Source organism: Cucurbita moschata, unplaced genomic scaffold (assembly GCF_002738365.1).
Source record: "Cucurbita moschata cultivar Rifu unplaced genomic scaffold, Cmos_1.0 Cmo_Scf00019, whole genome shotgun sequence".
Taxonomy (NCBI): Eukaryota; Viridiplantae; Streptophyta; class Magnoliopsida; order Cucurbitales; family Cucurbitaceae; genus Cucurbita; species Cucurbita moschata.
Window position 1 is genome coordinate 2,309,026 of NW_019268535.1, and position 69,060 is coordinate 2,378,085.

Below are 69,060 nucleotides of genomic sequence, written 5' to 3' on the forward strand. Positions count from 1 at the left end.
TGTTACATCAGTGAGGGAGTTCTACCTATAGTAAAACAAGAACCAAAAACTCCCCCAAGTGCTAGAGTGTCGTGTGTGTTACATCAGTGAGGGAGTTCTACCTATAATAAAACAAGAACCAAGCTCATTTGCTTGAGTTTTTTTGAAGTGGACAATAGTAAATTAGAAGACAAATCAGGTTGAGTATCTTTCAAAGAACCATTCACATTAGAAGAATAGTATCAATGGTTGCAAGCCAAAGAAGCGAGGAGTCAAGTAAGACATGCACTTGTCAAATGCTAAATTGAGTATAATACAAGTCCTTATGGGGATGGCATTGTTGCAGATGAGGCAGCTGTGTTAAATGGGGGAAGAGAATAGGTCACTCATCCCATAGGAGTTTTCCAAGGAACGAGCACATTTGTATTTCGTAAGCCACCACCTTGTGTCTTATATGGGATGTTTCACAAGAGGATATGTCAATGCTGTCTAGTGAACATCAAGCTAAGTTCGAAAGGAGGGCAAGGTAGAATAAGTAAGTATTGATATATTTAAAATTACGAATTTGTAACGAGTATTGATATACTATTGATACACCACATTATATTAATACTAGAATTTACTAGAATTTAAAATGAGAGTGATGAGAACTAACTATATTCATCAAGCAAGAAAAAACTGAGAATGAACTATCTAACAACGAAAAATTTTGATTTTCTAATAATTTAGAGCTCAGCCTCGGGTTACTTTGGTTAGAAATATTTAGTTCACTTCAAATAAATGGTAAGTTACTTAAGAACTATAAATCTATTTAAATCACGGTGAAGGTAAGGTTTATTCTCAAGGAATTCCTACTCGACTTTAACAATGGTAGATAATACATGTTCACCAATCGCTACTCTATTCTTATTTAGAATTGAATTCCAAGATTTTGAAACATTCAACCAAAAGAGGACATACATCATAAACCTTCGAATCAATCAATGTTTTGTCCATCTTTGTATTGTGAAACAAACTTCTTCACTATTTCACAGATCCTTTCACCTTCGGCGCGTTCTGAGTTCATCCCTTCTCCAACCATCTAATTTTCAGTCGTCACAAATATTATCAATTTTCTTACTCAATACAATTCATCTATATAATTAATTAGAGGATAATTTATATTGATTCATGTAATTAATAGGATAAATTTGATTTATTATCATACCTGAACAATTATCTTGTGAAAAATTCGATCCGTGACCGTTGACCGGTTGATATGAACGATCTCAGTTCCATTTTCTTGAAGCAGCTGAAGGATTTGTCTTAAAATCGAGTGATAATCAAATCTAGTAGTCAAAAGAAACTCCAATGAAGAACCCACTATACGAGCTTCAACTTGCACCATTGTACTTTCTTCTCCCAATCTCATTAGCTTCTCTTTCTTCTCTTTCAATTTTTCCACATTCTCTTTGAGTTGATTTATGTAATTCGTGGCGTTTTCTATCTGATCCGACAACATCGTTTCACCTTCCTGCACCCAACTCAAAATTTTCTTGGAGTTATTTCAACAAATTTTCTCATCAACCAAACACGATAAAAATAGAGTATAGGAAAAAAAAATCCTTACGCTTTTGTTTGGGACAAGAGAATGGAGCCTCGAGAAAAGGGCTTTCATTTCCTCTCCTCTATTCTTCTCTATGAGTTTTAGGTCGGATCTCGACACAGATGGATTATGGATGGAGTTGTTCGCCATCGTTGGGAGCTTGAAAATCTTCGAAAAGTTATGGCTTTGTCTCTTTTGATATATGCAAAGAAAATATGGGGAAGAATAGGAGTAATGAAACCTTGATATTAAAGAACACTTGGTAATATTTAAAAGGAAAAAAAGATCATCAAATATGATATATTATTTTGCACACGTTTTTAACGTAAATTTAGGCACGTGCATAGATCCAAAAAAATCGAGATTCGAGCACAAACATGAGGAGGAAATTATGGAAGTATAGTTTAAAGTGAATATCAATTAGGGACATCTTCATCCTTATCCTTATCCTTATTCAAATGAGGGCTTTGTTGGTGCCACCAAAGTTAGTAGTTTAGTTGTAAGTGTAATCCCAAATGGCCTATGTTGGTTGTGGGCTCATAGGATCATGATCCCAAATGGCCTATGTTGATGATATTCTTATCTCACGATTATCTTGATAAAATATAGATACGTTAATGATGGACAAACTCATAAAAGTTATTTTTGAAAGTATACTAATCTCTTATTTTATATACAAGTTTTTACCATTTTCTCTATCTTCGAAATTCTTCTAATAATGTCAAATTATTATAAAAGACACTTATTAAACTTTATGGATTAATAAGTTCAAATTTATTTTGAAATCGCGTGATGAACTCATGGGAAATGGGAACCAGTGGTTGCAAGTAAAGTTGTGGAAGAGATGGAAAGATGGGAGACATCTGAAAAATAAAGTGTAAGGGTATTTTAGTCATTTTTATAATAATGAAAAGTCGATTCACATGTGACTCAGCCTCACCATGCAACTTGTATGTAGCTCGACAACTCTAAACGTTTTTTTTTTTTTTTTATCATTTCAACTATGGTTCAACCATTTTTTAGCTAGTTCGAGGGGTTTTTAGGTGGTTTAGGCCGGTTTAATGAATTTTTTAGGCTACTTGGGTCGATATTTAAGTTGATTTTAGGATAATTTGGTGAGTGTAGTTTTACAAATGAGTTTTAAGATCCATTCTCATCTATTGGACTGTGGAAGAATTAGGTTGGATGAATTGTTTGATGCATGAATAACACTTACTATGTTGACTAAAATTATTTGCTAATGATATGGTTATGTATATGTTATAGAAAACACCATGTTATACATATATATGTTATACGATATACCATGAATATAATTATGCATATGTTATACGAGAAATCATGAATTAGAAATGTCTAAAAAAAATATGATGGAAAAACCATGATTATAAATGTGAGATTTCACGTAGGTTGGTAAGGAGAAAGAAGCATTTTTTACAAGGGCGTGGAAATTTCTCCCTAACATACACATTTTAAAACCTTAAGGTTGACCGCGATACGTAACCGACTAAAGTGGACAATAATTGCTAGCGGTGAGCTTGGACTGTTACCAATGGTATCAGAACTAGACACAGGGCGGTGTGTTAATCAGTACGCTGGGCCACACACCGGTTGGAGAGGAGAACAGTGTGAAAACCTCTCCCTAGCATACGCGTTTTAAAATCGTGAGGCTGATGATGATACATAACAAGATAAAATGACAATATCTGCGAGCAATTTCATATTTAAATGCATCATGATTTAAATTATTGGAATTCGTGTTAGTGTTTGCATTTATAAAAGCTATTATAACACTTGGGAATCAAATGTTTTACTCGTAATGAAATGCAAGAAGTTAAAAGTGGCGGAGTATCCTAGACGATGAAGCTGTGTTAAGTCCACTTCACATGGGATGTGGTAGGTGCGAGACGCCAAAGCTTTGTTTAATACGCTGGGGTTGGTGCGAGTTGAAGCACATGCTACGAGGTAGGTGTGAGTTGAAGCCCATGGTACGAGGTAGGTGCGAGTTGAAGTCACTCTATTTGATTATGATAGACGTTAGAAACAACGGACCTCGCTCTTACAGTTTTGTTTTTAATTTTCTCGAGTGGCATCGTATCAATGGAGATCACTTTGAGTATTAGCCAACTTGGGGTTACTCTTTCCAATAATTCTCAACAATTCTTCGTTCGAAGAAAGTAAATCATAGAGCCTCTCCTGAGGCCTCCTTCTCTGACGCCCTCCAACAATCTCCCCTTAATTGAGACTAGACTCCTTCTCTAGAGCCCTCCAACAAAGTACACATTTTGTTTGATATTTGAGTCACTTTAATTACACATTTGAGACTCCCAACTTTTTTGTTCGACATTTGAGAATTCTATTGACATTGATAAGTTAAAAGGCCTAAACACAACTATTTTGTGGGAAAAATTCGAGCTTTTATTAAGACCAATCGAGAAGATTACAAGAGAGTCTATAAAGGGTACTATACTACAAATTAATAGGGTGGAAGCTTAGAGTAAGGCTAGACTATTTATTTCTAAAACATATATATACCTTTATTCTTAAAATATACCCTATTGGATTAGGGATGATATTTTAACACTCCCCCATCACTAGTTCTCAGTTGTCGTACCACACTGAGCTGACAGCAAAAGCCTTCATATTTACTAGTATTCAGCTCTTTTGTAAACAAGTTTGCCACTGGGTTATTTGTATTCTTCATTCAGGATTTTCTCTCTAATAAAATGGTAGTACACCCCCACATGCTTTGTTCTAGCATGAAATATTTAATTTTCTACTAGGAAAATTGCAGATTAGTTGTACCGACTTGTGATACCAATTGTACTCTTAAAGCTACTTGGTTTGTGTTCATGTAAATTTCTAGTCCAACTCTTCGGGCAAGTAAGCATTCTTCACATTTATCTGCCATAATTTCTAATTTTTACTTGCCGCAAGTACTAGTGGGACCGATATAGTAGTGATTTTCACCACTGGACTAAGGGTTTTATCATAGTCATACTATATTGTTGAGAAAACCCTCGAACAACCATCAAGTTTTGTATCTCTCAATTGATTCATTCGGGCGAATCCTCGAGCAACTAATCGATCAAGCCTTGTATCTCTTGATTGATCCATCGGGGCGACGCTTTATTTGTATGCTTGCTTGCAAGAGATGACTAACCACTCAAGCCTTATAACTCTAGTTCCCAGATTTGATTTTGCTTCAATGCTATAATTTCTTTTTCCATCTTCTGACAATTCGAATTTTATGGAGCTTCTTCGTAGTCTTTTCAGAAGCACCCATTTAACCAAATGTGTGTAGTTTGGATGATGATCCTCTTCCCACGTAGCATACTAAGAATTTCAAGGGATTAAACAACCTACACCAACCTTACTCTAATACCATATTAGGAGAGACAAACTTATATAATACTGTCCACTTTGAGCATGAATACTCATGATTTTGCTTTTGATTTTAACAAAATGTCTCATGTCAATGGAGATCGTATTTCTTATTTATAAACTTATGAGCTTCCCCTTAATTAGTCAAATAAAAAATATGTAAATAAAGCATTTGGGATTTGAGGCGATATTCGAACGGGCATCAAACGTGAAACTTGAAGGAAATAAAGCTCGAACCTTAGCTTTAAGAGACTGATAATATTGGTTCTTAAAATCATGCAATGCTCAATCTTGAACTTGAAGAGAGTAGTTGAAGCGACAATTGGGATTTGAGGCGGGTGAGCAACAACTTGCACTTAGGGTGCACAAAGTGCAGCATGAACTTCAGGCAAAAAGTGACACCATGAACATGAGGTGTGCGACATCTTGGAGATAATAGATATTTAGGCATCAATTATAATTTATCATATTTAATATTTTATTACCGACAAATATCTAGATATTTCACTTTCGCTTACCATAGTTATTATATTTGCCCTTTTAATTTAGATAAATATTTGTATCTATTTATTATTTATTATTCTTTCTATATTCTTATAATTTATTTTATGATTATAATGAGAGAATTTCATCACCATTTAGGTGGGGTGGTTTTAGCAAATATTTGAAAGAGCGAGATGTAGACTGACAATGGAGCCTCCTAAATTGAAATTGGAGATTGAGCGATGACAAAATCTCGGGACGATGAAGATAGAGAAACAACAAAATCTCTAGGAATGGGCCACGATGAAACTCGCAACTTAGAGATGGAGCAACAATGAAGCCTACAAACTTAGGATTGAGTGACAAAGAAAATGAGACCACAAGACTTGGAAGAAGCAAAATGCCATAGTATGTTGATCGCTTATTATTTCGAGACGATCAAAAAGTAAATGTTGAATGCCAATTTTTCGTCGATGTAGAGATACTTAACCAACCATCCCACATAAATGGTGGTGAAAGTTCTTTGTTTATAATCATTCACACAGTCTTTCAAAAACTAAAAGGTAAATATTTGCTAAAACTATCCTACATAAAAGTTGGTGAAAGTTTTTTTGCTACTAAAAGGTAAATATTTGCTAAAACTATCCTACATAAAACGTTGGTGAAAGTTTTTTTTTTGCTTATAATCATTTACAAAATCAAGAGTACTAACCGTAAATAGTAATAAAAGGCTAAATATTCTTAATCATACAAAATTTAGCAACAGTAAATTTATCCTTAATCATACACAATTTTGCCTGTAAACCGTAAATATATCCTTAATCATACAAAATTTGCCTGTAAGCCGTATTGAGAGGCTAAATATCATCAACCATACAAATTTTGCTTGGAGGACAAAATTTTGCCTGTAAACAGTACCAAGAGAATTTCTGTAAACCGTACCGAGAGGCTAAATATCATCGACCATACAAAATTTTGGCTGTAATAGAGTGTAACCCTACAAAATTTTGTCTATAAAAAAAGTATCAAATATAATACATACTAAGATTTTCTTCTTCCGATAGAATACTTCCTTTCAAACAATAAACTTAATTATCAAATTTTTTATGTTGAAACGAAACACTTAATTATCAAATATTTTATGTTCAAACCAAACAAATTTGTATGGATAATTTGACCAATGTACCTCGGATTTGGTCCATTAGTGCAATTATCTCTTTCTAAAACTGGAATACTTAGAACCCGTCTGGAATGACTAAAGTCCCTAACCAGTTTGGAATATGACTTTTTTTTCAATCTTTTCAAACACAAACTTAAAATTTAGCTTTGTTGACAATGTGTCACAGGTGAAGCCGAACTAATAATGGCCATATCAAAATCAAATGGATTAACAGGTAAGGACAGAATTCCAAGCATTCAAGCCTTTGATAGTCTTCAATTCAGTCACGAGAATGCTAGAAACAAGAACAAATGAAGAACCAAAAATCTGCAAAAGTTCTCTTTTAATCTTACATTGAACCTAAAAGGAAAGAAATGCAGAGAAAGAATCATATGAATTTAGATTTGGAGGATAGAGAAGTGTGGGAATGATGAGTACCAAGCTTTTGTATCCAATGCTTTAAACCTTTCTTGTGAACTTCCCAACTTGGCTTCTGCTCTACATTCATCAATGTCCCATCTCCCCCAACTGAACTCTCAACTTGCTCTAGCACTTTCACCACCTCCCAAAACTCCGGCCGGTTCGCTGGTTGCACTGACAAACATTGCTCGATCAATCCCCGCATCACCGGAGTACACTCGCTCGGGACGACTGGTCGGATATTCTGAAACAAACAACAAGAACAGTGTTTCAGTTGTGAAGAAACAAGATGGTACAAAACAACTATTACCTTGTTAACAACTGCATAAGCTGCTTGGATTGGAGTCATATTCTCATAAGGGATTCTTCCTGCCACCAATTCCCACAGGATAAGTCCAAAGCTGTAGAGATCGACCTTCCGTCCGTAATGTTTACGTTTGATCATCTCGGGAGCCATCCATCGGTAAGTTCCGAGATCGTCGGCCAGTGTATCACAATGTGCTTCCTCACAAGCAATGCCAAAATCAGCAATCTTAAGACAAAAGTCTTGATCGATAAGAACGTTTTCGGGTTTGAGATCTCGATGAATGATGCGTTGCGAATGAATGTATTCCATTCCACGAGCAATGTCCAATGCAATGGCAATCAGTTTTTGAAGTGGTAGAGATTTGTTTTCAAGTTTGTGTAGATATGCCCTTAACGAACCTTGAGATAGATACTCTGTTATGATCCAATAACCAGGCTTTCTGCAAGCTGCTACCAACTGCAAAACAATGTGAATACAATACTTTCAATCCATAACTGATTATACAGATTCTTTCCTTTGCGACCAGAAACCGGGAACTCGGGAACTCATATCGAACGTTAAAGACAACCTAAGAACTGTAATTCAGATGAACTTGTCATGAATCAGTAGAAAGTAGTTTACCTTAATAACATTGGGATGGTGAAGACGAGATAAAAGGATTACTTCCCGACCAAACTGCTTTGTTATGCGACCTGCAAGATCGCCATTTTCGTCGTGCTTTGGTAGATTGATGACCTTAATAGCAACAACTTTGTCGAAGTAAAGTCCGTGGTAAAGGCAACTATGAGCTCCATAAGCAAATTTAAATCCAAAATACAACTTAGACAAGTCAACAGAGAATTCATCAACAGCATCAACAGCAGTGACCTTCCCTCTTTTGTGTTCAAACAATTTGGTCCAAGAACCCTCCTTCATGAACGTGGATCTCTCATTGCCTTTAAATGATGCAAGATGCCTTACAGGGCTTCTTAACTTCTCTTCCTCTGAGGAATTATGCACCTTAGCTTCTTTATTGAATACCCTTTTACCCTTCTCTTCTCTCGGCTCTCGTCTACAAGGTTGCGGAGTTGAAAATCGCTTCGAATCATTACGTGCATCCTTAAATGTGCTTAAGAGTGTAGTTTGTGAAGGTGGAGATAGAGACCTCTGCTTGTTAAGGGTAGATTTAGGATGAGAAGGAGCTGTGATAGGAAAGGAAGGCAATCTTAAGGACTCTAAACGGTAGCAAATTGTGTGGGAAAACTTGGTTCTTCTTAACCAAGAATTAGGATCTTCCTCCATGGTTTCCCAAACACTGAAAACTTAAGAAACTATTTGCTGTTCTTCTTCTTGTTCTTCTCCTCCAGCTGAGAAGAAGGCTTGAATTGATCAAAAGGGAAGTTTAGAAACAAACTAGTTTGAATCATACAGCTCTCCAAAACCCGAATTCAAGAAATCCCATGAATAATTAAGAAAACAAGAAGCAAAACAGCCACAGAAACAGAATTTCTTCGTGTTTTTAGCAGCAGAACATTGAGATGGCTAATCAAAGCCGTGAAGATCAATCAAGAACAAGATCGTTTCAACCAATAATCTCATATCCATCAGTACCAAAATCCCTTGAAACCCAATATATCCCATCAAACACCAAGAGAAAGTCCAAATCTAGGAGCTCCCAAATCGCAGTTTTCCCCCCCTTTAACCCTCCTCCTTATCTAAAAATCAACAAATTTGACCTGTTCTTCTAAACCCTAAACTTTTACCATCAAAAAGTCAAACGTTCTTAGTCTCCTCCGTCTACAAAATCCAACAGCAGAATTTCAATAAACAAACAAAGAAACGTAATAAAATAAAATAAAGGTCGCCGCTCAATCGCATTCATACTACAGATAAACCTAGTATCACATTAATCGTTGATTCACAGAAACAAGAAGAATCAATAGAAGCTGACCAGGAGATGAGCAAAAGGATGGATCCTCCGAGCAGCATTGGAGCCATATTTGAATCAAAAACAGCACAGAATCGCCGGGAAATCGGTGATTTCAGAATCGTTTGTTTCGTTTCCCTCTCCGCTTGCGGATTACAGATATTATAATTTGAAATGGGAAAGAAACGAAGAAATATAGAGAAAAAGAAGGAAGTGTGGGACGCACGCAGACGAGGAGGAGGTTGGTTCTCCGGTCATCCCGTGGAGCCTACGATTTTATTAGAAAGCGGAGCTATATTGGGAGGTGGGTCCCAGTGCGGCGCGGCAAAATGGGAGTGGGGCCCAAGGGCTAGCAAAAGTGAAGGAGAAAGTCCACGTGTCATAATCAGAGGGAATTATAAAATATCAAATCCAGCGTGGCACGTTGGTGATTGGTGGGGTACGGCCCCTACCATCTCGCCTACTCAATCAACGCTGCCAACAAGTGGGACCCAACTTGGTTTTTTTTTTTATATATTGCGTCATTATTGAATTGATACTATTATTTATTTAACCAAATTTAATTTTTAAAAATTAAATTAGTTATTCGTCGTAGAGGTGACTATAAAGGGATCAGAGATGATAATTATATTTTTCATTTTCGTCTCCAATGACTCCTTTGAATTTTTATTCCACTATCGAAATTTGAACTTTTAGAAATTATATTTAACCTTATTTATATTTTATATGAAATATTATTGAATTTATTATGAGTATCACATTTTATTTGGTTGATATTTTAGATCTTTATTTTCTTTTATCAAATAGTATTAATTTGGTTGCAATTAATTATTTAGGTCAGGTATGCTTTTGTGAGCCACTGATGGGCTTGTGTCAGAGAAGTTTTCTTCTTGGGCTGCAGTTGATACTCAAGGATGGGCCTTTTGTTTGACTTGGACATTGGGTGAAAGGCTGGATGGGTCCATACTCGCACATGTAGGCCGTGGGTAGAGAAATTAAGTACACTCTAATTATCCACTTAGAATAGCGGTAAAAAAATAGATTGCTGTGATAGGTTTCACTCATGAATTTTATGTGTTTGCATGTGCTACTTCTATTTCATGTAAAGGCACTCCTATACAGTTGATGACAGCATCGTACTTCGAGATCATGACTGGATAATTACATTTATTTTTTTAGACTTAGATTAGAATACGATGTATTTAATTTAAATGTTTATTTACTTCATTTAATATTTCGTTGTGCTATTTTAAAGATGTTTATGATAATGTTTTAACACGAAGTTTATGTCTTATAAAGAAATTCAAATGTATAGATAGGAAGAAATTTAATATTAAAAATATTTATATAATTTTTTTTTAAAAGTTGGAGGGCATTTTATTTAAGATAAAATATTATCTAAACTTTTGTGGAAGGATATTTAGAGGGATGTGAGACGGTGGACTGAAATCCGGGCACTCAAAATAATAATCCTCTACAGATGTCACATTCTTACAACAGTGGTCCTTCTCCATTTTGTTATTACTTTGAACTTCAATTTTCAAACATTGAAAATATGCAAATTAATATTGTTATTATTTGTCCCGAGAATTCAGGTGACTCGACTATATAAACTCTAAAGTTCAGTGTATTTGGCTTAGAGTAATCTCGTATTTGGTAAATTTATAATTTTTTTAGAAAACATATGGATAAAGACAAAACGTGCTTAAAAAGACAGTTGTGAGGACAATTTTCACTTTTATAAGTAATTTAAGAAAAGTATATAGTTTCTTGAAAATTCCGAGAGTAAGTACAATACATGTTGGTACGTGGGAATAGTCTAATGTCTATACAAAACATGTTTAAAATGAATTTGGTTAGTTATAAAGAATGTTCGAGACATCAAAAGTCCACCATTATTTGTTTTTTACTTCTTCTTATTGTCGGCCGTAACTTAGGGTAAAAAATACTCAAATATACCTTTATTTATTTTATTTTTTTGGTTAAAATTAATGGCAATTTTGGAGATAATTAAGGGGTATTAATAAATGACCTTTGGACTTGGTGATATTACGGAATCTGCCACGAGACTGGAAAGAAGTCAAAGTCGGGAAAACTCTGCATAGCTGTCTTTCTTATGATACCCAGCCAATTGAATACGGGATACCACTTCCACTCTCATCTCACGCGAGTGTTCTTCACATGCGGCCTTTTGCTTTTTATTTATTCTATTTAAAATAAATTAATAAAAATACTCTTATATTTTACCTACTAATAAAACTAAAAAAAATATATAAATAAATTATTTTGAAAAATTATCTTTTACTTTTAAAGAGTCTCAGGGAGACCTTTTTATTTTTTAAAATAGTTGAAAAATAGTTTTAAAATTTTCATTAATACCATTTATTTTTTTTAAAGTAAATATTGCTACGTTTTGTATATATGGATGAAATTGTTAATATCACATTTTAAATATATTATATACTTTCAAAATTAATATTAATCCTCTTAACTTTTAGAAAAAAATTAAATTTTTAAAAACGATTTATGAGATGTAAATAGACAATTTTCGTTCCTATATTGATCCTAATAATTGTTTTTGAACTTTTATTTATTTATATATATTTTAAAACAAAATACTAATAGTTTTTATTCCGAACTAAGTCAAAATTTGTATATATTATTGAAACGTTTAAAAATTTAAGGGTACCAACTAAAAAAAAATCATTCAACCGCTCAACTTAAAGAAGGTTGAAGGTAAGAAAAATGAATTCAAGAGTTACGTTCCCGGTACCTACACTTAAAAATGTAACCATTTATTTGTCCTAAATTGATAGATTCAAGCTAACTTTATCGCTCAATAGAAGATCTAGTGGGAGGAGTGGCCCCATGGTAACAATTCAAATAAAATCTATTATAAACACACTAAACTAATAAATAGTAACAAGATCCAGCTCTTACTTAGAACCTCCCCTCGAACAAAGTACGTCTCTCTGTCATTTTTACTATGCATTCGAGGCTCACAATACTTTTGTTCGATATTTGAGGATTCTATTGGCATGGCTAAGTTTAGGGGCTCGACTCTAATACCATGTTAGGAATCACGGATCTCCATAATGGTATGATATTGTCCACTTTGAGCATAAGCTTCGTGACTTTGCTTTGGGTTTCCCCAAAAGACCTCGTACTAATGTAGATAGTATTATTTGATTATAAACCCATGATCATTCCCTAAATTAGGAGACGTGGGACTTTCATCCAACAAGTAGTATTATGTTTAAAAAAATATTCATAATATTTTAAGCATAGCATTAACACCCTCGACTTTTGTAAAAACATGTTCAAAAAAGTTTTTACCATCAATCTATGAACGAAACTCGACCATCCACACAAGTTCATTAATATTTTTAAGAGGGCCGTATATTATTATTTTTTTAAAAAGTTTTTAAAGGATATTGTTCTAAACATTGAGAGATTTAAGGGGAAAGAAAAAAAAAGTGGATGCTTTGCTTAATGGTTGGTTAATTAGGGAAGGGAGCGTGTTTGGCAGGTGCGATGTTCATGATGAATCTTCAAAAATTTTCAAACTGTACAGTAAAACAAAAATGACAAATGACCAACAAAATCAATCCAACCCTCCCTCAACCCCACGCCTCTGATTCTCAACACCTTCCCCTGTTCTCTCTCTCTCTCTCTCTCTCTCTCTTCCCGTCTCTGCAACCTCTCTACTGATCACAACCCCATCAATGGAAGCCTCTTCAATTCACCAACAAAACCCTTCTCCGCCGCCTCCAAAACCCATCACTCGATCCGAATCTGTAAACCCATATCCCACTACCTTCGTCCAAGCCGATTCCTCCTCTTTCAAACAAGTAGTTCAAATGCTCACCGGATCTCCTCAAACTGCTAAGCAAGCTTCTGCTAAGCCGGTTTCCGGTGGTTCCAACGCTGATTCTGTGTCGAAAACGCACATTCCGCCTATGAAATCGTTGCCCAAAAGGCAGCAATCTGGGTTTAAGCTCTATGAGCGGAGGAACTCCTTGAATAAACTTAAAATTAACCCGTTGATTCCGGGGTTTGGTTCGAGTTGTAACTCTGGGTTTTCTCCGAGAAACCCTGAGATTCTTTCTCCTAGCATTTTGGATTTTCCGGCGCTCGCTCTTAGTCCGGTCACGCCGCTTATTCCTGACCCGTTTGATCGATCTGGGTTGGCGAATGCGAAATCGGAAGCTGAGGCGGAAGATAAAGCGATTAAAGAAAAGGGGTTTTACTTACATCCATCACCGACCACTACACCTCGAGAATCTGAGCCTCGGCTGTTGCCTCTGTTCCCATTGACATCGCCTAGAGTTCCAGGTTCTTCTTCCACTTCTTGAATTCCTCTTTTGTTCTTTTTTTTTTTTGGATTTTGATTTTATATGTTGCTGCTGAGTGATAATGTTTGTAATGATGTATTTCCCGAGAATGATAGATGATTACTGCTTCAATTGTAAAATTTGGTGTTCTGAATCTGTTCTTCTCATGAAAAAAGAATAAGAACTAGCCTCATTTTCTCCCTTGTTTGTTCCAAGAGCTGAAGATTAATGATTGTTCTATGGATTTTTCTTCAAACCCATTACAGTTTACATACAATTTCAGTTTCTATAATAGGAGGGATCTTGATTTAGTGCAAATCCTGATAAATCTTTGTTCGTAAATTTGATCTGTCTATCATTATTACTGCTCAGCTCATCTTGTAGTCAACACTCACCACTCAATAAATGTAACATAAATGCGAAGACTAATTCGGTTTTGGGTCATTTTTAAGGCAATGTTAGTGTTAGTAGAGGTGAATAAAGAAAAAGGAAGGTCTTGTGCGTGTGGAATCTTGACATTTTGTTACCTTTTGTGTTGTATCTTGTAAGCTTTTGTCGTTTCTAGCTTTCTTTCTTTCTTCCTCTTTCCCTTTTCCTTTCCCCTCCTTTCAAAGCCTGAAGTAACTTGTGATCATTTGACATGATAGGATAGAAAATTCACCCTCAAATGTTGGGAGAGAGTCCTACGTCGGCTAATTAAGGAGATGATCATGGGTTTATAAGTAAGGAATCGGGAGAGAGTCCTACATCGCCTAATTAAGGAGATGATCATGGGTTTATAAGCAAGGAATACATCTCCATTGGTAATACGACCTCCACAATAGTATGATATTGTCCACTGAGTATGAGCTCTCGTGGCTTTGCTTTTTGTTACCTCGAAAGGCCTCGTACAAATAGAGATGGTATTCCTTACTTATAAACCCATGATCATCTCCTTAATTAGCCAATGTGGGACTCCCTCCCAACCATCCTCAACAGGTTCGTGATTCCTAATAGGGACCCCATTTGAATCCGGTGAAGTTCATTAGCTGGGCAATACAAATCTTATCATCATAGTGTTGTTGGGGCAGCTGACAATGAAGGAACCCATCCCCATGGGTCAACCCAAGTGTGATGAGTTACTCTCAAGAACAGGTCATTACAACTGTTTATAAATGAGGAGTTTCCCTGTCAGATAAGGTAGTCAAATGGGGACATTGGACTTAGATGCATAGCTTTGAATTTGAACTTGGGTCCGGTGGATCATTAAATGGGTAGACTTGGTTGGGGCCCTTGAAGGCGAAGGGCATTGTGGGTGTGCTAAAGTGAAGCGATCATGGGGAAAGGTAGTGGTGCTTTTAATATCTTTTCTGGAGTCTTAACACTTACGCTGGCCTACTTGGCTTGACTCTGAACAGTCCTCTCAAAGTAAATGGGGACACGGGAAAGTGAAGGAAGGAAGGAGGGAGAGGGGTAAGGCAGAAAACATGGGTGTCTTTGTCAGTGCTGTTGGTTTGTTTGTTTCTTTGACTCGTTGTTTTTATATGTTTAGTAGTAGTTGTGGTGTTTCTTGTTGGTCTGCTTTGCTTTTGTAGACTTTTCGACACTCCCATGGTGGGGTGTCATTAATTGCAATCGCGAAAGTTGATTATTAGTCTAAGTTCACCGCTAGTAGATATTGTCTTTTTTAGATTTTTTCTTTCGGATTTTCTCTTAAAGTTTTAAAACGCGTCTTACAACCGTGAAGTTGATAGAGATGCGTACCGGGCTAAAAGCAGACAATATCTGCTAGTAGTGGATTTGAGCTGTTATAAATGGTATCAGAGTCGGTCACTAAATGGTGCGAGGTATTGGTCGGAGTAGGACTAGACGTGTTTGAAAACCATGAGGTTGACAATGACACGTAATGGGCTATATCGGACAATATTGCTGGTGGTGGGCTTGAACGGTTACAAATGGTTTCAGAGCTAGTCACTGGATGGTGCGAGGCACCGGTGGGAGTAGGGCTAGACCCTCTCCATAATAGACGCATTTTAAAACTGTGAGATTAACAGTAATACGTAACGTGACAACCGTGGACAATATGCGGTTCCTTTTTATAGTTTCTACCCTTCAACCACATCATAATTCTTTTCTTTACAAATTTACGCCCAAATATCCGCTGACACCCTATATTCTCTCTCTCTCCCCTGTTTTTGTTTTTTCTTTGATCTTTATTCCCATTTTATGGACTTTTTATCATATAAATGAAAGTATCGATGATTCGTCCCAATTCAATTCATATGGTTTGGGTTGAATTATGAGTTATTTTAATTGAATTTCACGTAAATAAAAATTTTATGGATTGGTTCATGAATTCTTTTGGAACTAAATTAGGTTTAACGGACCGACTCGAATTTATTTTTAATTTTAAAATATACATGTAGAGATATTTTATGGTTGGATTGGTCTCATTTCTATGTAGAGATATTTTTCGTGCATTCAATCTTTTCATCGTAATGTTTATCGTGAAATATATCATTTTTGTACTAATTGGATTGATTTTTCAAAAGAGTTTGTCTAATAAATATAAAACCTTGGTCTATGTCTTTATTTAAATTTATTGCTTACTTTGAATGGTCAATAATGTAAGTAGTCGTTTTCGAACATGTGGCATCATTCAAAAATGTAATCGGAGTCTTGTATGATAGCAACCGTGACACCTTATTGACTTTTGAATTGCTATCACATTAACTGGTATGAAAATTTAAACGTTCGATATGAAAAAGAGCAAGAATATATGTCAATTATCACTAATCTATGCTCGTTATGACTATTAGTTTTTATATCTAATTTAACAAGCCAGACGTAATTCCAATATTTGGTGCACTTTATGATATACTTTAACCTGTTTAGATATACTTATAATCAAGAGGTTAGAGACTCGAATCTTTCTATCTTCACTTGATGAATTTGTACATAACACAGTAGGATAACTCCGAGTAGGGAATCTTGTTGCGACCCAGTTCCCGTCCAATTAAATTGAATGGAGAAGTCGTCATAGTTCCCGTCCCACTCGTGGACATCTCTAGTGGTCGATATGATAGAGGCCAAACACATGGCCTGATCCTCATCTACATTGATCCTCATCTACATTCGTAAGATAATTGGGCCTTTAAGGTCCAAATTCCCCGAGAGAAAATGCTATAATAATTTAACTATCGAGTCAACTTGACCAACTGAATTAACTCGAATATTTGATGTTTGTGACTGATATAATGATGCGTTGTGACTTGTAAATTTTTTATATTTGATTTTTTTAAATAATTAAAAAAACAAGCTGACAACTCAATCCAAAAATCGACGGTTGGATGAGGTTAGATTGTGAACTATATTCAGATTGTTCGGGTCACTAATCCAACTAACCCTAAATTTTATATTGATCTAAAATATTTCTAGAACCCAATTCGTGTAAACCCGAACAGGTGACAGTGATATCGTAGATAGAAATTGTTGAATTTAAAACCTTCAAATATTATGTCGTCATTGAGTGGGCCCTCCTGACTGTAATCAGATTTAGACTATCCATAGACCAGAAGAAATTAGGGTTGAAAATCTACACCTTTCTAGGGTTAAGGTTCTTCAACCTTCCATCTCCTGGGCCCCATTTCTGATCAACGGTTGTTAACCTTAACAAAGCATCATCATGAAATCCAACGGCTGTGAATGTAGAGCTCACCATCAACGCTCTTTATCACTCCGTAGACAATTGCAGCCCAATGATCATTGTACCCGTAACCACCTTACCATCCATGCGGCGTTTTTATTTTCCTTTTTTTTTTTTATAAATGTTAAAACTTTATAACAAAATATTTAAATTAACAAATAATTACTTTATTATCCTTAAACAAATTATTTAGCGTTTAGATAACCATATGAAAATATCGAACATAAATTTAAAATTATTTATAAAAATTAAATAATTAATAATAATTAATGTCTTATTTACTTAATTACGTTAACAGAGTTAAAATTCTAAAACGTCCACATTTATTTATTTTAGTCTATGTATTTTTTAGGCTAATGAGAGGGGTTAGCTTGGATTACAAGTAATCTTGTGTAACTAGTCAATGAACATGGCTACTACTTATCCTTCATTTTTTTAGTTTTCTTTTGGGACTTTTCTATGAACAATTAAAAAAATAATCCCACTTGGTATATAAAATTGCTTATAATAATTACATTTTCATGATTAAATTTGAATTTTCGTTTTTACAAGAGGCTGGTTTTGTTATGAATCACGGTTTAGCAGGTGAATTTGAGAGAAGAAACGACTGGTCTCGGCCTTTTTTGATCTTTGATCTTTTTCCTTTTTTTATCGACACCCTTTTGCTTTATCTGTTTTTTTTTACTGCGTAGAGGTGTCGTGGTCTTCTTACATAGCTTTCGATTCGCGTCTCTGTGTACCCTCCAAGTGTGCGCTTTTGGCTGGAGAATCTGTTTTGGCCTCCTCTGCTTCAAATATGTTTGCTCTGATTCTTTAATGGCGATGATCGATTTTTGCCTAATTTCTACGAGGTTTGTTTATTGCTACTATCCATTTTTTTTACTTTGTTTTTTTGCCCTTTTGCTTTGTGATCTTCTTGGGACGGCTGTTCTTTACTTTACTTCATGTGGGGTTTCTTATAATCTATTTCTGGTGTTTGATTCAGTGTTCTTCTTCTTCTACAGAATTCGTGTTGAGTTTTTGGGGATACCCCAGTAGTCATAGGGCGTTGATTTTCGTCTGGACTTCAATTTTGGCTTCTGGGAATGGATTTTTAAGTGTAGGGTTCTGTAGTTGGAGTTTAGTTCTTTGTTTTCGGATGAATTTTGGGATGTTTCTTCATTATGTTCACGAATTGTTCTTTGAGTTCTTACTTACTCAATAACTAAACGAAAATGAGAGGATAGTTTGAATCTTGCTGCGCATCAGAATGATTTGAAGTAATTGAAACTAGGAGTGGAGCTAGAAATTTTTGTAATGGGTGTAGTGTTGACCTTCCTTTGTCTTTGGCTTCACCCTTGCTTGATATGATGTCTTTGTAAAGATCCCACGTTGGTTGGAGAGGGGAATGAAGCATTCCTTATGAGGGTGTGGAACCTTTCCCTATTAGACGCGTTTTAAAACCATTGGCGATGTGTAACAGGCTAAAACGGACAATATTTGCTTGCGGTGGATTTGGGCGGTTAGAAATTGTATTAGAGTTAGACATTGGGCGGTGTGTCAACGAGGACGTTGGGCCCCCAAAGAGGGGTGGATTGTGAGATCCCACGTTGGTTGGAGAGGGGAATAAAACTTTTTTTTTATAAGAGTGTGGATACTTCTCCCTTGTAGACGCGTTTTAAAACGGTGAGGCTGATGACGATATGTAACGGGCTAAAGCGGACAATATCTGCTAGTGGTAGCCTTGAGATGTTACAAATGGTATTAGAGCCAGACAATGGGCAGTGTGCCAGCTAGGATGATGGGCCTCCAAGGGGGGTGGATTGTGAGATCCCACATCGGTTGGAGAGGGAAACGAAGCATTGTTTAGAAGGGTGTGGAAACCTCTCCCTAGCAAGCACGTTTTAAAACCGTGAGTCTGACAACAATATGTAACGAGTCAAAGCGGACAATATTTACTAGTGGTGGGCTTGAGATGTTACAAATGGTATCGGAGCTAGACATCAGATGGTGTGCCAGCGAGGATGCTAGGCCTCCAAGGGGTGGATTGTGAGATCCCACATCGATTGGAGAGGAGAACGAAGCATCCTTTATAAGGGTGTAGAAGCCTCTCCCATAAAACCGTGAGGCTGACAGCAATACGTAACGCATTAAAGCGGACAATATCTGCTAGCCATGGGCTTGGGCTGTTACAATACACCCGATTTTGTACTTCTTTTTCCTTCCTTTCTTTCCTCTCATTGTTTCACTTCTCACAGGTTAACTTACATGACAATATAATACACTTGATGTTCCAAAGGTAGTGTACCTTGAAATCAGCTGCTCAATTTTAACCATGGCTACCTCTGCAAATCAAAGCAAAAAGGAGAGCTTGCTTAATGAGGTAATTTATTGCATAAGATTTCATGTTGTTATGGTTGCTTCATGATGTGAATCATTGCAGGTTGTGAGCTTGGAAAAGCAGTTAACAGCATCAATCCTTTCCAAAGGGATATTACATTCAGATGTCAAAGATCTATACTACAAAGTTTGTTCAATTTATGAGAGAATTTTCATTAATGAACATGAACAATTAGAGCTTCAAGATGTGGAATATTCTCTATGGAAGCTTCATTACAAGCTTATCGACGAGTTTCGGAAGCGGATAAAGAGAAGCTCTGCAAATGTAGAGAGCCCAAAGTTGGGGACAGGACAGAATTCTAATGATGCACAGCGAAGTAGTAGTAATCATATTGCAGAATTTAGGTCGTTTCTGTTGGAAGCAACAAAGTTGTATCAGAAACTGATCGTGAAAATCAGGGAGTATAATGGTGTTCAAAAAGAAGGCTTGTTATATAAGGCTTTTGGTGTCTCTAAGGGCATTGATCCAAAGAGAAAGAAGACATGTCAATTCTTATGTCACCGTCTCTTAGTTTGCCTTGGGGATCTTTCTAGATACATGGAACAGCATGAAAAACCAGATGTCCATTCCCATAAGTGGTTAGCTGCTGCTACTCATTACTTAGAAGCAACAATGGTTTGGCCTGATAGTGGAAACCCCCATAATCAGGTGATCTTTTTTATTACTGCAGAAAGGAAATACGTGAGATTCCACATCGATTGGAAAAGGGAATAAAACATTCCTTCAAAGGGTGTGAAAATCTTTCCTTAGTAGACTCGTTTTAAAACTGTGAGGCTGACGATGATACGTAACAGGCCAAAGCGGCATATCTACTAGCAGTGGGCTTTGGTTGTTACAAATGGTATCAGAGCCAGACACTGGGCGGTGTGTCAGCGAGGACGCTGGGCCCCCAAGGGGGTGGACTGTTGATATCCCACATTGGTTGGAGAGGAGAACGAAGCATTCCTTATAAGGGTGTGGAAACCTTTCCCTAGTAGACGCGCTTTAAAACCGTGAGGTTGACGACGGCACGTAACGGGCCAAAGCGGATAATATCTACTAGCGGTGGGCTTGAGCTGTTACAAATGGTATCAGAGACAGACATCAGGCGTGTGCTAGCGAGGATGCTAGGCTCCCAAAGGGGGTGGATTGTGAGATCCCACATCGGTTGGAGAGGAGAACGAAGCATTTCTTATAAGGATGTGAAAACTTTTCCCTAGTAGATGTATTTTAAAATTGTGAGGCTAACAGCGATACGTAACGGGCTAAAGCAAAAAATATCTACTAGCGGTGAGCTTGGGCTATTACAAATGGTATTAGAGCTAGACACTAGGCGGTGTGCCAGAGAGGACGCTAGGTCCCCAAGGGGGTGGATCGTGAGATCTCACATCGGTTGGAGAGGGAACAAAACATTCCTTATAAGGCGTGGAAATCTTTTCCTAGTAGACGCATTTTAAACCTGTGAGGTTGACGGCGATAGTAACGGGCCAAAACGGATAATAACTACTAGGGGCGAGTTTGGGCTGTTACAAATGGTATCAAAGCCAGACATTCGATAGTGTGCCAATGAGGATGCTGGACCCCCGAGGGGTGTGGATTGTGAGATCCCACTTCGGTTGGAGAGGGGAACGAAGCATTCCTTATAAGGGTGTGGAAACCTTTCCCTAGTAGACATGTTTTAAAACTGTGAGGCTGATGACGATGCATAACGAGCCAAAATGAACAATATTTACTAGCGTGAGTTTAGGTTGTTACAAATGGTATCAGAGCCAGACACCGGGCGGTGTGCCAGCAAAGACGCTAGGCCCCCAAGGGAGTGGATTGTGAGATCCCACGTCGGTTGGAGAGGGGAACGAAGCATTCCTTATAAGGGTGTGGAAACCTTTCCCTAGTAGACATGTTTTAAAACTATGAGGCTGACGACGATGCATAACGAGTCAAAATGAACAATATTTACTAGCGGTGGGCTTAGGCTGTTACAAATAGTATCAGAGCCAGACACCGGGCGGTGTGCCAACGAAGACGCTAGGCCCCCAAGGGGGTGGATTGTGAGATCCCACGTCGGTTGGACAAGGGAACAAAGCATTCCTTATAAGGGCGTGGAAACCTTTTCCTAGTAGACATGTTCTAAAACTGTGAGGCGGACGACGATGCATAACAAGCCAAAACAAACAATATCTACTAGTGGTGGGTTTAGCCTGTTACAAATGGTATCAGAGCCAGACACCAGGCGGTGTACAACGAAGACGCTAGGCCCCCAAAGGGGTGGATTGTGAGATCCCACTTTAGTTGGAGAGGGGAACAAAAATTTCTTATAAGGGTGTGGAAACCTTTTCCTAGTAGACGCGTTTTAGAACCGTGAGGCTGACAGCGATACGTAACGCGCCAAAGCAGACAATATCTACTAACAGTGGGCTTGAGCCGTTACAAAATCATCTTATGAACTCTTTTTTCCAATCATGATATGAGATAGTATAATATGTTTTACTCAAACTGTTCATAGTTTCTTTCCAGTTGGCTGTATTGGCAACATATGTTAATGATCAGTTTCTCGCTATGTACCACTGTGTGAGAAGTTCTGCAGTCAAAGAGCCTTTTCCAGATGCTTGGGACAACCTTTTGTTACTATTTGAAAGAGTAAGACTCATTTAGTTTCTATCTTACCCTCTACACCTTTTTTGGTTGTTTTTACCACGTTTTAACTATGTGACCTTACAGAATAGGTCATCTCTTATGCCTTCCCTATCTAGGGACGCCGAGTTCGATTTCTTGAGACCGTCCGAGAAGTGCTGTTTAGAAATCAAATCACAAACCAAAGATGATCATAAGTCTCTAGAGACAGACTTGTTTTCTCTGCTCATCAGAACATTGGCTTTCTTTTTCATAAATTCGAGGTATTTTAGTCGCTCAACGTTCCGTATATATATACATTCATATTGTTTTTAGTCCAAGAAACTCCTAATTCATGCATACATGACTTTGTGCAACATTAGGAATGCTTTGCTTATAAAGTTGTTTAGCTTGTTAGAGTCAACTTGATACTCTATGTTGCAAGCAAGACTGATGATACTTAAGAGACTGGGTTATGGAGCCATGCTGCTTTTTTATAGCTCATTTAGTTGTTATAGATAGGAAAACTATATATGGAAAATGATCCTATATCGTAAACGACTATTTATAGTAAAAAAGCTAGTATAGATATACCGTAGATGGTTATATCTGGTAAAACTATATATAGTAAACTAAAACTATATATATCCTTTAGGCCGTGCTTTGAAGATGTACTTTCTGCATTTTCTGTATCCTCTCTTACTTAGTATACATACCTGAAGTCTCTCTCCTGTTTTTTGTGTTCATCTAGATCGAGTGTGTGCGTTGTTGTACGATCCTTACTGTAAAAAAGTGACTAAAGTGTCGAACAGAGGGTGTACTTTGTTCGAGGGCTCCAGAGAAAGGAGTTGAGCCTCGATTAAGGGGAGACTATTCGAGAGCTCCATAAGCCTCAGGGGAGGCTTATAGTGTACTTTGTTCGAGGGAAGGATTGTTGAGGATTATTGGGAGTGAGTCCCACATTGGTTAATTTAGTGGAAGATCATGGGTTTATAAGTGAGGAATACTATCTTCATTGGTGTGAGGCCTTTTGGGAAGCCCAAAGCAAAACCATGAGAGCTTATGCTCAAAGTAGACAATATCATACCATTGTGGAGAGTCGTGATTCCTAAGTGTTCATCTAGATCGAGTGTGTGCGTTGTTGTATGATCCTTACTGTAACAGCCCAAACCCACCGCTAACAAATATTGACCTCTTTAGGCTTTCCCTTTTGGGTTTTCCCTCAAGGTTTTTAAAGTGCGTGTGTTGGGGAGAGGTTTCTACTCCCTTATAAAGAATGTTTCGTTCTCCTCTCCAACTGAGGTAGAATATCATAATTAACAGTCACTTAACGTTTTCTTTGCTTTGCCAATTCCATGTCCACCATTTTTTTTTCTGAGTTCTAACATTTCTTGATGGATTTCAATACATTACAGTTTGGAGCAATTCACAAGTACATTTTCATCTATGATGAGATCGCTGGATGAACTCTTGTCTCTAGATGATTCTGAATTAAATGTTTCATTAGAGTCGTACGACGTTTTGGATTCAGTGCGAACCGGCCCTTTCCGAGCCATCCAAATTGCTTCCGTATTCATCTTCATGGTACAGAATCTTCTCAGTAAAGCTAACCTGAATGATATGCAGCAACTTGAGCTAACCCACTTGGCATTGGTTGCTACCTTTATTGTCATGGGACGTCTAGTCGAGAGATCGCTGAAGGCGAGCCAATGGGAATCATCCCCTCTTTTACCTGCAGTGCTCGTTTTCGTGGAATGGTTACCAAGCGTTCTTGATGAAGTAGTAAGATATGGTTCTGATGCAAAAACTAGAAGCTCCATGTCTTACTTTTTTGGTGCTTATGTTGAGCTTCTACAGAAGCTGAATGTTCATACAGCTGAGGCACATTGTTCTCTTGCTATCCCTCTGTGGGAAGATTATGAGCTAAGAGGCTTCACTCCTTTAGCTTTTGCACATGAACCATTGGATTTCTCATCGCACTGGGAACACATCGACAACTTCGAATTCGGAGCTGAACACCGCGCTTATCGCATAACGGTTGCGGCTACTAAAATTTCGGATATCGCTAAGGATTATCCAGAGTGGATCATTCATGACAAAGTAGAACAAAATGAACTTCCAGATAAGAAAGAACTGGAAGATGAAGAAGTCATTCTTTTCAAGCCCCTCACGAGATACAATTCGGCACCAATCTCTATTGCAGGGAGCAATGAAGCTTCACCGAAAAGCACAGAGGCTCAGACTATATCTTCCGATGAATGTTTGAGGCGTGCCACGTCGCTACTTATACAACAGACGCAGGGCCAGACCGATCCCTTTGCTTTTCATAATCTCAGCAGAAACAAGCCATTTGAACAGCAGCATGATGTTTCAGAAGGCACCATATCAACTGGCCCTCCTTCACTTAGTGCCTGGGTGATCAATAAAGGTTTTACTTTTAACCCTGTTACAGAGAAAGGGCCTGGTTTGCAGCCCATCGATGAGTTAACTCTGGCATTCGTGAACGGTCTTAAACTCGACAATACCGAGAATTCTGCCTCGATTCCGAGCTCGAAATCTGGAAAATCCGACCTTTTTCCACCTCCTCCCTATTCCACCCCAGTACCTTCAGCTCCTTATTTACCTGATGATGCTGTTTGGACTAATGCTACCAATGCTAACATCTCTAGGGACATTGTCCAAAATGATACATTTTCAGGAAGTGCTTATTCAAATTGGACTGCCCCTCAAGCTACATATGAGTATGGTCCCGTGTATCCGTCATCACATCGAATGAGTTCTTCGGAATGGCTTCGTCAATATCGGGAGAATCAAGTACGGGCACCTCCCTACAATGCTTCTGGAAACGTTATGAACTTGCAAAGAAATGATACTTCAAGGTATGAACATTTGTATCCAACAATGAATATGGAGAGTTCATTGCGTTATCCAGCTTTCCCTGCAGCTTACAGCACGAATGAGAACCAAAAAAACATGTTTTTCCATGGTTATGTAAGGCCAAACCTGTATGGCTGCGGTGTTATTGATTTGAGAAGTGAGCAGCCACCGGTTCTGCCGTATCTAAAAGATAAAGAGTGGCAGCTGCAAAAGGATGCTGGTAATAGAAATGCTACCTATATGGGGAATTGAGGATTTTCATAGTTTTGTCTATATTCATCGTTTACTCGAACCGAAAACTTGAAACTGTCTAATGAAAGCGTTTGCGTTTGTATGTACGTGTATAGAAAGTCGAAAAAATGATCTCAAGTAAATGTATATTAAGGAATTGTCTCGCCTCGACATTGTAGAAGATCGTTTCCGTTTCTTAAAAGATATGTGAAAGCGGACCTTCATGTCTGGTGATATAACGTGTCCTTGAGTTTCATTTACGACTGACCTAAAGTTAAGTCACGTTCAATGAAATCTAGTTTCACAAAGTTGAACTCGAGTGCAGCTCATGCTAGTGGAATATTGTTTTTTTTTTTTTTTTTAATTTAAGTAAGCATCTCAATTACTGTCACGTTATTTTAAGTTACGATATCTCTGTTGGTATGAAGTTTTTTAGGAAAATCAAACGTAAAATCATGAGAGTTTATACTCAAAGTGAACAATATCATACCATTGTGGAGGGTCGTGGTTTTTAACATGATATTAGAGTCATGCTCTTAACTTAGTCATGTCAATAGAATGCTTAGGTGTCAAACAAATAAGTTGTGAGCCTTGAATGTGTAATTCAAGGTGACTTAATATCATACTATTGTGGAGGGTCTGTGGTTTTTAACCTGGTATTAGAGTCATGCCCTTAACTTAGTCATGTTAATAGAATGCTTAGGTGTCGAATAAAGAAGTTGTGAACCTTGAAGGTGTAGTCCAAGGTGACTAAAGTGTCGAAAAAAAGGTGTACTTTGTTCAAGAGCTCCAGAGAAAGAGTCGAGTCTCAATTAAGGGGAGATTGTTCGAGAGCTTCAAAGAAAGAGATATCAGGGGAGGCTCTATCGTGTACTTTGATCGAACGGGAGGATTGTTAAGGATTACTGGGAAGAGTAGTCTATAAGTAAAGAATACTTATGCTCAAAGTAGACAATATCGTACCATTATGAATGGTCGTGGTTTATCATGTTAATTTATAGTTTAATATTTTAAATTATTTCTACTTCGAAAATAATTTAAAAAATATTAAAAGAAATATTATAATTTTTGAAACCATTAGAGGGATAGTGCCCTAATCATGGGCTGAATGCTGTGTTCTTAGGAGGGAAGGCGGACCAAGTCGATCAACAGAGCCCATTAACACCGAAGGGAAGGGTTCGAAATCGATCCTCGAAGAACAAACACAGCTTCTGATGAATCTTCCAAAGCAGCCGCAGCCAGTTTGATCTCGTTCTGGCCGTTCCATATTTCCGCAATGGCAGGACACGATTCAGGCGATGGAGAAGTATCTTCAGCACAAGCAGTTTTGCTCGGAGCCTTAGCCCCTGGGGTCAACGTTAGTTCAATTTCATCTTCTATTTTCCAGTTCCCCTCCCCTTTGCAAATCCATTCTCCAATTGAATTCCTGTTTTCTTTACCTTATGAAATCAGGGTCCTACATGGACTACGCTTAAGTCGGCGTTTCTGATGCTGGGTCTGTGTCTTGTCCTGATGCTTAGCCTTGCATTCTCTGCCAGTGATTCTTGGTTGATTCTTCATGTTACGTTCCTAGTGGTTATAACTGCGACCCTTTTCTTGCTCCTTAACTGGTATGTTCAACTTTTTACATTCTTTCATATCGTTCTGGTTCCATTTTTGTTACAATTTAATTTTGTAACAACTTAGTCCTACTTTAAACTTTGTGAATTTCTAACAATTTGATCCAAATATGAAGAACATTGTTAAGATTTAATGAAATTTTGTGGGTATATAGATCTAAAAACTGATTAGGGACCAAAGTAGTTTCCAAACTAAGAATAAGTCTGTTACATAACAAGAATCAGATGGAACTGTTCAAGGTAGTTGATAAGGGATTAGTAAGATTCGGATTACCTCGTTAAGAAATATTTCAAGGTAAGAACACTTGTTTGAGATTCGAATCACTCGATCATATTGAGCTTGAATGATTCTAAACATGTAACCTAAACTAAATAGAATTGTAAAGAAATTTAGCCCTAATGATAAAGAATAAAGTAAGATTCAAATTACTTGTTGATTGAATATCTCTAGACATGAACACTTATTTGAGATTCGAATCACTCCAGTAGAAAGATTGATCATGTCAAGCTTGAATGATTCTAAACATGCAATCTAAGCTATATATAATTGTAAAGAAACATAGTCATTCACAAATGCTTTTTTTATTGCATTTTCCGAGTCTTCTTTATAAATATAACATCCATGACTTTATATAGTCTCAAAATGAAAGTCCTTGACCTTCCATGGAGTATTTCAAGAGTTGTAACCTCCATACTTTAGGACCATAATTAGCTACTATGGTCAAGGAACATCATAACTCTAGATTGCCATTCACCCAAAATTTGTAACCATCCAAGAATAAATGGAATTTGAACATTTTCTTTCCATCTTTCTTCTATTGATACCTTGGTTGGTTATTAAATTGTTACAAATTTGAGCTGTGAGGAGTGAGTTCTATGTGGCATACATTGTGTTGAACATAGAACGTGAATTAAATCAGGAAAAGTGTGGAGCACCAACTTTCTCGAACCACCAAATATTTTAGTCAAGAGCTGGTATTGTACCCAGGGATTCAATGTCTGCATTGAGTTTGGTGCATAAACAATTGTATTCAAGAGCTGGCATTTGGCATAAACAATTGTATTCAAGAGCTGACATTTGGCATAAACTGTGAGGAGTTTAAATTGAGTTTTGGGCCTCAATGGTAGGTTGTTTTGAAGGCTTTGGAAACTTGGTGGGTTTGGCATTTGTAACCTGAAGTTATGTAATGAAACATTGTTGTCTTGTGGTGTTTCTTTAGAGATCATAATATTTTTATCATTCAGACGCTTATGAATGAGTTTTGATTTCTATACAGGTTTCTTTCCGAGACTGGCTTGGTTTCAGTAAAAAATCAAATGGAAGAACTACAGATGTCGCCGAAGAGTCAAGATAAAAGCGAAAAGAACGAATGATCATTACGAACTTTATTACTCAATAAACCAAGACATCAAATGGGTATGCCTTAGGAGACTCAAACAAACAGATAAAGACAGCAATCACGGTACGTCGTCGTGATCGATAGGTATTATAAATCTTCCATTATTCGAAGAGGGGAGAAAAACCCGAACTTATTTTCAGAAGAAACACTTGCAATGGTAACTTCATTCATGCTTTGATTCATCCTCCTTGTGCTTTCCTTTCTTCTGCTTGATGGAACAGAAGCATGAACAGCATGGTAACTGTAAAAAGAACTTCATTGCTTGTTGTGTTTGATGTGGAAGTTAGGAGAGCAAGACTTGATTTATATATGCAGAGACGTATAGAGCCTTTTCTTTTGGTGTGTTTATTCCTTATATCTTTGGGGATGCTATTCTCGTTTCTTACAGATAAGAAGATGCTTAGCCTTGCTGAGCCACTTTCCTGAAACTTGTGGAATCTGAGATTATTTTGTTGATGGGTTATTTCCAGGTTTTGTCTCGAAGTTTTGTATTATGTATTCTTAAGGCTGTCACATTTATATTTTAATGAATTCATCTTTATGCCTATTTTTTTAAAAAATAATTATCTACTCGAAAATCGAGTGTTTATATGACTTGATAACTCGAACTGGATTGGGTTGGATTGATTTAGAATTTTTTCTTTTAGGTTGAGTTATGTTGTACTTTTTAGAAAATTGAAAATTTGTTTAGTTCACAGGTTGAAACTTTTTTTAGTCGAGTTGTGAAAATATAGTTCACAATTCAACCCAGTCCTACTTTTAAGATTGTTAGGAAAATTAAGGATGTTTAATGTTTGTAGTAGATGTTAGTAATGTCGGGTGACTTATAAAATGTTTGAGTTTTATGAGATTTTAATTATTAACGTAACGAGTATTGTAGATAAATAGAATATTTTTAAATAATAAAAAAATGAATAATCGATTCAATTCAACTAAAAAATAGAGATATGAGTTGGGTTGAGATGCAAACTTTATTTGGGTTTTTTGGGTTACAACCCGACCAACCTAAAATTTTGATCGAAAATAAAAGTTTGAGTTAAGATGTAAACTTTATTTGGGCCTTTTCTGTCCAACACCGATGCAAAGACCAAAACCAAGTATTACCCATTCCTTTGAAGCTATCATCACTACCAAAACAGACTTGCTCTTTACTTGTTCTTCCTCCCGAGTGGAGACCGATCGTTCAGATAGATGGGAATAAACTAATGAGCTTGGATATTAATGAACTCTATAGAAGAGTAATCTATCGGAACAATACTCTTATGGATCTATTAACAACAAGTAGATCTACGTCAGGAGAATTAGTAATGTGTCAAGAGAAATTGGTACAAAGAGTCGTGGATACACTTCTTGATAATGGAATCCGCGGACAACCAATGAGGGATGGCTATAATAAGGTTTGCAAGTCGTTTTCCGATATAATTGAAGGCAAAGAGGGAACCTTTATAGGAGAGAAGAGAGGCAGTGAGACCGAGTTCAAAAGAAGAGGTACGATATTTCACTTTACAAGAGAGTATAATAACTTTTTATTTCGAGAGTAAATTCATTAAATCCAAAACCTTCGGGCTACAAATCCAGCCAATCTAAAATTTTATGTAAAAAAAAAGAAAAAATTATATATATAAAAGATTAGTTGGTGCAAAAATTGCAATGAATTTTCATCTTATCTTAACGTGTTGACTGTGCAGGCAATTGAACAACGAGGCAAACAAACACATCACCACGTGGCAAAAGCCCCACGTGTCACATGCTAAACTCTGCCACTTCTTCCTATAAACCACACCTTACAAACCCCTTCAAATCAACACGTTCAGATTCACAAAAAAACACATACAGAGAAAGAGAGAACTACGGTCGGTGTCGGCTGTCGGTGTCGGTGTTCGAACTGAAACAATGGCAGTAAGCATTTCCTTAGCCAAAAATGTCATCTTCAACCTCTGGAAGGCCTTTCCCAATGCCTCTCCTTCTCAAACTCTCAGATATTCCTCCAAGATTTCAAGGGTCTCTTTCACTACTTCCGCCTCTAAGCAACCATGGGTATCATTCCTTACACCAATTTCATGATTTAAAATTGTTATTTTAGTGATTTGTTTCATGGGTTTTGTTCGTCGTATAGAATGGACATGGCGCGGATGCGAACCGAGACCCGAGACCGGATTTAGCATACGAAGATGCGAAGGAAAGAGCCAAGGAAGGAGCCTATGACATGAAGGAGAAGGCGAAAGACTACGCCGAGGGGACGAAAGACATGGCGAAGGAAGAAACCAACAAGGCTGCGGAGACAGCGCGGGCTGCGAAGGAGAAGGTGAAAGACTACGCCGACGATGCGAGGGAGAAGGCTAAGGAAGGGACGAATAGGGTAGCGGAGACGGCGGAGGATGCGAGCGAGAGAGCGAAGGAAAGTGCGAAGGGAATGAAGGAGAAGACGGAGGAGATGGCGAAGGAGGGGACGAAGAAGGCGACGGAGACGGTGCAGAATATTGGGGAGAAGGCGAAGAGGACAGTGGAAGGGGCATGGGAGGCGGCTAAGGATACAACGCAGAAGATAAAGGAGAGGGTTGTAGGGTCAGATGAAGATGAGAGGGATGAAGATGTTGTGGATGTTAGGAGAAAAAGTGGGAGAAAGTTGGATGATTGAAATAATGGGTGGAGTTCCTTTTAGTTGCATCAATGAAATTTCATGTTGTTTTAGGCTTTTGATCAAGAGATGTTCTATGTGTTATGTGGGAACTGTGGAATAAGGTAGATATTTGAAGGAAGTTTCTTTTGTTATCCACTTTTTAAGTGTCTATGAATTTAAACACACGAAGGAATTTATTTGGGGTATATACATTGGGTATCATTTGGAAATTTCTAATGGGTATTATAGATAATGGATATATAGGATATATAGTTTTGATTTATATATCTCTTTACCGTTCGAGTTCGAGCTGACATGTTTGCTGGATTCTTTGTACCTATTTTCTTAGGCTTGTTTTGCTATCACCTTTTATGTTTTGTTTTCGTACGGAGTGAAATGGTATCACTTTTTATGTTTTGTTTTCGTACGGAGTGAAATGGTATCACTTTTTGTGTTTTGTTCTCTTATGGCTTCTTATTTCTAAAGTCTAATCAATAACTCGCTCTCACCTCCCACCGGGTATGATATGAACTAAGAGACATCATTTGTATGATATGAACCAAGAGACATCATTCATACAATATACTTCAATGAAGATGTGAAGAAAATGTTGTCAAAATTATCAAAAGAGGTTGCAATTCATGTCACGTTGAGTTGAATAGGAATGAAGTTTGATGGTGGTTTTATAAATTTTGATTGAATAGGAATGAAGTTTGATGGTGGTTTTATAAATTTTGATTGAATAGAGTTGAATAGGAATGAAGTTTGATGATTATAAATTTTGATGGTTTTATAAATTTTGATTGAATAGAGTTGAATAAGAATGAAGTTTGATGGTTATAAATTTTGATTGAATAGGAATGAAGTTTGATGGTTTTAAATTTTGGGTGGGTTATAATTTAGAGTTATTGTATTTTAAGACATTTTATTTACTTTATAGGTTACATTTACACGGCTAATTATGGTCATTAAGTATGAATGTTACAACTCTTGGAATGCTTCCATTTTGAGGCTATATAAAGCCATGTATGTTGTATTTGTAAGAGAGACTTGGAAAATATAGTAAAAGAAGCATTTGTGCTCTTTTTTAGCCAATGGCTAAGTTTCTTTGCAATTCTATGTAGTTTAGGTTGCATGTAGAATCATTCAAGCTCGACATGATCAATCTTGCTTGTGGAGTGATTCGAATCTCAAACAAGTGTTTGAGATATTTGATCAACAAGAATCATTCAAGCTAGACATGATCGATCTTGCTTGTGGAGTGATTCGAATCTCAATCAAGTGTTCTTGTCTTGAGATATTCGATCGACAAGGTAATCCGAATCTTATTCCCCTTGTAGTTGATTCCTTATCTTATCAGGGTACTTCGATTCGATAGTGTAATGAAGAATATATATGTGGTGATGTACACTAAGAATATATATCTGGTGATAGTTCTGGATAATCTTCTCTAACACTTGTTCAGGTGAACAGGTGTCACTTGCTTTGCTTCTAGTTTCTCTGCAACAGTCTCGGGAGTTTTCTGAGTATCTGCTACAACATTACTAGGTACATCACTACGTGAATCTTTCAGCAACTCAACCTTAACTCCCACTTGCTTCGTTGTCCTAGAGCTTTTCTTTTCTTTGTTCTTATACAGGACATTTTCATCAAAAGTCACATCACAGTGTCTTGGAACTTTTCGGTTTTTGTCATCTCAAAACTTGTACGCGAACATGTCAGAATCATAGCCTATGAAATAACACTTCACAAGCTCAGCATCAAGCTTGTCAACTCTTCTCTGGATCAACCTTGTCAATCTTCTCTGGATCAACACGAACCTACGCAGTACAACCAAAAGTTCTCAAGTGAGAGTACTTGAGTTCTTTTCCTGCCCATATTTCTTATGACAACTTGAACTCCAAGGGTACTGACGACCCTCTATTGATCAAGTAGACTGCTATATTTAGAGTATCGGCCAAAATTTCTTTGGCAATCCAGAATGAATCATCATACTCTTTGCCTACTCATTCATAAGTCAATGACAGTATTTTAAGATGAAGTATATGTTTTATGTTAAAGTTTTCAAATGATTATTTTCGCACAAATGAGTATGGTATGTATACTGTAGCAACTTTAGACTATCAGGAATCTAAGGTCATTACAGAAGTATTATACATGAGGCATTGTGCCCACATAAATAGCTTGATTGTGAATGAGGTGCTTAAAAAAATACATGACTCTATTCTTAGTGTTCGTTATGAGGTGAGTTATGTTAGATCATCCTAAAGAGATGGACAAAATATTTTACCAGTAGTTTTTATTTTTGTTATACTTAATTTATTTAAACTAAATATTTTTATTGTTTTTGTATAATAGGAAGTTTAAGTTTGTGCTCAAAGTTTGTAAGGCGTGACTACTTGTCTCTTTCTAGAAACGGTTTTTTTAGGTATTTTGTTGAATGATTATATTCTGTGAAGGTGGATAATTAATTAGAGGTAGGTGCAGTTGAAATTGATTCAATCCATGCAACTGAGGTTTCGGTACTTTTAAACTAAAAGTTTAGAGGTGACAATTCTTTTATGCGATAATATCACAACTTTTACTCCAAAAGTTTTGAATCCATTATCCAAAATCCTAAACTCTAAATAATTCTAACTCAACCTGAGAATAGAGGGTTGGGTTGGGTTACCAATCCAACAAACCTGAAATTTTGGGTTGGTTCAAAAAATTACTTCAGTCCAATCCAACCCGACCCTTGTATACTCCATAAAGAAAAATAGTCTCACGTCCGTTGGAATGAAAAAACTAGGGAGTTTCTCTACTATAATTGGGATGTTTTATCTCACTTAGTCAAATCGAATTCAGCCGAAATATATTTTTTGACGGCTCGAGCTTGCCTTTAAGATAATCTGGCTTGGGTCTAATATACTCAAACGCTTTCCTACCATTTTCGACTCTTTGGGACCATTTCTACATTTTCAGAGGTGTTCGAGCCAATTTAAATAATTTTGAGCTCAATTTAGATTATTTGATACAATTAGATTAGTCCATAGTAGAATTCTAAATTATAATGGTAGGAATATTCCATAGGTAGAATTAGATTTCAAATTGCAACTTATTGGTTTTGTTGGATGAATTTTTTGAAGTATGAACGTTGCATGCCCTAGGAACCCTACACACATCGTGTTTTGTGATTCTTCGATGTGTATTTTGTTATGAGACGATTGTGCTATATTATGCATTTTGTTGTGAACTCAATATAGTATAATGCATGAAACCTCTAAATGTTATGTCACGCAGACTATGTTAGCATGTTATTCATGAAAGTTATGTTTACAAAAACCGATGGTATGACTCATATCATACATATATGTCATGATATAAACCTATGGAGACCTCATGCATTTTGTGTGTTACGTGCATCAGGACACTTTCCCGTTATGATTAGTACGAATGTATAGACTACGATATTATGTCCACCAAGATATTTTGTGTGCTTCTTTCCCTCCACGGCCTTTCCAGTAATATGCCTGTATGTTAAAGGCTAGGTTTGAGGGTACGTATACGAGTCTGCCTGGAGATCCATGTGCGCGTGCGTGAGCCATGATGTTTTAAGTAAGGATATGTCCCTTCATGATTGCATGTGTTACTTAGTATTTTTAAATATTCAAGCCACGTGCAACTTTCTTTTTAAGTAAGGATATTGTTTTAAATGAACTTATTATAAACCTTTAAGTGTATAAATTATTATTTTATTATAAAAAATAGAGTCATTAAAGATTATGGCACGTAACCTTTTCTCTTTCCACCTTCGAAAAGATTTTTTCCTTTGAACGTAAACTATACTCAAATTCTTAAATTGACATTTTAAATTAAATATAAAAATCTAATTAAGAAATTTGTTGAATTCATATATGGAAGGTGTGCTTGGTTAGATGAAATCCAATTAAATTGACGGACACCTCTTCTAAACAAGACTATTCAACTTTTACTCAATTATACAGTATACTCTTTATTTAGACCGTTTTTCAAATTCACTTTCAACCTTTATATATGAGACTTCAAAGTAAGAACTTCCTTCAAAGCTAGAAGTTCATATCATATTCAAATGGCTTCTCTTAGGGCAAGTGTTTGTGTGCTTGTGTTTCTTTTCTATTGTAGTTTCAATGTCTTTGAAGCCACCGAATCTCATGGAAGCCTTACTCCTGCACCAACGGCCACCACAAAGCAGCCGCTCCAAGCCCACATCATCGTCGTCATCGTCGTCATCATCCTCACCACCACCACCCTCCACTGAGCGAATCCAACTTCAATGTCTTTGAAGCTGTCGAAGACCACAGAAACCCTGCTACTACACCAACTCACCATGACCATCACCACCACGAAGCCACCTCAAGCCCCCACCACCATCACCATAGCGCTGCCCCAAGACACCATCACCATGCCCACCACAAAGTAGCTGCCCCGAGCCATCACCACCACCACCACCTCCATAGCCAACACAAAGTAGCTGCTCCAAGCCACTCCCACCATGCCCACCACAAAGTAGCTGCCCCAAGCCCTCACCACCACCACCATCATAGCGAGCACAAAGTAACTGCCTCAAGCCCTCACCACCACCACCACCATAGCGAACACAAAGTAGCTGCCCCAAGGCACCCCCATCATGCCCACCACAAAGTGTTGGCCCAAGCCACCACCACCATGCCCACCCAAAAGTAGCTGTCCCGAGCTCTCACCACCCCCTACCACCTCCATAGCCAACACAAAGTAGCTGACTCAAGCCACCACACCACAAAGTAGCTGCCACCATATAGGCCATTGGAACCCCTTCAACGTCAATTGTAATGGTATTATTATATGCATGTCAGGTTCAAACGAAAAATATCTAAAGTTTATTTTAACTTTAAAATTTGTCGAAGACTTTATTATTCATTATTAATAAATAATGTAAATATGGTAAAAACACACTTAAACGGAAGGTTTATACATCTTCTAGTAAAGAAATCAAACATGCAATTTCATCAAATGTGGACAAAAATATTCTCACCCAAAGTAAGAATGTTTCTTGATTCTTATCATTTTCATACTTGAAACCAAAATCGACCTTCCAAGTATGAACAAATTTTAGAAGTAAGTAATCACCTAAAAGTTATAATTTAAACCGAAACACTATCCTTAAATTCATAAATCATACCTTCAATTCTTTTTCGATTCTCGATTTTGGTAATTCAAAATCTAAACCTATAAAGAATCATGTTTTGAGCCACTTTCGTGAAGGATTCTCGACCAAAAACCGTCCTGAATTCCCGACTTTGAGTTTGAATCTCACATTTCAACTTCCTCTTTCAAAAATCCTAGCCCTCTTTTCTTTTCCTTTTTCTAGGAAGGCTCATACCTTCAGGGGCTATAGAATGGTTAAATTTGTATTGAGTTATAAATCTATTGCTAATAGGTTTCTTTGCAGTTTTTGTCTCCATATACCGAGTTTGGACATAGGACATCTGCACCTCGGATACCCCGTATGTTGAGTTCTTGGAGGCTAACATTTTGCCTCCCTTTTTAACATTCTCAGCTACTTGTCCCTTTCTCAACTATTGAGAGATGTACAAACTGACTGGTGTGTTCATACTCGTACGTGTGGATCGTGTACGGTGAAATTAAGTATACATTTAAATTGGTTGTTAGGATAGCCAGAGTAAGAAAATAGATGGTTATGTTAGGTCCTTTTAACGAATCGAAAAAAAAAAAATCATATAACTTTCGTGGTCTCCAGCGAGACTCGAAAACTCCGACGAACACTGGAGTTTTCGTTCCAACACCCATGACGCACCCCGCCACTTTCCACGGATTACCAAAGCTATTATCATATATATTTTCTTTTCATCTAAATTGTTACCCATTCCGGTTTAAACTCACAAATATTCCTCAATAATGAAAGGGTTTTGAGTAGTGTGATACTTGAGTAAAAGAAAATACATGAACGAATCATTCGAATGAAAGCAATCGAGAGTATAGATGATAAAAAAGCTTAAAAAGAATGGAAACTTACTACCCATATCAACTAGATGTACTTTCTTTTCTCATGGCTCAACAATAGCAACTCCCAATTCAACTGGAGCAATTTTATGTTGGTTGACCTTTTGAGAATTTTGTAGCAAACACGTGAGTGAGGACAAAACATGTTAGAAAAACTCATGTTGGTTTGTGCGGATAGTTTTAACTCTTAGAAACAAGGAGTAAGTAACTTGACCATATCATCACGGGAATGCTAGGGCCATTGAGTACCAAATTCAGATTTCAAATCTTGGGTATGAGTCGTTACAAGTAAAAACACGAAACTTAAGCACATTATAACATTAAAAAAATTCTAAAATCCCAAAAGATTCCTCCCACTTTTATTGGCTTCAAATGTACGACATCTTAGGTCTATAAAGAAACCCAACAACTCTCTATTGAATTATTACATGTGTAAGCAATCAAACATAACACGAAGAAGAAAAAAAAAAGTAGGTTTTGTGGGAGCAAATTGAGTGAGGGAGATTTTATTTCATTTTTCCCAATGGTGTATCAATTCAAACTTCTCGGCAGGAATATCTTTCAAGTATAATCCATCATCAAAAGCTGCCCAAATGCAGTGTTTATTATCACACCGTGGAGAAAGCCAATACGTGTTCTCTGGCCAAAAAACCTCAAATGAAGCATGTCCATTCAAACTATTAAAATTGTACCAAAACAAAGTCGTACGCCAAAAGTTCATTCTGAATCTCCAGTTGAATTGGGCTTGCTTCTCCAAAACGTGTTCGCCCAAATCGTCATTTTTTGACTTGCAATGAACATTTAAAACTGAGTTTGTTTGATAATTGTAAATACTAACTTGCCATTTGCCCCCTGGTTCTTGTCCTTTACTCCCTATAACGTTTATTTTGGATCCTGCAAAACATGTGTTAATAATAATGCTTGATTCTAAAGCAAATAATAAAATATAACATAAACTAGTTAGAGGCTTCATTTTTTTTTTAGATACTCGAGGCTCTTTTGTTGATGCTTACCCATTTAAGTTTTGGTTTATTATATAGTAAAACAAAACATGCGTTAGAACAAGCTCTTAATCGTGTTTAGAAAGGTAATTTAAAGTTAATATCCATACAAAATATTAAATGGTATGAATGTTTTGAGGTTGGATATCTATATATGTTGCATGGTTATAAATATCAATTCTCTTTAATTTGCTATTTTTGATTGTGATGGAAAAACACAGCTGTGTTATTTTTAATTAAACAATAAAGGAAAACACAAAGGAGGCCATTCAATTTTCTATATTTTCTTCTTAATTAGCATCAATTATCTCAAGCCCATTAAGGCAGATTTATAAATAGTTCTCTTAACAATATTTATCCTTTTTTCTTCAGGTTCAAATCTGCTCCGGTTCGTTAAGTATCACAAAACTCCGGTGTGTGCATGGAAGATATGAGAAATGATATGAAAAACGATATGATATTTACGAAATGCTAGTGGAGTCGTATTAAATGATAATGAAATAGAAAAATGTTGGGACCTCATGGATTATTGTGTGTTCTTGCATTGGGGGATACCCCTTTTTACGATGGTACAGACACGTGTTACGAGACAAAAAAACGATCATTATGGATATCATAATGTTACAACGGCCAGTTGAAAAAATGATCATTGTGGGAGTTGTTTAAATGATAATAAAAATGGAAAAATGTTGGGACCTCATGGATTATTGTGTATTCATGCATTGAGGGATACCCTTTTTTACGGTGGTATGGACGCGTGTTATGAGGCAGGAAAACGATCATTATGGATATCATAATGCTGCAATAGCCCAACAGAAAAATGATCATTGTGTTTATCATAATGTTGCAGTAGTAAGGTAGGAAAATGATCATTATGTTTATCCTGACGCTGCGACGGTTGCTATTCCTAAACAGGTGTCCGACATCAACAACTACTAGAGAATGCTCGAACGACAAAAAAAGGGGCTAGGAGGTGAGCGAATCGACTGGTGGGTCCATACTCGCACATGTGGACCGTGTGTAAAACATGAAGGTCGATGAAAAGCACATGACACTATAATTCCAAGGTAGAATGTCACGCGATGAAATGACACGACATCCTGTTACGGTGAACAATACTTTTGAAAAAGAAGTAATAGAGATCATCTCCTAAAGAACATGACAAGCGGATAAGCCATGATGTAACATTCAAGAGCTCTTTGTGGGTAGAAATGGCTCCCTAATGCAAAGATTATCTATGAGTAAGTGGAAGATCTTAAGTGGGCAACATTGCTATTATCATGCTTACCCAACGCATATTGCTCGTAGCCGTATGCCTATGACAACCCATTTATTCATATTTTCATTACATGTCTATTGTATATGGTTATTTTATTTCCTTGTTGATTTTATAAGCATACAACATTTTGCCATTTTTGATGTTTAAGCTTGTCCGAAACAATTTGTTTCGTAATGTACCATAGGAAGATACAAGTAGTCGTCAAATCTTTTTACCGAGTTATACGCTATAAATAGTTGATGTCGTCTTTTTATTACTCATTAGCATATAACATTTGTTTTCGTAGAATTTTCTTCAAAGTATTTTTTAAAAACTTTTTCTATGTATTCGTTGGATTCTTTCCAAATCTTATTTTCTGATTTGCTCTAAAATTGGCTTGGTTCCAAGATATAGAATCGATGTTGAATCACCATTTAGCGGGTCTGTTAGGACTTGGGTTTCTTTCTTGGACAAGACATATCTGCTAATTCTTCAACATTAGGCTACCATGAGACAAACAAAAGATCTCCTCTCTAAAGAGATTCGATTCACAACTATTAGGCGTCCAAAGTCCAATATTGAAATAATTTCAGAGGTTTTTCTTGACTTTGTTCGTGTCAACAACAATTCGAAATACGGACTAGTTGTATCTACCGTTTCTTTTTTAAGATTCAAGAGGAGGGGTAGTATTGTGTAAGCATAGCATTTCTGGTCGAACCTGCTCAAAATCAACTTATTGACATTGGAAGAACCAAAAGATTCTTCCAATGTATCATTTCAGGGTCCAATGAAATCCTTGAACCGATAACCATTTTTCGGCTAACCCTTTCATTGTAGCCGATCTAGAGACTATACCGGTAAATAGTGTGAACGTTTTTTATGCATCGACTCGATCATCATATTCCAGATTCCTTTATGGCACCGATGATTCGAGTTTCAATTGATTGACGTATGAATGACTACGATTGTGACACACTCCAAACTTCCAAAGTCAACACCTTCCCTTCAAATCTACGCAACACAATACCTACAATATAATAAAACCCACACACCAAAAAATGAAGAGCTAGATATCATCTGGAAGCTCTCAAAATAATGCAAGGAGCTGCAACACCAAACGAAGAAATGAAATCCACACTAGCTCGCCCACAAAGCACTGAAAAGTGCCCTCGCTGTGAGTCTCTCAACACCAAATTTTGTTATTACAATAACTACAGCCTTTCCCAACCTCGTTACTTTTGTAAGTCTTGTCGGAGGTACTGGACTAAAGGTGGCACTCTACGTAACGTCCCCATCGGCGGCGGCTGTAGAAAGGCCAAGCGCCAAAAACCAGTGCCCTCTTTTTCTTCTTCTTCCGCCGCCGCCATTCAGTCTTCACCGGAGACCCAAAACGCGCCGCCGTCTTTGGAGGTGGAAACTGTCGGAGTTTTCGAGAATTCTTGTTATTTGGGTGGTGGGTATTTTCCGTCGTCGGAAGCGATTCATCAAACGGCTATGGATCCACGGGTTTACTCGTTTGGATTACCGGAGCAAAGTTGGGTTCATCGGAGTTTTAGTGGTGATGATCATAACAAAGAATCAAACACTCGTCCTCCTTGAATGCTGTTAGAAATCACGACTCTCCACAATGGTATGATATTGTTCGATTTAAGTAATAGCCCTCATGGCTTTGCTTTCAACTTCTCCAAAATGATTCAGATTAATGTAGATGTATTTCTTACTTATAAACCCATGATTATTCCCTAAATTCATGAGTCTCCCTGAGGCCTTTGGAGTCCTCGAACAGCCTCCCCTTAATTTGAGCTCGACTCCTTATCTAGGGCCCTTGAACAAGGTACACCCTTTCTTCGATACTTGAGTCACTTTTAACTACACCGAGGCTCACAACTTCTTTAATCGACATAGCTAAGTTAAGGGCATGACTCTGATACCATGTTATGAATACATCTTCATTGGTATGAAGTCTTTTGGGGAAGCACAAGGCAAAACCACGAAAGTTTATGTTCAAAGTGGACAATATCACATCATTGTAGAGATTCATGATTCTTAACAAACGCCTAGTTTCAAAGAATATATATCAATTATTGCAAATTACAATTTTTTTTTCCTTTTTGTGGGTTCGAAAATTTTGTGTTAATCACGTCGAGTCCAATTTCAATCGATTCATATATAATAAATTTATAATGAACCAAATCAACTTTTTGAGTGTGAGAATCTTATCGTTAAAAATCAACTAGTTCATATGAAGTGGGTTTGTGAGTAAGCTAAAAATATTCTTGCTTTGGGTCTGCCACCACCTTGAAAGATCCTTTTCAAAACTGGCTCTTCGTGAATGATCTTGATCTGCAATAATTCCCAGTTTAGTCGATTCAAAATGAAATGAAATCAGATTCCTATTGAGAATCGTAATTTATGAAAGAATAAAATTTTAATTTTTGTAGACATATCTTATCACAACTTTGACGAATGCACGTAAATTTGGAAAATTGTTGATTGGGTCACTGTATTTGGATTTGGCCAAACTTCTGCCCTAATATCAAATGTTATAATAATGATCCTTTCGAATAAATAAACTTTATCATATGATTTTTATAATGTCTATTGATTGAGTATATATTAGTGACATCAACCATAGATATCGAGGAAGTTGTTGGGCGTTAACGAACGTTGGATCACTAATATGAAGTAATTATAATTTCAATACTAATACTTATCATTATCATCGGGGAGGAGTATGTGAGTGAATAAATAACACATTCGAATGAGAGTAATTCTAAGAATATGATATTCTAAATAATTAATAATTACTACCATATTAACAAAATATCACAGAAAACTCACACGTTTCATCTACCTCATGAATACGAAGAACAAAAGATAAAAAACAAAACAGAAATGATTTGAAGTTACAAAAAAAAAAATCCAGCTTAGAAACTACAAGAATGGGTGGTACATCTCCTTAAATTACTTACCTGCTAAAAGTTTTGTTGTAACTTGTAATTAAGCTTGTTTTTGCATATTTGGTGATCTTATGTAAATTTTCTAAAAAAATATGTGAGTAAAAATAAAATATGTTAAAATAATTCATATTGATTTACCGTCTTCACAGTTAGAAGTAATTTAAGAGGTAGCAGGATCATATCATAAGGATTGTAAGGGAATGTCGAGGCGTCAGATGCTCAATCCAATATGTTACATAAACACAAAGAGGGATGAGAGGTTAGACCACTAAAAGAATGTTGGGGACTTCAGGTGCCCGATCATTGCATAAACACAGAGTAACCCGCCAACGCTAAATTTATTGAGTTGGGATAGGGATATTTGAACAAAAAGTCCATTCTTTTGAATACAAACTTTTTGGCTTCCCGGTGGCTCTTACGGGGATTACCCATATACTAGCTCACCAAGCTGAACGGTGAGCTAGTTTGGGTCTAGTACAAACCATAGTTTACAATAGAATAAGAAATTTTGTGAGATCTCACATTGGTCAGAGAGGAAAACGAAACATTCTCTAAAAAGGTGTGAAACCTCTATCTAGTAGACGTGTTTTGAAAACTTTGAAGGAAAAATCCAAATAGGACAATATCTGCTAGCGGTAACCTTGGGCTGTTACAAATGATATCAGAGTCAGGCACCGGGTGTGTGCCAGCGAGAACACTGGACTTCCAAGGGGGGGTGGATTGTGAGATCTCAAATTGGTTAGAGAGAGGAACGAGACATTCCTTATAAGGGTATAAAAACCTCTTTCTAGTAGACGCGTTTTAAAATCTCAAGGGCAAGCTCTGGTAGAAAAAGCCCAAATCAGACAATAACTAGTAGTGGTGGACTTGATCTGTTACAAATTTTCTCCATCAAACAGAGTCTTTTACTCTCAGCTTGAAGCGTTGGAAAGTCATTAAAACATTTAAGTGATTGGTTTGAAGTTGATTCAAGTTAGAAAATCATCAAAACGTTTGTTCCAACATCTATGTGATTGTTTAAGCCCATATAGGGACTTATTCAATCGAAAAACTAAGCTTCCATTCTTCTTCTTCTGTTCATATCCTTCGCATAAAAGCAATGGTAATTAATGAGGATTGCTGGAAGGTAGTCCCACGTTATCTAATTTAGAGAATGATTATGGGCTTATAAGAAATATATCTCCATTGGTATGAGATGCTATGAAGAAACCCAAAGCAAAACTATGAAAGTTTTATTATATGGTATTAGAGTCGTGCCCTTAATTTAATCATGTCAATAGAATCTTCAAATGTCAAACAAAAAAATTCTGAACCTCAAACATGTAGTCTAAAGTGACTGAAGTGTTGAACAAATAATGTACTTTGTTCAAGAATTTTTTAGGCTTCACGAGATATTTGTTCTTATTGAGAATGAAAATGAGGTAGAAAATGGTAGGAATCTAAAAGTGAGGCCACTCGCGTTAGGGTGCCGTAGCTGACAGATGCATGGGAAGAACAATAATCCACATCAATATGGTCCATCGATTTGACTTTGATTTGATTGATGTTGTGGACTTTTCAATTCTTATAACACACAAACAAGTGGTCGGCTCCAAATTTCCCCCATAACACACCAACCCATTTTATTTTACGATCTACCCCTATAATTTGTAGATTATTGCAATTAAGTCCTCAAATCTTTTAATTTGATCAAGTACTCTTTGTATTTTTTTAAATTTGTCAATAATATATTTATTTTATCTTACTAACATTGTGAGATCTAACGTCGGTTGGAGAAGAAAACAAAACATTTCTCATAAAAGTGTCAGAACTTCTTTCGAGTAGATGTATTTTAAAACCGTGAGACTGATGGAGATACGTAATGGACCAAAGCAGACAATATTTGCTAGCGGTAGGCTTGGACTGTTACAAATGATATTAGAGTTAGACACTGGGTGGTGTGTTAGTAAGGACGTTGGCCCCCAACGGAGTAGATTGTAAGATCTCATATCGGTTGGAAAAGAGAACAAAGCATTACTTATAAATGTGTGAAAACCTCTCCTTAGTTGATGCATTTTAAAACTGTGAGGCTGATAACGATATGTAACGAGAAGATCAAATTAAAAATTCAAAGGTATGATTACAATATACGACAAAGTTCAAGAGACTGATTTATAAATAATATAAAAAGGACAAAGGCGTGAGGGTAAGAAATACGAGAATTCAAAGGTGTTTTTGTGCAATTTTAAAAAAAGAAATGAAGTGGCTATCCATTTTGATACGACATGACATGTTATCATAGGTTTATAACAGGTTATTTGAATGAAATCGAAATGAATAGGAGTTCATCCATTTTTGGACGTAATACTCGTATAAAAAACGACACAATATGTCTGTCTTTTTGTTCATATGAATGAAGCTAAGGTTGATTCGATTAGGTTAAGATTTAAAATGTTATAAGTTTGGAGTTTTAACTTATGTATAATATGAAATGTCATTGTGTGTAAAAGACAAGGACCCTTCATGCATGCTTGCTTGCCTTTACTCGTTTTGCTGATTAGACAGAGGTTTTGAGAGACAGGATTTCCATGTGTCCATTGCCTATGTCAGCTGTGCCTGCTCTTATTTATAATTCTTTTATTTTTTACTTCTATTTGGATTTTGATTTTAATAGTTTTTGAAAGGTTGTTTAAAACTTTCACTAATATGTTTAAAAATAATATTAATCATTGCTGTGAGAAGAACACAACCCTCCACTGTAGTATGATATTGTCTACTTTGAGCATAAGACTTTGATTTGGACTTCGTCAAAAGACCTCATACCAACCGAGAGACTATTCTTTGATTATAAATCTAGGATCATTCTCTAAATTAGTCGAGGTGGACTTTCATGAGGATATTTTTGAACTTTTAAAAAATTTAAGGGTATTAATGAAACTCTTAAAAGTTCAACGTGATTTTTCAAATAAAATTGTAACGATTTCCCTTCCCAAGGGAATTTTTTAACTTTTTAAAATATTTTAAGGATATTAATGAAAATTTTGAAAATTTAAAAGTATTTTTTGAAATAAACCTTAAATTCAAAAGTATTTTTTATTAATTTAGCTTCTTTCAAAACTTATTTTTGTTTTCAAAATTTGGCACCTAAAAACACTAAGTACAACTTTCAAAAACAAAAATCGAATTCCAAATCGCTATAAAAAAGACCAACTAAACAATAGAAAAACAAGAAAGCTCACTACAAGAAAAAAATAGATACGACAGCTTACGAAAAATGCTATCTAGCGTTTTTAGTACGTCAGGGCAGTCCATATTATTAAAATTCTAAGAATTTTCATAGCGTTTTTTCATAACTATAATAAATGTTATAATAGAGTATGAAATAATAGCTTATATACGTTGCTATAAAAACATTTTATAGCGTTTTATTAAAGCTATAATATATTTAATATAGCTAAAATACCATGCTATCATTATGAATTTCATATCAAACCATATGATGAGCTGAATGAAGTGATCAATACAAAGGTTTTCCAAAGAACCAAATCTCCCCTTTCCTCTCTATACCATGACACCATTATACCCAGCCCCACCAAGAACACAAAAGTTGAAAAAACACCAAAAAAAGTCAAATTCCTTACTCAGCTGATCTCTGACTGAGGAAGAGCAACATATACCATCCCCCACTAAACCCCACAAACCTGCTGAAAATAGTGTAAAATCAACTGCATTTCTCCCCAATATGTACAATGCAACATAACAATACTCAAACTTACTTGAAATTAAACCAAAAATTACAACTTTCTTGACAGCTTCAATTGATCCCTTCCATGGCGGATCATATTCATCATAAAGGGATCCGAGGTTCCTCTCAGCGCAAAACCCATATGGGAAATGGAAATAAAATTGAAAATTTTCTAACTTTTTCCCTTTTTGCTGCTGACATGAACACTCCGATCCCCAAATTTGGTCGTTTTTTGGCCTTTTTTGTAAGAACTAAACGAAACCCATTAAATTTCACAAGAGAAAAGAAGGGGAAAATGAAGAAATTCTAAAATCTAGTGAAGAAATCAAGGTGGGGTTTGATTAATTTCTCTCTCTCTAAATGAGAGAAGAAGTAATTGATGAACCAAGAGATGAACCAAGATTTGTTGGATCATGCCAAATTTGAGAGCTCCAATTGGCATAAAGACAATTTGGATCATTTGATTGAGCAATAATTTCATCTCTCTGATTTTGCTGATTCCAATCCAATCTCTTCATCTCATCTTTGAGTTGATCTCCACCGTTGGATCCCATCACATGATACTGATCAAACGGTGGAGAATCTAGGTTATCAAAAACACTCGAACCAACTCCATTCATGAACTTAGAACTCCAAGATGGGTTACCAAATAAATAACTCGAAAAAACCGAACTTGAATTGAACCCATTAACATGAAGATCCCTATGATCCATATTAGTAGAAGAAAACCCTAATCCAAGAGCATTTAACTGAGGTTGAAGATGATCATACCCGGAAAATGGAACGTTCAGATCCGAGCCATAAAAGATATTATTAGCACAAGAAGTCGAAGACGAAGAAGTGGAATCCGGTGCCGGGGACGATGAAGAATGAGTGGTGGCAGTGGCGGTGGCGGTGGTGGTAGATCGTTTGAGACGCTTGTTTTTCCTGCAGCCGCCGCCGACGGGGACGTTTCTCAAAGTGCCACCACGTGTCCAGTAGCGCTTGCACGCCTTACAAAAGTAACGAGGCTGAGACAAGCTGTAATTGTTGTAATAACAAAATTTGGTATTGGAAGAATCACAACGAGGGCATCTAAGAGGCTCTTGTGGTGGTTGTTGTTGTTTAACCATTGTTGATCTAGAAGAAGATCCCATAAGATTCAAACCCTTTTGATGATGTTCATCATTATGATCTAAATTGGATTGATGATTCTTCATCTATATGGAAAACAAAGAACAAAAACAACACGGATTTGATTAGAAACACAAATTTTATTCCATTCCAAGAGGAAAGGAACAAAAATCAAATGACGAATGGTCAATTTTGGAGCTAATAATTTGAGAGAGAGAGACAAAAAAGGAGGAAACTTTACTTACTTGTGGGTATTGGGTAGCAGATGAAGAGATGAGGGCCATTTTCTTAGAGCTTGGGAGAGGAATTCTAAGGGATTAATTTGATGATTATATAGAATATAATAACAAATAATCTCTCTCTCTCTCTCTCTCTCTCTCTCTCTCTCTTGATGAACAGTGAAAGAATGAAGAGAGAGAAACATTTAGAAATCCAATAAAAAAGAAAGGGAAATAAAGTTGGAAGAATATTACAGATGAGATGCTCTTTCTTATTTTTTTATTTTTTATTTTTTATCTTCCTTACATTTTACTGCGTAGCATTTTACTTTATGATGAAGGTAAAACAAAGATATACAGAGGGGAATCCCAAGAGCTCAATGTCCAATGCAAAGCATCTAAACCATAATCCCACCACTTCACTGCTTCTATGTTCGGTTGTTTTTAGATATTATACTCTTTGAATTTTTCTTTTTGAGTTTTTAAAACGTATATGTTAGGGAGGTTTACGCACTGTTATAAAAAATGTTTCGTTCGTCTCTAATCGACGTGAGATTTTACGTCTAGTATCTTTGTAAACTAAACTATCTACTTAGGAACCCTTCGAGCATATTAATATATGTTATTTGGACCGACTCATATGATGTTGAAGTTTCACGTACCATTTTCGAGGAACCTATTTGATCTCTGAAGTTTGTAAGGTATTGTGAGATCTCCCGTCGGTTGGAGAGGAGAGCTAAGCATATTTTGTAAGTGTATGAAAACCTCTCTCGACAAAGAAGCCCGAAAAGAAAAGCCTAAAAAAATAAAATATCCCTCGAAAATAAATGTAAAGGTTAAAACTCACTATTTAGGATTAGATAGATGACTAAATGGAAATCAAATAGGATTACGGCTAATAATGAAGAGGAAAACTAAAATAATAATAAAGAAAAATTATTAGGCTTTAAATACAAAATAAAAAAGAAATCATATCAATCAATGAATTCACCTAGACACACAAACATTAAAGTAAATGTGATAAAACTAAACCTAAACAAAGTAGATACTGCCGGAAATTAAATATTAAATTAGATTATTGGCATAATTGCTATATGTTTAGATTTGAGTTTGGGTTAGTGTGTACCATCAAATTTAGAAATTTCTCCGGTGAAGCCAATCACCAGCAGATATTGTCTTTTTTGAACTTTATCGAGAAGTTTCCACACTTTAATAAGAAATTTTTTCTTCTCCTCTCTAATCAATGTGGGACCTCACATTTTCTCCATCTATGTTTCGCCTCCAGTTTTAGAAAATTTTTCATTTATTTTTATAAGGATTGGATCGAACAGAAATTTAAATATTACCGTACTCAGTAAATAATAACCTACTCCAACTCGAGGGGGAAGAATTGAAGGATGATAATATATATATATGGGGTATGTCTATGTGGGTTTGGTAAGGAATGCATAAGGGGGATGGGCCAATATGCAAAGGAGGAGAGGGGGTTAGTGAGTATTAAATAGTAAATGCATTATTGATGGGTATAATTTAGAAGACTTTTGTGGGCATCTAAAGCCCCTATTTTGAATAGGGGAAAAGCAAAAAGGAAATGAATTAAGGGTTGTACAATAACAATTCTATCTCTCTTTCTTTTCTAGTGGGAAGAAACTATTCCTTTTAGACATGAAATTGGTGATAGTTCCAAGAGCTAAGGGACAAAAGAGAGTAACATGTGGGGGTCCCTAGAAGAACGAAAAGAAAAGAAAAAAAAAGTCCCTAAAAAAGAAGGGCACAAGGGGTTTGGAGGGCCATGTGGAGGGCAGCTCGGCTAGCAAAGGGCAAGGAATTATTGTATAAGGTGAAGAACAAATGGATTTTGTAGTGAACCAAGGGATTTTCTCGTTTCCCCTAACATTCCATCATTATTCCCTCACCACTTTGCTTCCTTCATCTTATGTAATAATATTAAACTTGCTTTGGGTTTCGAGAAATTATCCGTTTTAATATTTCTCACCGCCAGTAGATATTGTCCGTTTTGACACGTTATGTATCGTCATTAGCCTCACGGTTTTAAAACATGCCTATTAATGAGAGATTTTCACACCCTCGTAAGAAATTGTTTGTTTTCCCTCTCTAACAGATATGAGATCTCACCTAAAGAGAAAGTAAGATTTGGATTATATTGTTGATTAATATCTGAAGACAAGAACACTTGTTTGAGATTTGAATCATTACACGAGCAAGATCAATCATGTCAAACTTGAATAATTCGAAATATACAATTTAAACTATATAGAACTGCAAGGAAACTTGGTATTTGGCTGAAAAGAACACAAATGATCTTTTTACTACATTTATAGTCTATTTTACAAATATAACATACATGTCTTTATATAGCTTTATGTTGAACACAACTCACTGTGGGAAACACTCGCTCTCTTTATTAAGACCAATCGAGAAGAGAATACAAGACACTCTGTAGAATACTTCTGCTTTTTATTGTTTTTAGATTTCTTGAATGAATAACCTAGGTAGGGTGGGGGTATTTATACTAAGAGTAAACAATCTATATTTAACCAATCTAAATCTAGACCTAACCGATTTGAATCTAGACCTAACAAATTGAATCTTTCTCCTAAAATATCTACATCTCTTTCTCCTAAAATCTCTACTAAAATAAATATACTGGGCTCGTACAATTAGGCTTGACTCTATTGGGCTAGTACAATTATTGGGCTTGACTCTATTGGGCTAGTGATGATATTTCAACACTCCCCCTCAGCACTAGTCCTCATTCGCTGCATCATGTTGAGCTGACAGCGAAAGCTCTCATGTTTGCTAGTATTCAACCCTTTTGTAAACAAGTCTGCTACTTGGTCATCTGTCTTGATCTGCTGCATCTCGATTTCTTCCTTTAGGACCTTCTCTCTAATGAAATGGTAGTGCACCTCCACAAGCTTTGTTCTAGCACGAAACACCGGATTTTCTGCTAGGCGAATCGCAGATTGGTTGTCGCAAAGAAGTGATATTGGATAGTCAATTTTCTGGTGCAAATCTTCCATCAAGAGTTTTAGCCATGTACTTTCCTGGGCTGCTCCAGCCGCTGCTCTATACTCTGCTTCTGTAATTGATAATGATACTGTTGGTTGTCTCTTGCTACACCAAGAAATTGTTCCCGAACCAAACTTGAACACATACCCAGTGGTTGGCCTCCAAGCATCATGGTCTCCTGCATAGTCAGCATCACAGTATCCAACTAGCTTGCAGTCTTTGCTTCTTTTGTACAAAAGACCATAGTCGATTGTACCTTTGATATATCTCAAGATCCGTCGAGCTGCATCCAGATGAGGCTTCTTTGGACTTTGCATGTATCGACTCATAACCCCAACTGCATAAGAGATATCAGGTCGAGTTAAAGTTAGGTAGATAAGACTACCTACTAGTTGTCGGTACGTTGTTTCATCGTTCAACTCTTTGCCTTCATGTGCACAAATCTTGGCATTTATCTCCATCGGTGTTGAAACTTGCTTGCACTCTAACATGTTGAACTTCTGAAGCATGTCTCTGGTATACTTTTGTTGGCAGAGAAACAGTCCTTCATCTGTGCGATCAACTTCTAGGCCTAAGAAGTGTTTAAGCTCTCCTAGCTCTTTCATCTGAAAGCGTATTGATAAATTTTCTCTTGTTTGATAAATTTCTCTTTCATCGTCCCCGGTGATAATCAAATCGTCCACGTAGACCAACACAATTGTCAAATTTCCTTCTCTTTCTTTGATGAATAGGCTTGAGTCTGCATGCGCAACTGAATAACCACTTTGGGTAAGAAATTCAGCAATCTTACCATACCAAGCTCTCGGTGCTTGTTTCAGTCCATAAAGAGCTTTTCTAAGCTTGCATACATAATTAGGATTAGCTGCACTCTCAAATCCCTTTGGTTGGTTCATATAAATCTCCCTGTCTAGCTCTCCGTGCAAGAAGGCATTCTTCACATCCATTTGCCACAGTTTCCAATCTTTACTTGCTGCGAGTGCTAGCAGAACTCGTACGGTAGTAATCTTTGCCACTGGACTGAATGTTTCATCATAATCTAGTCCATATTGTTGAGAAAATCCTCGAGCCACGAGTCGAGCCTTGTATCTCTCGATTGATCCATCCGGTCGACGCTTTATTTTATAGACCCACTTGCAAGAGACGGGTTTGATATCTCCTAGTCTTGGCACTAGTTCCCAAGTTTGATTATGCTCCAAGGCTATAATTTCTTCCTCCATCGCTTTCTGCCAAACCGAGTTTTGTGATGCTTCTTCATATGTCTCTGGTTCGTAAACTCTATCTTCTACAATAGCTGCATTTGCATACTTAGGATTTGGCCTTCGGATTCTATTTGATCGCCTAAGTTGTTGATGTGTTGTTTCATTTTTATCAGATTCGCTTGATTGAGTCACCTCCTGCTTGTCAATATCAATGTCGCTTGGATTTTCAGATGCATCGACATTTGATTGAATTTGTGTAGTTTGCTCCCCCATGTTCTGTAGAAGAATTTCTTCAATGTTTGCTCAAGGTCTGATAAGACTTTCTTCTCCGAGGACCACCATGTAGATGCTTCATCAAAAACTACATCTCTTGATGTATAGTATTTTCCACTTGTTGGATCACAGCACCTCCATCCTTTTCTTTGATTGTCGTATCCAACAAATACACACTTGACTGCTTTCTTGTCAAACTTGCTACGTAGATGGTCAGGCACAAATACATAGCAAACACAGCCAAATACTCGGAAGTAACTAATTGTAGGTTTCATATCCCATAGTATCTCAAATGGTGAGACGAACCCTAGCTTTGGTTGAGGAAGCTTGTTGATCACATGGGCAGCAGTTCGCATAGCTTCAGCCCAAAATCTTCCTGGAACGTTCTTTGCGTGTAACATGCTTCGACAGGTTTCTGCAAGGTGTCGATTCTTTCTTTCTGCTACACCATTTTGTTGTGGCGTGTTGGCACATGTAAATTGACGTCGTATCCCACACTCGTGTAAATATTGATCGAACTCATCTGACGTGTATTCTCCGCCATTGTCTGAACGTAGACAACGAATCTTCGCTCCTACTTCTCCTTCGACCATCATCTTGAATTCTTGAAACTTTGAGAACGTGTCAGACTTTTCTTTCATAAAGAAAATCCACACATATCTTGAGTAGTCGTCAATAAATGTCACCATATACCGCATTCCGCTGATCGATGCTTGTTTGACTGGGCCGAACAAATCAGAGTGAACTAACTCTAATGGTTTCTTTGCTTTGAAACTTGACTCTTTGTATGGTAATTGATGAGCTTTACCATACTGACATCCAGCGCAGACAACGTCTGTTTTGACTTCCAGTTGTGGTAGACCTTTGAGCATAGATTTCTCCATAATCAGCTTCAACTTATGGTAGCTAATATGTCCCAATCTTGCATGCCATAGATCTGTCGTCTCATTCTTTCGGGTCTTGTCAACATAGGCAGACTCTGCAGATAGAACGTAGACAGACTCCACTCTTCGTCCTTCTATCGTCGGCTTTCCTATTATCTTAACATCTTGATAAACTTTTACATCTTCTGGCCCAAACAAGACATAGCTTCCTGATGTTGTTAGTTGTGACACTGACAACAAGTTCTTCTTTATACCCGGTACATGATAAACATTATGTAGCGACACTGTATCAGACTTATTGCCAGGCATGATTGTCGTATTGCCGATTTGAGCAATTGATAACTGTGTGTTATTTGCTGTACGTACCATACGACTTCCTTTGTACTCTTTCTTGTCTTGCAATTTTCTCTGATCGCCAGTCATGTGATTTGAACATCCTGAATCAACGATCCAGTCATTCTCATAGTTGATATGGTCTTCCATTGTCGCCATGAGTGCTAGCTCGTCTTCTTCTATGGGACATAGTACCTCTGCATCCCATTCATCTTCTATCTTCTTTTTGGATATTGCCACATTGTTTTCAATGGACTTTTTCCTGGACCAACAATCTCTAGACATATGGCCCTTTTTCCCGCAGTTATAGCAAATACCACCAAATCTCGTTCTTTGAAAACTCTTGTTGTCGTTCTTCTCAGCTCTCTCAGGTTGTGCAGTTCCTTGGTGGCTTCTTCTTTTGTCACCATTGTATCCACGTCTGGTAGACGGCCTATTATTGCTCTGACTTTCACTCGTGTAGAGTGCTTCTTCACCCTTCAATGTGAAGCCTCCCATTTGTTTAGCCATGGCTTCTTGGCTGGCTAACAAATTTTCGAACTCTACCAGTGATGGTTAAGTGGGCCATCCTTGTACAGCAGCAATGAAGCTTCGATATTCTGGTCGCAATCCGTGGATTATAATCCTCTTCATTCGAGATTCTACAATGGCGGACTTTGGGTCTAGTTCAGTAATCTCCCGACAGATCGATTTGACCTTGTGGAAGTACTGAGCAATCGTCATATCACGTTGTGAAATTGACAACAACTCATTCTCCAGAAGTTGTAGCCTCGTATCATTCTTCTTTGAGAACAACATCACGAATGTGTCCCATGCTTCTTTCGGTGTCTTGTCATCCCAAATATGTTCTAACATCTCTTCTCCGATGGTGGTCTTCAAGGCAAACATTGCTTTGCCTGCTTTGATTCTCCATTTGCGCAAGGCGTCGTTAGAATCCTCCTCTGGCGGCGTAGTTTCACACCCGCCAACGATCTCCCAAAGATCCTGTCCTTGTAAATAGGACATCATGCATGTTGCCCACGTGTTGTAGTTGTTGTTGTTGAGTTTCTTAATTCCTCCAACGATTTGGAAATCACTCATCGTGTTGGCCATACCTCAGTAATACCAAACAAGTTCTTTTGACACAAGACTTGCAGAGTCACAGACTTCTCACGACACAAAAGAAACTCACTCACCACTAATCTCAAGAAATCGTTTCTGATGTGGAAGATCAGGCAGAGCTGCAACCACAGAGCATACTAAGGATTCCAAGAGATCAGATAACCTACACTAACCTCGCTCTGATACCAAATGTTGAACACAACTCACTGTGGGAAACACTCGCTCTCTTTATTAAGACCAATCGAGAAGAGAATACAAGACACTCTGTAGAATACTTCTGCTTTTTATTGTTTTTAGATTTCTTGAATGAATAACCTAGGTAGGGTGGGGGTATTTATACTAAGAGTAAACAATCTATATTTAACCAATCTAAATCTAGACCTAACCGATTTGAATCTAGACCTAACAAATTGAATCTTTCTCCTAAAATATCTACATCTCTTTCTCCTAAAATCTCTACTAAAATAAATATACTGGGCTCGTACAATTAGGCTTGACTCTATTGGGCTAGTACAATTATTGGGCTTGACTCTATTGGGCTAGTGATGATATTTCAACACTTTAAAATGAAAACACGTAACCTTTCATGGATATTTCAAGAGTTGTAATGTTCGTACTTTTTTAGAATCGGATCAAACAACAATACATTAAATTTATTTAAAAGGAACAAAAAACTTCATTATCAATTTGAGTTTGCAAAACAAAATGATAAAAAGTTCTACGAAACTTTAGAATAAATAATGAAAATGTGCGGAAATACAAATAAAACGTTTTGACAATCTTTCAAGCAACTAGCAATTTCTCTCGTTCTGTCCTTGCACGCCCTTCCTCTTACTTGAATAAGTTACTACCCTCAAAGGCACATTGCACAGTCCAAAGTAATTCCCGACCACACAAATAGATCATTACTATCATTCTCATGCACATAGACAATTGTCTTATGCTCTAATATAGTTCTCATGCACACAAATAAGTAATTACGACGACTCTCATGTATGCATATAAGGAATTACTACAGTTTTCATGCACACAAATGGATAGTATAAAGAATCGTCTCATGTTTATATACATCCAAAAAAAAAAAAAAATTGAGGAACCGAAGGTTAAATTTAAGAAATTACCAACTGATTCAGTGTCAATCACTCTTGGATATGGACGTAGATATGAGATGAACCACGACAATGGTAAATCTACTTTTAACAAAATGTTACAACGATCTTCAAATCCTTGAAAACTTTGGGGATGCTACCCAATGAAAAAAAAGAGTGTACTAGAAAACATGAACCTAACTCAATTCTTCGACCAAATAAGAGAAGGAATAAGAACGGAGTTGATGGAAAGTTAGACCACGTGATTTTTGGTGATTTTCGGTGACTCACTAGAAATCTGACAAGTCTACCAACGAGTTGAAGAATGGATCCAACTCGACTTGCCCATTATTACCTCATGAACTTTTTCAATACTTACGTTTAGTAGGTACCATATATATATATATATTTTTTAATTGAACGAGAAAGAGTGTGAAAAGATGGTTGAAAATGTAATTCCATCCTTCACTATTTAAAATGCAAAGTGACTTGGTTGTAAGTTTAAAGATCAAACTTACCATTAAAATGTAGGTACATTTTGAGACATGGGTCCTACAAACCCACCAAATGGCATGGCCTACTACCCAAGAGGGCACTATGACTTTAGGGCATCTGAGGACAAGTGAATCCAAACTGGCAAATATGAAAGCAACTCAACATGCACGCTTTTGAAGCCAAAGTCCGTGGAATTTTGAAGTTCAATAAAGAAGAAACAGATAAGAGGAGACCTCACACCATCAACTCAACAACTCATCACATATCCCTCGTGTTCAGACAATGATCTTAATCCCATTCTGGTCGGCCGCTTATTTCGACATCCACTTTTCACAAACAAATGCATGTTTTATTAGTATGGTAAGAAACATTTTCATTTAATATCTGATGTCCGATATTTTCCTACGTCTTTGGCAATATGATCACGTTCTATTAGGTTAAAAAGGGTGTTGGAAAAGTTAGGTCAAAATCAAGATAAGTTAACTATTATTTGCTGTGATAGTAGCTCTGCTATCAAGTTTTCAAAAAACCCAGTAATGCACGGTCGGAGTAAACACATAGATGTACGTTTCCATTTCCTTCGAGAGCTCACAAAAGCTGGCACTGTGGAGTTGGTGTATTGTGGCACACAAGAGCAGTTAGCTGATATGATGACTAAACCACTAAAATTGGATGCTCTCTTGAAGTTAAGAGAACTATTGGGAGCTTCGTAGATATACATTGATTACTATTTATGTTCAGGTTAAGAGAGGAATTGTTAGATTTGATTTACTTATTTGAATTAGATTTGATTTAGATTTTCTTGTTTTGAGTATATTAGGTATATAATAGCCAATTGTAGCCAATTTCATTCTTCAATAGAATGCTAGATTTCGATTTCTCCGATCCTTCTTTCTGATCTTTCTAGTTTTCTCTCTATTCCTAATATTATCTACTTGTCTTGAACTACTTTTGTCGGTTAAAATTATCCTCACAAATCAACCAGAATTAATCTATGTACCTCTTTTTCTTGCATTCTAAGCTTGCGTAGGTATCAAACAAATTCAAAGATATCCATTTCTCAATCTATTTGTCTCGTATAATAGATATGTTATAGATGTATAGATATATATATAGAGAGATCATAGTTGAAAGTCTTTGTGGTTTGATGAGAAAGAGAAATGGATGAGTTTCTTTCACAAAGTTTGAAAACTTTGATCAAATTGAACATTAATTTAAACACAAGTGGGAAACCAACATGTCTAGTGGTCATGACAAGACTCATCACTATTCACTCATTCCTCTTCATTATTTCTGTCTTTTTCTAATCAAAATTATTTTTAAAGTTTTGAATTTTGAATTTCTGATTGAAATGGATACATCGATCCGTGTGGTAGAGAGGGGGCCTGTGAGATTCCACATTGGTTAAAGAAGAGAATGAAACATTCCTCGTAAAGGTATAGAAATCTCTCCCTAATAGATGTGTTTTAAATCGAAACAATATCTACTAGTAATGGGATTAGATTATTACCACACCAGTCATAATGTAAATCGTGCAAGTGATGCCGAGAAACAGACCGCTACATCATAAGTCCCGAAGTATCATTATTGTACCTTAAACTTTATACTATTATATTGGAATAATTTGTAGACTATTTTATATCATAAGTATAAAAGTGTGAGGAAGATGGGTGATATTCTCTCCTAAGTTGGCAAGAAAGATATATTAATCTAAGAGAATTTAAAATTGTAAAATATCAAATTGTCATCATTATGTCGATCTTAACAAGGATTTGCTTACGTTAAATTGAAATTCTATGCACTTGTAACCTTGTTGTCGTCCATTATCCACATTGTATTTAATTATTTATCCCTTTAGGATTTGTTTAATCAATTTATTAAATATCTCCTACCTAATTTAGGTGCTCCTCCTCGTCCACCGATGTCGAAAATATTTTTTTTAATATATATCGGTACCATGTCAAAAGTTCATATCAAAATTTGGAATAGAGAATTCTGACATTCTTTATCTCCGAAAGACTAATACGGCCCTTTCAGCCAAAAAATACTCCAAACTAAGCATGCTTAAGTTTGAAGCTCGTGAAAAGAAGTAACAACTCAAGCCCACCACTAGCAGATATTGTTTTCGTTGGATTTTCTCTTTCGAGCTTCCCCCCAATATTTTTAAAACGTGTATGCTAGGGAGAGGTTATCACATCCTTATAAAAAATGTTTTGTTCCCCTCTCCAATCGATGTGGGATCTCACAATCCACCCCTCTTCGGGACTCAGCGTCGTCACTACAGTCGTTCCCATCTCTAATCGATGTGAGATTTCACAATTCACCCCTCTTCGGGCCCAACGTCATCACTAACACTCGTTCCTCTCTCCAATCAACATGGGATCTCACAAAAGGTGCATAGTGTTGGTATAAACAGTAACTATGAAGTCTTTTAAGCATTTCTTAATTATTATATGGATCACTATTATTCAAATGTAGTCTCGATTCATTGATGTACTGTCTCATAACTCGAGCATCACACCACAACAAACAAACAAAAAAAACATAACAACAATAATTTGATTAATAAGAGAGATAAGAATTGTTAAATAATAATAATAATAATAATATAGCCATCATTTTCGTTGTAAATAACTTAGCGTAGGAGGCGGTGTAGGGTTTGATTTTTCTTAATCACAAGTGAGATTCGTCAACTTCTTTGGATTTACTTAATCTAATCTTGAAATTTTATAACCAATTCTTAAGTTGTCATTATGAGCTTGATTTTAATCTTAAACGTGCTTTATTATACTTAAAGTTAATTTGTAAATTTAGTTAATAAAAAAATTAAAATTTAGTTCATTATAAAAAATTATGAAAATTTTATCAAATTATAAAAATTATTTATAAATCATAAATGCACAAATTTACAAGATTTCACGTCAGTTGGAGAGCGTAACAAAGCATTCATTGCAAGGACGTGGAAACCTTTCCTTAGTAGACGTGTATTAAAACTGTGAGGTTGACGGCAATACAAATCGAGTTAAAGCGGACAATATCTACTAACAGTGGCCTCGAACTGTTACAAATGATATCAAAGCCAAATACCGGATAGTGTCAGCAAGGACGTTGGGTCTCCACGAGGGGTGGATTATGAGATCCCATATCAGTTGGAGAGTGGAACGAAACATTTTTTATATAATAAGGATGTGGAAACCTCTCTCTAGTAAACGCATATTAAAACTGTGAGGCCAACGGCGATACATAACGAGCTAAAGCGAACACTATAAGTTAATAGTAGCCTCGAATTTTAATGGTTAACGATTGGCGGTAGGGTTTAAATTTTTTTGAAAGCATTTTTATTAATTTATACTTTTAAAAAAATTGTTAATTTAAATTGAAATTAATTTGAAAATTATAGAAAATTATAGAAAATAAATTAAATAAAGTTGAACCCATTAAAATTAAATTTATAATTTAATCAAAATATAGAGATGTAATTATTTTTTATTTATGCATTTAATTGCTCTAAAATAAATGAGACCTAAAGTTGAAAAAATTACACAGAGTAATAATATGTGGGGAAAGGATATCTTTAATTCATTCATATCCTAATAAAGAAAGATTTTTGTATTTAAATTATGAATGTAAATAATAATGGTTTAAATATAGCGTTAATTACGATTAATTATTATAAATAAGCATTAATTACTCTCATAAAAAAGCCACTAATCATGCCCACTTTACCCCTAATTTTATGGGACCCTGCTTCGTAATTTTACCCCATTATGTGGTCGGCTGAGATTGGTTGTACGGCGGACGCCCACCGCCACCGCCAATCTTTCCTTTCAGCCCCTCCCATTAAAATAATTGCAATTTGGTACATTTTATTTTGCCGACACTTGGATGTGGGCCTGGTTGTGGGCCTTATTGGGCCGTTGCCTAAATGCTGACCTCGAGCTAATGGGCCTGGTCCAACCTATTTCGACCCAATTCCCCAAGGATAGTACTCGCATACAACTTTTAATAAATAGACATTTTAATTATTTATTATTATTTTTTGTTTACAATAATGGCCCATTAAACAGTTGTATTATAATTTCTATATTTATTAATGTAAAATATTCATTTATTGATAAAGTAAAATAATTATTAATCTCGCCAAACTTTTTTATTTTTTTATTTTTTTTGTAAATATTAGGAGCATGGTCGGGTGTGCGCGTTGGAGTGAGAGTAACATGTGATTGTGAGATGCAACATGCAACGAGCGGGATCGAGAGACATGCGATGTGGTGGCTGCAAGCGAGAGTGAGAGTAGCATGGTACATGCGGCTGCAAGGGGCGGTGCAACATGGGCGTGAGAGTGCGATGTGATGGTTGCGACCAAGAACGAGAGTGGTGCAAATGCATGGGAGTGCGATGGTGTGGTTACTGATAAAACAAGAAGAAATTGCACATTAGTATAATGCTTAACACACTAGCTTCGACTCGGTGCCCGAAGTTTAGGGTTTAAGACTATACTCTCATTAAGTTGAATAAATGTACTTACATGAGAATCCTTTGGAGTTTTCTCCTATTTTCTGTAAATTAGATTAGAAATAAGTCAAACGAGATCGAATAGAGATCTCACGGATCGGAGAGTGTGTTGTTCACATGTCTGGCCGAGGAGGGAACTTGGACCTTGGCCCAATTTCTCTCTTCACCCTTCACTTTCTAGCTTGAGTTAAATCGTGTGAGCTTCTTTATATTTTAGTACTCCAAAGTAAGTATTGGATTGTTTTTATGAGCGTCCGTCAAATCGTATAGGACTGACTCTAGGTTCCCATCGTGTCTTGCATTCAGGTAGAACTATAGTCTCTTTTAAGCTTAAGTGCTCCAAGACCAGTCTCGAGTTATTCTTAAGATCGATTGTCGAACTTGATTAAGATGTTTCTAGGTTTTTATCAATTTCGAGATAATTTGGTAACTTGTGGCATTCCACTTTTGTGTTTCCTCGTGACTTTCAACAAGTTAAGAATGGATGAAAACCAACTCTAACACACTTGGTAAGCTGAAAAGAAGGGAAGGAGTGTGTCAAGTATATGCCAGACACAACAGCACGCGCCCACAATGATGCACATGGCTACTCAAAGATAGCCTCCGCAAAGCAATGTAGAGGCATTCCTGATGCTTCTACCACCCATGCTAGCTACACAATTGCACACTTGCATCTCCACGACATCGACTTCGACACGTCATTTTATTATAAATTTTTATTCTATCATAGTCCTTCTTTAGTTTCGGCTCAACTCGTGTTAGGACTCTTTGACACTATTTATATCATAAATTTGTATCAGTCTACTTCATTGTTCATACTATGATTCTCTCGCAACTTTACTCTTCGATTTCCACTTAGGATCAACTAGTAATGAGGCTAGGAAATTGATGATCTATATTTTAATCGTCTCATAATTGATTTATATTAATATGCAAGTGTTACGATCAAGTTTTTTTCTTCATAATCTATACTAACTATTGTCAAAATCTAGACGTAAGAAAAACTCACCTAAACTTTATTGACAACAATGATAAATTTGTTTGATGAGATGAGTATATGACCTGCAAAATGATAAGAAACTACATATTAGTGCGGTGGCACCATCTCTACTGCATAAGTTAGCTCGGAGCCCTGAGAATTTGGTTGTAGCAAGGTTTAGCGTATGAAAAAATGTATGTATTTTCATTTTCTTTATAAATTAGGCTAGAAGCGAGCCAAACTGAACCCAACTCGTAAAGTTGAGTAGCAGAAATGATTTTTTCCCTTACAACTGTTGGATGAAAGTCCCACATCAACTAATTTATGAAATAATCATGGGTTTATAATTAAGAAATACTATCGATATTGGTACGAGGCCTTCTGGAGAAACTCAAAGCAAAGTCATGTCAATAGAATCCTCAAATGTCGAACAAAGAACTCCAAAGGAAAAAAAAAAAGTCGTCTCGACGATGATACCGTAGCAAAACCATTTCGTCTGATGATACGAATCAAATTACGACACGTTTGGCTTTTTCGCCGCCTTCTTTTTCTTCTTCTTTCTTAATTTGTATGACAATCGAGTTAGACTTCAAAAGAAAAGGAGTCGAACCTTGATTAAGGGGAGACCTTTTTTTGTTTTCTTCTTTCTCCCGACGTTTTAACTCGTCGATAAAATTGTCTGACCATCGAGGAACTTCTTTATGGATTTCTCTTTAGTCCAATCGAGTTAGACTCCAAAAGAAAAGGAGTCGAGCCTCGATTGGGGAGGCATATTTTGTTCGAAGAGAGGTGTTGGATGAAAGTCCCACATCAGCTAATTTAAGGACATTTTCGAATTCGCTTCCAACTAGTACTAGCATTAGTATAAGTTCATTGACTACGTAAGGACAATTCATCTCGATGAAGAATTCCACGATTACAAACGAAGAAATATATCGTAACGTAGAAGAGAATATATATATATATATATAATAGAGATGAGATCGTGATCCAGTACAGTTTGGGTAAGATTTGAGTGAATTAATGCTTCCAAAAATGTAAATAAGTACAGACTCTGAGATGAACTTAAAGCCATTTGGACCCACTCAGCATAAAGCTCTAATGTGCTGCACTGTGAGCTATCCCTCTAGCCAGTACAAATGGGTCCAATTTTGTATCTCTTTTTCTTCATTATTGCTGTTCTTAGGGTTTCCATCATACTCTTTTTCATTTTAAATACACATTCAACCCATTATTGTGGTATTATTAACCCATGTTTGATACCTATTTTTATGAACATAATTATATTTTGAATCTATTTGGCCTCGTATATGGTTCGGTTAAACCTCGTAAATGGTTTTAGTATCGTCTTTTTTTTACTATTATAAACTCGAAAGATCATCTTAGAATTAGAACTAGGGTTCACTCCATAATTGACACAGTACAGAAAATGAACAGAAAGAACCATTCCCTAGCGCAGCTTCATTTTAAAATTACTGTCATAAATAAAGATAGAGATGGGATGCAAAATGGGTCCAATTCATGCATCTCATTTATATTATATACAATATCTCTACTCCCTCCTCCCTACTCCCTTACCGTAATCGTAACGGTTCAAGCCCATCGCTAGCAGATATTGTCTTCTCTGGAATTTCCTTTTCGAGATTTCTCTCAAGGTTTTTAAAACCCGTATGCTAGGGAGAGGTTTCAACACCCTTATAAAAAAAAATGTTTCATTCTCTTCTCCAACCGTTGTGGGATCTCACCATTCACCCCCTTCGAGGCCCAACGTCCTCACTGTCACTCGTTCCCTTCTCCAATCGATGTAGGATTCCTCAATCCACCCCCTTTGGAATTCAGCGTCCTTGTTGATACACCACCTCGTGTCTACCTCCCTTTGGGGCTTAGCCTCCTCGCTGGCACATCGCTCGATGTCTGACTCTGATACCATTTGTAACAGCCCAAACCCATCGCTAGCAGACATTGTCTTCTCTGGGATTTCCTTTTCAAGTTTTCTCTCAAGGTTTTTAAAACGTGTATGCTAGGGAGAGGTTTTCACACCCTTATAAAAAAAATGTTTCATTCCCCTCTCCAACCGATATGGGATCTCACTATTCATTCCCCCTCCCCCCCCTCCTTCGAGGCCCAACGTCCTCACTGTCACTCGTTCCCTTCTCCAATCAATGTGGGACTCCCCAATCCACCCCCTTTGGGATCCAGCATCCTTGCTAGTACACCACCTCGTGTCCACCTCCCTTCAGGGTTTCGCCTCCTCGCTAGCACATCACTCAATGTCCGACTCTGATACCATTTGCAATAGTCTAAGCCCACTGCTAGCAGATATTGTCCTCTTTAGAATTTCCCTCTCGAGCTTCCCCTCAAGGTTTTTAAAACAACTAGGGAGAAATTTCCACACTCTTATAAATAATGCTTTGTTCCCCCGATTCTCACTCTCCAACCGATATGGGATCTTACAACTACTTTCCTCCAAATTTTCACTCTAAAAACTACCAAATTCTCAAAAGATTCGAACTTTTAAGTCTTTTAATTAAAGGGTAGGTTTAAACTCGTTGAGTTATGCACACGTTAACACTAGGTTCGAGTTGAACTACTCCAAACATGAGCAGACAAATTTTGCAAAGATTAATAAGTGAGTGGAGGATAGCTCTCTAAGATATATTTTAAAGTAATTGTGTACTCCAACTTGGCTGCTCAAGGTATGTGGAGAACATTATTGGTTCAAAAACCTTACTATTATAAAAGAAAAAGGGAAAAAGATGATTTTTTTAGCAACCCCATTTGCCCTTATTGTTTATAGATAAATGTTTATGGCTAAAGATGGAAAAAATGACTCAAAAAATGGAGTTTGTGGTCCTTAGCCTCTGGTAGTAATATTACTACTCCTAATCTCCCCTCTTCTTTTCTTACCAACACCCACCAATTCTTTCTCTTCTTACTCTCTCTGCCTCTGCCTTTCTCTTCTGAAATGGTCACCGGAAAAGCCGATGGAAAACGGAGACTAAATTACTACGACGTGGAGGAGGAGGACGACGAGGAGGAGGAAGAGGCGGACGAGGAGGAAGACGGTGATGGAGAATTAGGGTTTGGTGAGGATTTCAATAAGAAGAAGAAAATTGTGGATGGTGGTGGTTCTTCTAATAAAGGATCAGGATCTGGGTACGGTGGAGCTGCGGCGACGGCGGCGGTAGCGGTAGCACCGTCGTGTCAAGCGGATAATTGTAATGCCGATCTGTCAGGTTCGAAGCGCTACCATCGCCGCCATAAGGTCTGTGAGTTTCATGCCAAAGCTCCGGCGGTTGTTGTTGCCGGAATCCACCAACGGTTCTGCCAACAATGCAGCAGGTAGTTTTTGGATCAAAACCCTAATCTTAGATCTGCTTCTAATTCTATGGCTTAAGCTATGTTTTAAGCTAACATGAAATTTAATTAATCATATGAGGATATAACATGATTAATTTTTTTCATCTCTATCATGAAATTGAGGATTTAAGATTAATAGTGTCATGTATCTGACAAAGTTCAGGGATAATAATAGATAGTTAGGAATGACGTACGAATAATAGATGGTCGAGAACAATATTTTCACAATAGTATATGATATAGTCTACTTTGGACACAAACCCTCGTGATTTTTCTTTCACTTTCTTTAAAAAAAGTCCTGATACCAATGGGACGTTGTCCTTCAGTTATATACTGTGCTCTTATCTAGCTTAGTTCTTCCTTTAGGGACGGTAAACATACTGTCTTTCTATCTCCCTACTAATAGTTATATACTGTGAACCGTTGTTGTTACTCTCTTGCTTGCCTATATAACACCTCTTTCAAAATCTCTTTCGAAAATCTCTTACCCTCGTTTTTTAAAACCTTTTCCTAAACCGGGGCCAGAGGCTCGAGCATACGTCACTTGGCCGTAGACGACGTAAGAACAAATTGGCTTAGCTCACTTGTTGCTGAAAAGTGAGTGTTGCACAATTACAAGTCCGTTGCCATCAAAAGTGTGATTGTGACAAGAAGTGTTAATCTAAGGCATGAGTCAGATACTAATTGACAGGAACAACAAATCCGATGCAATATACATCTGTGATCATTTTCGTTCCTAATGTAGAGCTCCAGTCGTAGTCCCGACATAGATTGCTTTCCATCTAAAGAACTTTGGTTGACCCTCATCATCAATCTCTTTGGGTTATTGAGTATTAGACAAAATTGTATGTAGGATTTGTTTAATGGTGTTTAAAGCCATATTAGTTGTGAATTGTTCCTAGTATCAAACATTTGATCACGTTAAGCTAAAGATACATGATTTGTGTTCCTCTCTGAAATGGAGATTTCATGGGCTTATGGAGTTTGATCTAACAAAAAGGAGTTGTCGGAAGCGGTTGGCCGGACATAACCAGCGGCGGAGGAAGAGCTCATCGGACGTCCATGGCGAAAGCTGAAGCTAGGTAGCAATGACCAGAATGATGAACATTGATGTAGTTTATAGGGTCTTCCTTCCCCAAGCAAATTTTTCTTGGTTTTGTTGTTGGTCAATGCTTACATTATTTTCACCTCTGCTTGCTCTCTCTCTTCTGTCAATCCCCAGCTTTTGGCTTTGTACTGGAAGACCAATTTATTGCTTTTGTAGGGAAGGCAGTCTTATTATTTTCTTCAACAATTGCATCCATAACCATTTGGAATAATTATGAGCTGCACCTTTGTTTTGTTACTATTCTCCCCCTTTTGTTTTATATATATGGTAGTAGCAGTTCTTCGTGTTCATAAGACGAGGCGTCTAGGATGATAGCAGTTCTTCGTGTTCATAAGACGAGGCGTCTAGGATGATAGCAGTTCTTCGTGTTCATAAGACGAGGCGTCTAGGATGATAGCAGTTCTTCGTGTTCATAAGACGAGGCGTCTAGGATGATAGCAGTTCTTCGTGTTCATAAGACGAGGCGTCTAGGATGATAGCAGTTCTTCGTGTTCATAAGACGAGGCGTCTAGGATGATAGCAGTTCTTCGTGTTCATAAGACGAGGCGTCTAGGATGATAGCAGTTCTTCGTGTTCATAAGACGAGGCGTCTAGGATGATAGCAGTTCTTCGTGTTCATAAGACGAGGCGTCTAGGATGATAGCAGTTCTTCGTGTTCATAAGACGAGGCGTCTAGGATGATAGCAGTTCTTCGTGTTCATAAGACGAGGCGTCTAGGATGATAGCAGTTCTTCGTGTTCATAAGACGAGGCGTCTAGGATGATAGCAGTTCTTCGTGTTCATAAGACGAGGCGTCTAGGATGATAGCAGTTCTTCGTGTTCATAAGACGAGGCGTCTAGGATGATAGCAGTTCTTCGTGTTCATAAGACGAGGCGTCTAGGATGATAGCAGTTCTTCGTGTTCATAAGACGAGGCGTCTAGGATGATAGCAGTTCTTCGTGTTCATAAGACGAGGCGTCTAGGATGATAGCAGTTCTTCGTGTTCATAAGACGAGGCGTCTAGGATGATAGCAGTTCTTCGTGTTCATAAGACGAGGCGTCTAGGATGATAGCAGTTCTTCGTGTTCATAAGACGAGGCGTCTAGGATGATAGCAGTTCTTCGTGTTCATAAGACGAGGCGTCTAAGATGATAGCAGTTCTTCGTGTTCAAAAGACGAGGCGTCTAAGATGATAGCAGTTCTTCGTGTTCACAAGACGAGGCGTCTAAGATGATAACAGTTCTTCGTGTTCACAAGACGAGGCGGCTAAGATGATAGCAGTTCTTCGTGTTCACAAGACGAGGCGGCTAAGATGATAGCAGTTCTTCGTGTTCACAAGACGAGGCGGCTAAGATGATAGCAGTTCTTCGTGTTCATAAGACATGATAGCAGTTCAAAATACCAATTCATGTTGCCATGGAACATTTGAAGTAGTGTGCAATCATGAATGCATGTAATAGCAAACGTCGTCATGTCTTAATTTTGCTAATATGGTCATTAAGCAAAGGATACCAACGAAAAATGATTGAATAACTCACCGCTAGCAGATATTGTTCTCCTTGGGCAACCAGGCTTCCCCTCAAAATTTTCGCACCAATGCTTCGTTCCCCTTTCTAATTGATGTGAAATCTCACAATCTACTCCCCTTGGAGGCGGGGAGGCCCAACGTTCTCGCTGGTACAACATCCAATGTCTAACTTTGAAATCATTTGTAACAAGTTTCCCTCCCCAATTGAGGTGGGATCTCACAATCCACCCCCCTTGGAGGCCCAGCATCCTCGCTGGAACACTACCCAGTGTCTAGTTCTAATATTATTTGTAACACATTCTCCTCTCTAATTGATATGGGATCTCCACTCCCCTTGAGGCCCATCGTCCTTGCTAGCACACCACCCAATGTCTAGCTCTAATACCATTTGTAACACTGGGTAGTGTGCCAGAAGAACGCTGGGTCTCAAGGGGAGTGAAGATCTAATACCATTTGTAAGAGTCTAAGTCCACTCTTATTGGAGAGAGGAACAAAACATTTCTTATAAGAATAATGTTTGCACACGGTGTCTAGCTTTGTTAGCATTTGTGAGAGCTTAAGTAAAAACCTCTCCTTAGTAGAAGCGTAATGTTATAAGAGTGAGGTTTGCACACCGCCCGGTGCATCACTCTGTTATCATTTGTAACAGTAACCGACTAAGCTCAAGCCCACATAGGATGGTTTCAGTAGAGTGGTAAAAGCAATATTGAAGCAATGCTGGCAACATATGAGGAATCAAAGAGCATTACAAAAAAAGCCAACAGGACACCGCTTTTGAAGGATAACCGGGTAGACGTAGTTGGACGATGAAGATGACAAGCATTCAATTCACAACATCTATTTCAATCATGATATATGGTAATTATTGCTCCACAAAACATTAATACTCAGCAGCTATAACTATTGTTCATTTCAGTCCATAGGATTAACCTTCAGCTCGAAGTAATTGAGGTTACCTTCACGCTGTCAAAAGGGTGGCCGGTAATGACAGTGGCGACGCCGGCAATCAGACCCCCATTGGTCTCTGTGTGAAAAGGGTAATCAAAGGAAAACAGGGAGTATCATCGGGTCTCCATGGGTCTTAGACGGAGGTGCTCACATCTTCTTAACCGAAATAGCAAATGGCTATAAAGAGGAAAGGTTCTTTTTTTTTAGAGTTGGCTCGGTAGCTCAAAAGATTAGAGCACGTGACTACGAATCATGTGTCAGGGGTTCGAATCCCTCGCTAAATAACTAATGGTATGAACGGATGTAATACAAAGTGTAAACTACAGAGTCAAGGTAGATTGTCCCACTAACACTTTCAGGTAAACTCTACCAAAGGCGACCCTGTTAGTGAAATAATAACATCATAAGATACACTAATCGTACTTCCCAACTAAATAAACCAAATAAATGTCACTACATGCATACGAGCTAGAAGGAGCTTGACTTGCAGTCTTAGTGATCAAACAGTGCTAAGTGAAAGAGTTCTTGAGTAGTTTGAATGAGTGATGTTATTAATTAAAAAAAAAATACCAAAATTTTGTGATTATGAGGAAATGCCACCATGAATGAGTTAACATGGCAAAGGCGAAACTTACATAAGGAGAGTTTGGGGCAACTCACTCTCTCTCACAGAAAGGGTTGCTACAAATTATAAAACAGAACATAAATTTCAGCCGGAAAGGTGAGGACGACAGTCACCGGAGCTTCAACGGTGCTGGCTCCTGGTACCTTTACTATAAAGCCTGTGAAAAAAAAATGAACCCCATTTCATATCAGAGAAGTGGGGTGAAAAGAACGATGAACATTGATTGATTGATTAATTTACCAGTCATAAACGGTGGGGGAGTTGGGCTGAGGCTTGTCGAACACATCGGAGCCGATGGACTTGGTGGCCAGATTGCTACCTGGGTTGAACACACTCCTCCACACATTGTCCGACGCCC

At 37.1% G+C, this 69,060-nt stretch overlaps 10 protein-coding genes across 14 annotated transcripts in view; 6 read left to right on the top strand and 4 right to left on the bottom strand.

Moving 5' to 3' along the window:
* Nucleotides 1–824: 824 nt before the first annotated feature.
* On the bottom strand, nucleotides 825–1,787 carry LOC111457231 (transcription factor bHLH162-like). The gene is made up of 3 exons (XM_023099421.1): nucleotides 1,589–1,787; nucleotides 1,187–1,492; nucleotides 825–1,060 (listed from the first exon to the last, which is right to left on the bottom strand). Exons 1-3 carry the CDS (start codon nucleotides 1,712–1,714, stop codon nucleotides 956–958), a joined length of 537 nt encoding a protein of 178 aa, XP_022955189.1. The 5' UTR covers nucleotides 1,715–1,787; the 3' UTR covers nucleotides 825–955.
* A 4,988-nt stretch (nucleotides 1,788–6,775) lies between these two features.
* On the bottom strand, nucleotides 6,776–9,470 carry LOC111457228 (serine/threonine-protein kinase HT1-like). 2 transcript variants are annotated; one of them, XM_023099419.1, is made up of 4 exons: nucleotides 9,248–9,470; nucleotides 7,939–9,093; nucleotides 7,321–7,773; nucleotides 6,776–7,254 (listed from the first exon to the last, which is right to left on the bottom strand). In XM_023099419.1, the coding sequence occupies exons 2-4, from the start codon at nucleotides 8,596–8,598 to the stop codon at nucleotides 6,979–6,981; spliced, it is 1,389 nt and encodes a 462-aa protein (XP_022955187.1). In that variant the 5' UTR covers nucleotides 8,599–9,093; nucleotides 9,248–9,470; the 3' UTR covers nucleotides 6,776–6,978. The 2 variants fall into 2 exon arrangements, with proteins under 2 accessions (XP_022955187.1, XP_022955186.1); XM_023099418.1 differs by having other exon boundaries at nucleotides 6,776–7,773.
* A 3,340-nt stretch (nucleotides 9,471–12,810) lies between these two features.
* LOC111457003 (VQ motif-containing protein 4-like) lies at nucleotides 12,811–15,243 on the top strand. 3 transcript variants are annotated; one of them, XR_002712859.1, is made up of 3 exons: nucleotides 12,811–13,558; nucleotides 14,010–14,101; nucleotides 14,205–15,243. XR_002712859.1 is itself a non-coding variant. In XM_023099106.1 (2 exons), exons 1-2 carry the CDS (start codon nucleotides 12,949–12,951, stop codon nucleotides 14,207–14,209), a joined length of 615 nt encoding a protein of 204 aa, XP_022954874.1. In that variant the 5' UTR covers nucleotides 12,812–12,948; the 3' UTR covers nucleotides 14,210–15,239. The 3 variants fall into 3 exon arrangements, 2 of the variants coding, with proteins under 2 accessions (XP_022954874.1, XP_022954873.1); XM_023099106.1 differs by lacking the exon at nucleotides 14,010–14,101 and having other exon boundaries at nucleotides 12,812–13,558; nucleotides 14,205–15,239; XM_023099105.1 differs by lacking the exon at nucleotides 14,205–15,243 and having other exon boundaries at nucleotides 12,812–13,558; nucleotides 14,010–14,197.
* A 2,676-nt stretch (nucleotides 15,244–17,919) lies between these two features.
* LOC111457002 (protein SMG7L-like) lies at nucleotides 17,920–25,553 on the top strand. Its single transcript, XM_023099104.1, has 6 exons — nucleotides 17,920–18,093; nucleotides 19,480–19,604; nucleotides 19,665–20,270; nucleotides 22,116–22,238; nucleotides 22,320–22,495; nucleotides 23,627–25,553. The coding sequence occupies exons 2-6, from the start codon at nucleotides 19,557–19,559 to the stop codon at nucleotides 25,338–25,340; spliced, it is 2,667 nt and encodes an 888-aa protein (XP_022954872.1). The 5' UTR covers nucleotides 17,920–18,093; nucleotides 19,480–19,556; the 3' UTR covers nucleotides 25,341–25,553.
* Nucleotides 25,554–26,446: 893 nt separating this feature from the next.
* Nucleotides 26,447–28,794, top strand: LOC111456676. The gene is made up of 3 exons (XM_023098647.1): nucleotides 26,447–26,676; nucleotides 26,772–26,929; nucleotides 28,216–28,794. Exons 1-3 carry the CDS (start codon nucleotides 26,596–26,598, stop codon nucleotides 28,310–28,312), a joined length of 336 nt encoding a protein of 111 aa, XP_022954415.1. The 5' UTR covers nucleotides 26,447–26,595; the 3' UTR covers nucleotides 28,313–28,794.
* A 1,334-nt stretch (nucleotides 28,795–30,128) lies between these two features.
* On the top strand, nucleotides 30,129–31,157 carry LOC111456764 (late embryogenesis abundant protein, group 3). Of its 2 annotated transcripts, XM_023098754.1 has the most exons (3): nucleotides 30,129–30,375; nucleotides 30,455–30,862; nucleotides 30,920–31,157. In XM_023098754.1, the coding sequence occupies exons 1-3, from the start codon at nucleotides 30,232–30,234 to the stop codon at nucleotides 30,974–30,976; spliced, it is 609 nt and encodes a 202-aa protein (XP_022954522.1). In that variant the 5' UTR covers nucleotides 30,129–30,231; the 3' UTR covers nucleotides 30,977–31,157. The 2 variants fall into 2 exon arrangements, with proteins under 2 accessions (XP_022954522.1, XP_022954521.1); XM_023098753.1 differs by having other exon boundaries at nucleotides 30,130–30,375; nucleotides 30,455–31,157.
* A 9,119-nt stretch (nucleotides 31,158–40,276) lies between these two features.
* LOC111456847 (dof zinc finger protein DOF2.1-like) lies at nucleotides 40,277–41,288 on the top strand. Its single transcript, XM_023098881.1, has one exon. It carries the CDS (start codon nucleotides 40,334–40,336, stop codon nucleotides 40,835–40,837), a length of 504 nt encoding a protein of 167 aa, XP_022954649.1. The 5' UTR covers nucleotides 40,277–40,333; the 3' UTR covers nucleotides 40,838–41,288.
* A 4,340-nt stretch (nucleotides 41,289–45,628) lies between these two features.
* Nucleotides 45,629–47,431, bottom strand: LOC111456846 (dof zinc finger protein DOF1.4-like). Its single transcript, XM_023098880.1, has 2 exons — nucleotides 47,281–47,431; nucleotides 45,629–47,121 (listed from the first exon to the last, which is right to left on the bottom strand). Exons 1-2 carry the CDS (start codon nucleotides 47,317–47,319, stop codon nucleotides 46,279–46,281), a joined length of 882 nt encoding a protein of 293 aa, XP_022954648.1. The 5' UTR covers nucleotides 47,320–47,431; the 3' UTR covers nucleotides 45,629–46,278.
* A 16,558-nt stretch (nucleotides 47,432–63,989) lies between these two features.
* Nucleotides 63,990–65,861, top strand: LOC111456848 (squamosa promoter-binding-like protein 3). Its single transcript, XM_023098882.1, has 2 exons — nucleotides 63,990–64,495; nucleotides 65,478–65,861. Exons 1-2 carry the CDS (start codon nucleotides 64,119–64,121, stop codon nucleotides 65,587–65,589), a joined length of 489 nt encoding a protein of 162 aa, XP_022954650.1. The 5' UTR covers nucleotides 63,990–64,118; the 3' UTR covers nucleotides 65,590–65,861.
* A 2,785-nt stretch (nucleotides 65,862–68,646) lies between these two features.
* The window catches only part of LOC111456850 (dormancy-associated protein 1-like), a 675-nt gene continuing 261 nt past the window's right edge, over nucleotides 68,647–69,060 (bottom strand). Inside the window, exons 2-3 of the mRNA XM_023098884.1 lie at nucleotides 68,943–69,060; nucleotides 68,647–68,859 (exon numbers count right to left, since the gene is read on the bottom strand). The exon at nucleotides 68,943–69,060 is cut by the window's right edge and continues 84 nt beyond it. Of these exons, the coding sequence (XP_022954652.1) occupies nucleotides 68,823–68,859; nucleotides 68,943–69,060 (155 nt within the window). The 3' untranslated portion in view covers nucleotides 68,647–68,822. The remainder of the gene's footprint in view (nucleotides 68,860–68,942) is intronic.

Excerpts from the sequence above, each read along its gene's own strand:
- LOC111457002 (XM_023099104.1), top strand. The coding sequence starts at position 19,557 with ATGGCTACCTCTGCAAATCAAAGCAAAAAGGAGAGCTTGCTTAATGAG. Across the intron at positions 19,605-19,664 it reads AGGAGAGCTTGCTTAATGAG|GTTGTGAGCTTGGAAAAGCA; the intron begins GTAATTTATTGC and ends GAATCATTGCAG. Across the intron at positions 22,496-23,626 it reads TTCTTTTTCATAAATTCGAG|TTTGGAGCAATTCACAAGTA; the intron begins GTATTTTAGTCG and ends AATACATTACAG.
- LOC111456846 (XM_023098880.1), bottom strand. The coding sequence starts at position 47,319 with ATGGCCCTCATCTCTTCATCTGCTACCCAATACCCACAA. Across the intron at positions 47,122-47,280 it reads CTGCTACCCAATACCCACAA|ATGAAGAATCATCAATCCAA; the intron begins GTAAGTAAAGTT and ends TTTTCCATATAG.
- LOC111456848 (XM_023098882.1), top strand. The coding sequence starts at position 64,119 with ATGGTCACCGGAAAAGCCGATGGAAAACGGAGACTAAATTACTACGAC. Across the intron at positions 64,496-65,477 it reads TTCTGCCAACAATGCAGCAG|ATTTCATGGGCTTATGGAGT; the intron begins GTAGTTTTTGGA and ends TCTGAAATGGAG.
- LOC111457003 (XM_023099105.1), top strand. The coding sequence starts at position 12,949 with ATGGAAGCCTCTTCAATTCACCAACAAAACCCTTCTCCGCCGCCTCCA. Across the intron at positions 13,559-14,009 it reads GACATCGCCTAGAGTTCCAG|GCAATGTTAGTGTTAGTAGA; the intron begins GTTCTTCTTCCA and ends GTCATTTTTAAG.
- LOC111456676 (XM_023098647.1), top strand. The coding sequence starts at position 26,596 with ATGGCAGGACACGATTCAGGCGATGGAGAAGTATCTTCAGCACAAGCA. Across the intron at positions 26,677-26,771 it reads CCTTAGCCCCTGGGGTCAAC|GGTCCTACATGGACTACGCT; the intron begins GTTAGTTCAATT and ends TTATGAAATCAG. Across the intron at positions 26,930-28,215 it reads CTTTTCTTGCTCCTTAACTG|GTTTCTTTCCGAGACTGGCT; the intron begins GTATGTTCAACT and ends ATTTCTATACAG.
- LOC111456847 (XM_023098881.1), top strand. The coding sequence starts at position 40,334 with ATGCAAGGAGCTGCAACACCAAACGAAGAAATGAAATCCACACTAGCT.
- LOC111456764 (XM_023098753.1), top strand. The coding sequence starts at position 30,232 with ATGGCAGTAAGCATTTCCTTAGCCAAAAATGTCATCTTCAACCTCTGG. Across the intron at positions 30,376-30,454 it reads CCGCCTCTAAGCAACCATGG|AATGGACATGGCGCGGATGC; the intron begins GTATCATTCCTT and ends TTCGTCGTATAG.
- LOC111457228 (XM_023099418.1), bottom strand. The coding sequence starts at position 8,598 with ATGGAGGAAGATCCTAATTCTTGGTTAAGAAGAACCAAGTTTTCCCAC. Across the intron at positions 7,774-7,938 it reads ACCATCCCAATGTTATTAAG|TTGGTAGCAGCTTGCAGAAA; the intron begins GTAAACTACTTT and ends ATTGTTTTGCAG.
- LOC111457231 (XM_023099421.1), bottom strand. The coding sequence starts at position 1,714 with ATGGCGAACAACTCCATCCATAATCCATCTGTGTCGAGATCCGACCTA. Across the intron at positions 1,493-1,588 it reads CTCTTGTCCCAAACAAAAGC|GAAGGTGAAACGATGTTGTC; the intron begins GTAAGGATTTTT and ends AGTTGGGTGCAG. Across the intron at positions 1,061-1,186 it reads TTCACAAGATAATTGTTCAG|ATGGTTGGAGAAGGGATGAA; the intron begins GTATGATAATAA and ends ACTGAAAATTAG.